We start from the raw sequence: 72,089 nt of genomic DNA, 5'->3' as shown, positions 1-72,089 counted from the left end.
GTCCTTTTTCTATTTCAAGGTGTGTATTTTTTGGTATTTATCTTGCATTTTTTGTTTGTTTGTTTTTATCAGTTGCTGGTCTGTGGCTTGGTGTTAGTCATTAATTTTGGAAAATCCTTCTCCACTATTATTTCAAATATTTCTTCCTGTACATCCTCTTTTTCTTCACCTTCTGATATCTTAATTACATGTATATTACACTTTTTAAAATTATACTACAGTTGTTGGATGTTGTATTCTGTTTGTTTTTTTTTCTCTTTTTGTTTCTTTGCATTTCAGTTGGGAAGTTTCTGTTTACCTAACATTAGGCTAACTGATTCTTTCCTCAGCCATTTCCAGTCAGCTAATAAGCTTCTCAAAATTATTCTTTATTTCATAACACAATGGTTTTGTTTTAGTGTTTAATTTTTATTCTTTCTTAGAATTTGCATCTCCCCGCTTCCATTACCCATCTCTTCTTGCGTGACAGAGCCTTTCAACATCTGTGTCACATCTCAGTCTGGTTCTGATGTTCGCTTTGTCTCTCCAGGGTGTGTTTTTTCCTACATCTGGCTTGCCTTATAATTTTTTGTTGAAAGCCAGACATGTCATATTGGGCAATAAATAGGAAACTGAGGTATGTTGGCCCATAAATGTGAGGTTTTATGTTGATTTGCTAGGGAGTTGGGCTGTGTTTCATGTTTGAAGTAGCAATAGATGCCAGTGACTTTGAATTTCTCTGGTCTTCTTGTTTTTGACTTCCCTCTTGAGCGATGGCTCTCCCCAAACGCTCTGCACTCAGAGAGAGTTTGCAGATTTCAATTCTAACTCTGAAGCTCCCAGCACTTTCTCTCTTTCAGGCTAGGCCACACTCAGCCTCCAGCAATGTGTCAAAATTGTCATGTAAGTGTTTGTGACTTCAGTGGCACCTGTTCCTGGTAAGCAAATGTGACTCTCTATTCTGTGACCTCTGTTCTCTAATGAGTCCAAGAAAAGTCACTGATTTTCAGTTTGTTCAGCTTCATCTTGTTGTAAGAAGGAGAGTGACTACTTTCAAGGTCTTTACACGTCAGAGCTGAAACTAGAAATCTCCTAGCAGAGGAGATATCTGGATAAATATTGGCAAGTTACCCTCCAAAGAATTTTCACCAATTTATATTTTCATCACTATAACTTAAACTTATTTTTAAATAGCTTGACATCCACACTTGCTAGTATTTGACTTTGAGACTGTGAGAGAAACCCTAAGAGGATAGATATTGGAGAAAGTCTTAAAGATACTTACATCAAAATGCAAATGTATTTTTGCTATGCAGTCACATATCTTATTAAATTTTACTGTAGTGGTGGTAGTTGTCTGTTTTGATTTCCAAAGGGACTCATTAATTTGACCTAAAGAAGGATAAAGTGGGGTGAGATGGATTGTGTTCAAATGTATTATAAGAATTCCTCCAGCTATGCTCTTTCTTCATAGGTAATAGGCAAGAACATTGATTTTGCTAAAAAACTGATAGGTTTTCAGGTATCTGGACCTCCACAAACAAAATGTGTCCCAATTTTCTGTAAGTTAGGAATCAAAATTGAAACTTCTAACCTTGGCCTGACTCCAGGAGGGAACAAAGCTCAGCTCTTGACTGTATGCAGCTGAATTTTACACAGAAATTAATCTTCAGTAGTTTCAAACCTCACCTCTTCTTTCTCTTTTAAAATAGAAATATTCTTCATTAGAATTTCTCTGTTTCCTTGATTATTTGCCAGGAAAATAATGAGTGCTTTTTCCCAATCTATCATTCTGTGTAGAGATGATGAAGCAGCGATGAGTTGATTTTTCTCTTTTCCCACGTGAATGTTATTTTTCCATAAATGTTTTTTTCCATAAGTGGAAAATACACTTAAAATCCAGTGAATGCTTTTTCAGTTGGCACATGGCAAAATTCTAACAACTCAATGATTTTGTCTTTCTGTGAAACATAACTTTTAACCATTATTTTTTTTCACTAAATATGTTATTCTGAAATAGGTAATCCTTGGTGTAAGGGAAAAAGGACGAAAAGAAAGTTGTGATGTTTATCTCAGAATCAAAACAAAGAAAAATTGAGTCAAATAACTTTGAATAATCAAGCCATCTTAACTCAAGCTTAATTTACTCTGAAAGTGAAAGCTGTGAAGCCTGTTTCAAAATGGCTACTTGGGACTTCCACAGTGGTTGAATGGTTAAGAATGCACCTTCCAATGCAGGGGAGGCCGGTTCGATCCCTGGTTGGGGAACTAAGATCCCACATGCCGTGGCAACTAAGCCTATATGCCTCAAGTACTGAGGTAGCAGGCCCCAATAAGAAAGAAGCCTATGCACTGCAACAAAGAGCACACATGCCTCAGTGAAGATCCCTGCATGCTGCAACTAAGACCTGATGTAGCCAAAAAAGAAACAGCTCCCTGAAAAACAAAAGCTTTAAAAAAAATTTTTTTTAATGAAATGGCTACTTAATTATTGTTAAAAATCACAGTGCCATTTGTTCACTCACTTTAGTATAAATGTTTACAAACAGTAACTTAATTCTATATTCTAAGGTTAATTGGTTAATTCTATATTTTAAGGAATATCAGAAGGCTCACCATTCTTATAAACAATAAGTTATGAAAAGGAAATGAAATATGAAACAAAGCCAATGTGCTTATTGCATCTTTGTTTTGTTAAGCTCTGTGCTCAGAAGATATTGTCAGTCACAGTGAAATGTGACTTTACAAAATTTTATCACTTAATATCATAAAAAATGAAAAAATAAAAAAAGTCACACCAGAGGCTGAGATTGTGACAAACTGAAGAAGCTGTTTCCACAGTTATATGATAATGTGACTATAAACAGTGTTGAAAACTGTACAAGTTTTTCAACATAAGTCAGGTCCAACTCCTGAACTACTTCTAACCACAGAGGAAGATCTACTTCATAGTTTAATCCATCGCCCATCTGGATCCCAATCCAACTCTTTCAGACATTCACTGTCTTTCACTAAAAAACAACTTTAGGACCTAAACAATTTAAGTAAATATGAATTACATTTTTTAGAAGAGATCATGTGGCCAATAAAAGTAATATTACCAAAATGAAAGCTTACTATCTGAACATAAGGCTTTTCACTTCCAAATCCCTCTGCTTCTGTTTTAACAGAGTTTCTGAGTGGGAGAATGTACAGAAATCGCCCACTTTACAGCTCACATTCTAAACCAGCAGCCTAGAATTAGAAGAGTTTTATCCATGTATGAAGAGGCACTGATAATTATAATCTCTTCTACATTCAGTGATCAGAAATTACCCTTGCTCTATTATTTCTCTTCAAGTCAAAAACAAGTTTATCAAAAGATTCTCATGCTACTAAGTTATGCTTCCATATTCGTTTATCTCTTCACGTGACACACAAAATGTATGTGTCATTTTTTCTTGTTTTGGACTGAAAATATCATTCCAGAGAATACTCTCAATCCTGAAAACTTTCTTATCATGAGAGAAACAATACCAGGAATGATGGTGCCATTTAGGTCCGTGGGTGCTAAGTTGCTTCAGTCGTGTCTCTTTGCAACCCCACGGACTGTAACCTGCCAGACTCCTCTGTCCATGGGATTCTCCAGGCAAGAATACTGAAGTGGGTTGCCATGCCCTCCTCCAGGGGATGTTCCCAACCCAGGGATGGAACCCACATCTCCTGCATCTCCTGCATTCTCAGGTGACTTCTTTACCACCAGCACCACCTGGGAAGCCCTTAGATTTGTAGTCCTGCCAAATAAACACTAACCCTAAGCTTTTGACAAGAGTCTTATTGATGAGAGTCTAATTGATTTCATGATACTTCAGGGGCTGAAATTTAGTTTATTAATTTTTTAGATTGGAGATTAACTACTTTCAATAAGTGGTGTGTCCACTCTATCTGTGGGCTAGATCAGAGATTCATTTTATTCTGAATAGACTAGGAACAACAGTAGGAATTAGAAAGAATGGAGAAAGAGAAGTGGGAAATGGGAAATATAGTTGACTTTTTGCTTTTAGAAAATTGGGCATTTCATATTGGTGACCTACTCTCAGATGCAAAAGTGGAGAAGTACTTACACTAGCAATCAACCCCTGTGGCGATAAAAATCATGCCAGTGCCATCTCAAGCATGTGTATAGTAAGCTATCAACTCTTTTTGGAGACCCATTACCTCCTCTCTTTTTTCTTGATGAATCAACCTACCTACTCACCTTCTCAAAAAAATGTGTTATTGCTCAGAACCAATGGTTTGTTTTCTTTGCCCTCTTTTTCCTGATTTTGCCTTTCTAAGCTCTGATAGTAGCATTTTCCAACATTTTGGACTTAAGTAGTCTATGCTGTGCTGTGTTTAGTCACTCAGTCCATGGGATTTTCCAGGCAAGAAGACTGGAGAGGATTGCCATGCCCTCCTCCAGGGGATCTTCTCAACCCAGTGATTGAACCCAGGTCTCCTGCATTGCAGGTAGAAAGATGTCTAGAACAGTTTGGTAATCTGTTTGTTGAAAATGTATTATCCCTAGCCTGTGTGATGCTACCAAATACAGCATCCTCTTGTACAATGAAGTAGGGTTCAATGTAGAATAATGAGTAAGAGCTCAAGCCCCAGTGTAAGAAAGCATGGGGCCATGTCCAATCTCCACCATTTTATAGATGCGTGTTCTTAGCAAACTACATAATTCACTGAGTCCTTGTTTTCTCATTGGCAAGTGAGTGTGAAAATAAAAGCAGCGTCATGGGTTTTTGAGTCAATATTAAATGAGCACTTAGCACAGAGCATGGGATATAATAGACTCAGTAAATGTTTCTATACAAATAAGATTCAGTGAGCGACATTATAAATCTACTCTATCTGGAAAGGAATTGAATACAGCATCCATACCTTGTTTTTGACTTCCCAGATGGCTCAGCAGGTAAAGAATTTGCCTGCAATGTAGAAGACACAGGAGATGTAGGTTCAGTCCCTGGATTGGTAAGATCCCTTAGAGTAGGAAATGGCAACCCACTGCAGTATTTTTGGCCTGAAAAATCCCATGGACAGAGGAGCCTGGTGGGCTACAGTCCATGGGGTCACAAAGAGTTGGACACGACTGAGTGACTAAGCGCCTAAGTCAGATACCTTGTTGAAAGTGATTCCTTGGAAGTGTGGTAAGGAGTTTAAGGTCAGTGGATATGCATCTTAGAATCATGTGCTCATTGTGTGACTTTCTGGATTCAAGACACAACTTAGAGGGCATAGACTGATTCTGATTCCAATAGGCAATAGACCCTAAATGTCATCCATTACGCCTTAGGTATTAGACAAATTTGTGGTATTCTTAACATCACCAGTTGTCAATTAATTTAAATATTAAAGCAAGACTGCATTCCAGGGAGAAATTCTGCCATTCAAGTAAGGTTCAAAGGTTTTTATCCAAGGTCCAAACAGGTGGTCCATTTTGTGAGCTGTTCCTTATAAGCTGACTTAAAATACAGAGTAGACTTTTCAGAAACTTTCCTTCTAAAATCATCTAGACCTGGCCTTTCAGTTATGCACCACGATTCAGCAGGGGAAGAAAGGGTAAAGAATCAGCAATTATTTTCTAGCCAATTACTTCTTGCTAATTTTGAGTGAATTCACATTTCTATAATAAGGTATGATTTGGAATTTAAAAGATAAGTGGTGAATGATGTAACTATTCTCCAAACATTAGGCTCAGTGTTCCAGCTGTGTTCTTTGTGAGCTCCTATAGCTGTATGATGTAGTATGTGAAGTCAATTAGTCATTTTTTTTTCATAGCAATGTGCAATAGCTCATTTGTTTGTTATCCCTTGTTTGTTTATGACTACCCAACAATGCTCTGATCCAGCCTTTGACATTTATTCCTGCAGGTCAGCAGATGACATAAAAAGAAGTTAAACACCAAGTTGTCAATTGACTCTTTGTTAGTTAAGTCTGGTGGAAATTTTGATAGAAAAATGACATTCAAAAACCACTGTTTAAAATAAGGTTTGTGAATGATGCATGGTTTCCAATACTGTATTCTTTCCTTTTTCTCTTTTACCACTGATAATCAAGATTTAGCTATAAATAACTCTCCAGATGCAGAGGCTAAAACAGTCAATCGACATTCTCTGCAGTGTCTTTTATGAGTTCCTGGATGAGTGCCTTCCCATTTTTTTTTTTTTTCCTGATAAGGAAATGTGTTCAGCATGCCTTATACTAGGTGCTTCAATATTAGCTCTTTTTCCACAGGGCATTCTAACTTAACATACCCAAAATTATAGATGCTAGCTGAGGTATACAAAAAGCTATATAAGATATTGATAGAATCACCAAGAAATTTCTTTAAAATAAGCCACATTTTAAGGCAGTATTCCTCAAAATGGTACCGTTGCAACTCAAAGGAGGAAAGAGGCAATCTTTACACCCCTCTATGATCTCCTAAGAAAAAGCTTGCTGTGTCCCAGTGTCTTATGCCCTGTATTGGAAAAAAAGTCAGGGGTAACATTTAACCTATTTCCTCTTGCACTGTTCTTCCATCTCAATTCCTGGTTGATGAGGGAGCCCTATAGGCTTGGATTTCCTCTGCCCAAAATAAGAAATAGACAATGGGCTAGCTATAACAATCATTGTTGTAGAATTCTGAGTGACTGAGGTTAAAGTTGGTAATAGTCATTAAGATATCAATGCAAATCATTTCTATCTTCATCTCTAATTTAATAAAAAGTCTTTGACTCAAGTAGCTAGATTATTTCTCCATGTGTATTTCCCTGCATTCGGTTAGGCTTACTGCCTAGTTTCTATGAGGATGAGTTATAAATTGCCCTGCTGTTAGTCTTACTGCCTTGTTTCTGTGAGGCAGGATTATAAATTGGAGGAGACTTTGCTGATCCCCCAAAGATTTTCTGAAATAGCTTTGTGGTCAAAATAAGAAATAATTATTGGGAAGAAGCAGTTTCTCAAGACAACAGTTAAGGAAGAGTTATGAGTATTAGTCTTTTGCCTCCAGGGCTGGATTCATGGGCATGCAAAGTGCTCAGAAGAGCCTTGGGCTTGGTTTCATGCTCTACGTTTGCCAATTTAAGATTCTTAATTTTATTCTCAAACTCGTGTTTTTTATGTGAAACCAAAAAGAACAATGGAACACGTGCTTGAACAGGGAAGATACATACAGTATGCATGATTGCTGACTCGATTCTGCCCCATTCTCATCAAGTGTTCGTGATGACCCTTGAGCAAAGCATAGGAATTCACTGAGGCTCAAAGCAAGCACAAGAAAAGTGTATTCATTAGGTCTATGACTAAGGGAGTGGTGGGGGGAGGCAGTCTGACAGCCATGAGAGGTCATGCTTTCCTTTTGCATGAGAACTTGCTTCAAATGTAGATAGAAAACAATGGAGTTCTAAGAAACAAGAACAGGTAAGGAACTCTATCGCATCCTTTCTTACCCTTGTTTAGCTGGTCACATGTGCTAGCAGTCATGACATAAAGGAAACAGAAAGATAGAGTGATCTATTATTACCTTTCTGTTTAGTCCTTTCTTGCCCATCTATTAGTTGAAGGTATAGCGTGTTAGTAGAACGTATGAATATTGAGAAGTGAAATAAAAACAGTTAAGTTAGTATCCTGTAGCATTTTCACTCTTCCACAAAATACATATTCATGTATGAGCTACAAAATACAAATTACATAATTACATAAACTAAAAGCACTTAAGTGCTTTTACTTTTGTATTTAAGATTGGCACACATTATATAAAGAAGATGAATGATAAAATTCATGATGAGAATTTAAAGTTTTATCTCTTTTCAATTTATAATGGCATTAAATAAAAAATTTTAAAAACACCATGACAAGTCAAGAGAAAGATAGTGGAAGAAAGGGAAAAGCTTTATATCTAAATATCTATATCTAAATATATCCACAGTTTCATCTCTAAATGTGATAGTACGTTGTTTTCTGCTTTTTGAATAAGAGATTCTGCATTTTCATTTTGTTCTGGGCCCTGCAAATTATATAGCTGACACTCCTTGCTCCAGAGCTGCCTGCTAATTCATTTTGCTAAGTCATTAAGAGATGCAGTTTGGAAAGAATGGAATGGAGGTGAGGCATTGAGAAATCCCTCAAGCTTCTTCTCTCCAAAGGCCTGGTGGACTCTAGTTATTGAGGTTTTAATAAATAAAGGTTTTAATGAGGTTCTTTGTTATCTTATTCTGAAATTATTTAAATAGTAATAGTTTCCATCAGTTTCCCAACCAAAGAGTGGTCTCAATATTCCTCCTTGTTTCTGATTTTCTAAACACACACAAATTTAAGTTGTCTTTGCTTTCATTACTTCCCATAGAGCAAGTTCAAGAGCTTGTATTCAATTATCTACCTTCAAAACCATTTCTTTTTCATTCCATCTTTAATCTCATAATTTGAGGTCACTAAAAATATGCTACACATATCCTGCAGAGTTTGATCCTTTGCTTTTCTCTTTTTTCGTGTGTTCTGGTTTCTTCTCATTTATTCTTAGACACACAGAATCGCAGTCAGGATCTAGGACTTTGTAGATGTCCTATTGGTTTCTAAGAAAGAAAAAAAAATGAGTCATATCACTAATGCTGTTTAAAGCTCACATAAGAGGTCGCAACCTACTGACCAAGATGTCAATAGTGTTTTAGCCCTGCCTGCAATTCTAGCTGCTGCCTTTCATCACCTTAAAGTAAATCTTTTGATCTTAGTATAACCTCAGTCTTGCCTTTTCGATTGCGTTGATCCCAAATCTCATACCATCGAATTCCTGGAGTCTTAGTATCAGAAAATGCTAAGAACCAAATCTTCTTCTGATTTCTTTTATCCACATCCTAACAGAAACTTTAAAGTCTGAGAGCAGTTTTCATGCCTGGGCCCTATAGATGTACCCTGCCCCATTTCTGCCTTACTGTCAACATTCCAGAAATACTGTTATTTATAGGTTTTCGGGCTTTCCTCACAGTTTATTTGGTAAAGAATCTGCCTGCAATGCGGGAGACCTGTGTTCGATTCCTGGGTCGGGAAGACCCTCTGGAGAAGGAAATGGCAACCCACTCCAGTATTCTTGCCTGGAGAAAACTATGGACGGAGCAGCCTGGCGGGCTATAGTCCATGGGGTTGCAAGAGTCGGACACGACTTAGCAACCAAACCACCACCATAGTTTTTCAAATGTGCCTAGTGTTTCAGATGCCCTTACATTTCTCATATTAGTCCTTCTATTTAGATCTCCTTCCCTATCTTCTTCACCCAGATAATTACTTTCCAAGCCTGATACTTATCACCTCAAGCATAAGTAAATCCTCACAGTTCTCATTACAAGGAAAATAGATTTTTCTATTTCTTTCATTTTGTATCTATATGAGATGATGGATGGTCACTAACTTAGTATGTTATCATTTTGTGACACATGCAGATCAAATCATTATGCTGTACACCTTCAACTTATATAGTAAAAAAAAAAAAAAAATGAAAGTGTTAGTCTCTCAGTTGTGTCTGACTCTTTGAAACCCTGTAGACTGTAACCCACAAGCTCCTCTTTCCATAGAATTCTCCAGGAAATAATGCTGGAGTGGATAGCCATTCCCTTCTCCAGGATATCTTTCCCGACCTAGGGACTGAACCCAGGTCTCTCTTTACCATTTGAGCCATCAGGGAAACCCCAACTTATATAGTACTGAACATCAATTATATCACAATAAAACTTGAATAAATAAATTAATTAAATTAACTGAATCAGATGTGTTTTAATAAAATATATGATATCCCTTCTGGATATTATTTATGTGGTGCTAACTCAGAGAACACCAATATATGTATAGAAATTATATGCACTAGTATTATTCTCCTAGGATTTTTAAAGTCATAGAATCTTAAAAAGAACCTCTGAATATCACACTCAATGCAGAAATCCCCTTTACAAAGTTTTGCTACTCATTATCCATCTTATAATTTCATTTCTTTTTTATTCTCTTAACCATGGTTGAAGGAAAAGGATGATAGATAGAAAGTGATAGTTAAATAGATGTGTGCTTTCTATCCAAAGCCAACTGCCAATATAAATTCTCTTTTCCAGAAACCTACTGAAATCAGGAATGAGCTCTTTAACTCAGATATAGGGGAAAGGTCACCAGAATCTTTTACAATACCTAGATTTGGGCAAATCTTTTACCAAGGATATCCCAGAGAAGACTCCACAAAATTTCCAGGTATTCAAGAGTTTCATTATTAGCTCAGCTAAAGATAAGCCATTTAGAGAGCAGTTTTAGGTTCTACTTATGGGGTTTAGCTAGAATTTTGATTTCTTAGAATTTTGATTTCTTTTGAATCTTTTCCCTTCTTGGGAAAGTTAACTGCCCGGGTTGTCATTTTCTTGTGTCCTACATCACTTATAAAATTGATGTCTGTTCTTTTTAGATTAGAGCAAGTACAGTGGCCTCCAAGAAATAATTTTCAGGTTTTTCGAGTTTTCCAATATCAGTATCTGCTGTATGTATGTACCTCTGTCACAGCTACCTTCACATAGACACATAGACATATGTGTTTATACAGACTCATACAGACTTTAGCCAGCCTTGACGGTCAGGTTGAAGATTGATGATCACCTGTCCACATGCCTAGGGGAACCAATTTGATGATCAAGGTCTTGGCCAGGAACCCGACACATGAATTTTCCTTCATGAACTGCTTGCCAGTTCTTTATGAGATTAAAGAGTCTCTGACCTTGTTCTGTCTCTCTGCTGATTCCCACTACTGCTGAAATAGACAATGCCTACCTAACTTCACCAGCTTGTTTTGAAAATTAAAAAAAAAAACCCCACAATATTTATGCAGAGTTAAAGTGCCATGGAAGTGGAAAATTTCATGTTCACTCTTCTATCCATACTGTGAGTTAACTGTTTAGGTTCCTTTGTATTATGAGTTGGTTGGTACAGGTGGAGCACAGCAGAGAAGAAAGCGCAACGATAGGTGGGAGGAGGTGTCTGAAAAAGGAAAAATGGACCAAACAGTGTTGGCTTGTTTCATGTACTGATTTAGACCTCTTCTTAATCAGAGGCTCTTTATTGAATCCTGAATGTTTTTCTCTGAAAAGAAGACGAATTGTTAATAAACCAGGACAATAGGATGGAGAAACTTCTTACTCATGATTTAATGCTGTGGATTACTTCCTCTTCCCCTTTCTTGTCCTTTAAGAACCAGAGTTGCCCCCCTGATAAATAATGAAGGCAGACTTGCTTCTGGGAAGATTCCCTGAGTGCCCACAGCACTCAGACTATAGTTAAGTACCACTATTTGTGGCCTGTGGCATTGTGCCCACTGTAATAACTAAAGCAACAAATACTTCCTGCCCCCAAAGTCACCAAGCACGCATGTGCCACCCAAGGGTCATCCCGGAGGCTTTATGTCCCTTCTCTGACAGAGCTAGTGCTTCATCATTGAGCCGGGATGGCGGAGGCTTTGACTGTCTTTTTAAATTTTATTTATAATGTTCCTTCTAGGCTCCAGACTCACTGGAGACATCCTGACACTGTATGCTTTGTCTAGCACAATGTGATGCCCTTTACCTACTAAGAGTGAGTGAGCCTCATAAAGGTGCTGCCTTCCCCCAGAACAAACAACGGAAATGCATCAGGAGAGCTCAGCTGCAGACAGAATGCGCATCATGAAGCAGGAGCCACCATGGGATTCCTTAGATGAAAGCCAATTTCAATGAACATTGTGTTTCAAAGCCTGCTTCCTCTTGCTTCGTAAGAGTCGCAGAAGGAACATCCCACTTGCGTCTGCTGACACAAAAGAATGCTGTGGCTGGGAGATCTTATCAAGCCTTCCTGTGCCACAGTAACAGAGCTCCACTTGTGTCTTATAAGAATTGCTCATTGTTTCATGGGGACGACTGGCTCCTTTGGGTGGGATCTGATGGCATCTCATGGAGTGGAGGTAGGTGGTGCTGGGAGGTCAGCCAGCCACATGACCTGGCTTGCTGGCTTCCGGGAAGTCAGAGAGGGGAGCAGACTTCACCCAGGTCTGTTGAATAGCTAAACATGTAAGGTTAAACTATTTCAACAGGCCTATCGGCTTCCCAGGTGGCGCTAGTGATAAAAAACCTGCCTGTCAATGCAGGAAACAAAAGAGATGTAGGTTAGATCCCTGGGTTGGGAAGATCCCCTGGCAGAGAGGGCAAGGCAACCCACTTCAGTATTCTTGCATGGAGAATTCCATGGACAGAGGAGCCTGGTGGGCTACAGTCCACGGGGTCACAAAGAGGTGGGCATGACTGAAGTGACTTAGCACACAACACATACTGTACACTTACTACTATCTTCAACTGTATAAGTTGAGAACAAAAATTAAAAGTGTTGATCAGAGTTTTTCTGTTGGTGTAAGCTGTTTCTTCTCTTTTAATCAATTCACCTAAAGCTGGGTGATTCTGATAAAATCAAATTCTGGATTCTGGATTCTGATAAACTGAAAAAAATAAAGGAAAAAAATTTTGAAACAGAAATGTATTGATTTAAAGCCATCGCTGGAGAATTTAGATGCTAATAAGTAAACATATTAGTGTTTATGACATAAACCTCAAAAATAAATGCTTTTTATGAAGATGAACTTCAGGTTTAAAGGCATCACCTTTACATTTAAGAATAGAAGTTAATAATATTGGATTAATTAGTCAGTTAGTTAGTTTAGTCACTCAGTCGTGTCTGACTCTTTGCGACCCCATGAACCGCAGCATGCCAGGCCTCCCGGCCCATCACCAACTCCCGGAGTCCACCCAAACCCATGTCCATTGAGTCAGTGATGCCATCTAACCATCTCATCCTCTGTCGGCCCCTTCTCCTCCTGCCCTCAATCTTTCTCAGCATCAGGGTCTTTTCAAATGAGTCAGCTCTTCGCATCAGGTGGCCAGAGTATAGGAGTTTCAGCTTCAACATCAGTTCTTCCAATGAATATCCAGGACTGATTTCCTTTAGGATGGATTGGCTGGATCTCCTTGCAGCCCCAGGGACTCTCAAGAGTCTTCTCCAACAGCACAGTTCAAAAGCATCAATTCTTCTGCTGTCAGCTTTCTTTATAGTCCAACTCTCACATCCATACATGACTACTGGAAAAACCATAGCCTTGACTAGATGGACCTTTGTGGGCAAAGTAATGTCTCTGCTTTTCAATATGCTGTCTAAGTTGGTCATAACTTTCCTTCCAAGGAGCAAGCGTCTTTTAATTTCATGGCTGCAGTCACCATCTGCAGTGATTTTGGAGCCCCCCAAAGTAAAATCTTCCACTGTTTCCCCATCTATTTGCCTTGGAGTGATGGGACCAGATGCCATGATCTTAGTTTTCTGAATGTTGAATATTAAGCCAACTTTTTCACTCTCCTCTTTCACTTTCATCAAGAGGCTCTTTAGTTCTCCCTCACTTTTTGCCATAAGGGTGATATCATCTGCATATCTGACATTATTGATACATATTGCTGTTGACTAAATATTTATTGGATGAATAGATGGATGGATGGATGGATGGATGGATGGTTGGATGGATGATTGGATGGATAGATGAGTGGATGGCTGGCTATGCTGTAGTGCCTAGAATTACACTCAATGGTTCAACTTAGATTGTCTACATGGTTCTTGACATGACCACAACGAGGCCTTTCATCCTCTAAGACTTTATTATCCCACTACATCAGATGCATAGAATGAAGAGATTTTCAAGATCACATAGTTCAGTTCCTTCATTTGACTGTTGAGGGAATGAGACTCAGAGGGAGAATCTGATTTATTCATAGTCCCTCAATTAATACATGCCAGATTTGGGTTAAAATCCAGATCTCTCTCTTTTTAGTCAAATGTCCACTACACTGTGTTGCTTTCTATGACTCATCTTCGGAGGCTTTAAAGGACCCTGTGGAGAAATCTGTCTCTCCTGGCTTGTCTGAGCAAAGTGAGAGAAACCTGGCTAGAGCAGAACTGGGTGAAAGGGGCCACCCTGGAGCTGCTGAATTCATATGCTGATGGTGCTCAAGCAAGGTAAGAACAAGAGTGATTGACCTTTATTCAGGCTGATATTATTCCAGGTTCCTCTCAGAAGGTGCCCCACTCATAAATTAGTGGGTGGTGTCCAGTCCCTCCCTAGTCTCCTGGATAACCTTTGGCAATAGCGCAGTCCAGCCCTATTCCACTGGCCAAGATTTCCATTTTATGCAGAGTTCAGCCTTTCAAAGCCCTTTCCAAAAGAAGCTTACACTTCTCCGCTTAATGATGAAGTTGATGTAATGATGCTATCTCTAGGTCCTCCTGCCATCAGGAAGTGCTTCCAAAATATCATGAATTATTGCCTGGACTTCTGTATCTCTGAATTATGCCCTGTCACACTGCATCTAAATGCCTGTGGTTAATCTATACTTAAACAATATGTTGTTATTTAAGAATTTAATCTTTTATTTTGTAACAAGCTCTAAGGGAAAAGAATCTGAAAAAGAATACATGAATCACTCTGCTGTACACCTGAAATTAACACAACATAAGTCAAATAAGTCAACTATACTTCAATTTAAAAAGACAAAGAAAATCTAACTTTTTAGATTCAACTCTTTTAGAATGAACACCTAACAACAGAGATGAATCTCAAAATAATTATGCTGAGTGAAATAAGACAAACAAAAAGAGCATATAGTGTATGATTTCATGTATTATAAAATATTTATATTTCTGCTTCAACCTGACTAACACAGTATTTTGGTTGAATTTTAAAAGGTTGCATTTTTTAAAAAGAAATATTTTAATTTTATTAAGGCATAATTGGCATACAAAAAATGTACATGTTTAAATCGAACAATTTAGTAAGTTTTGACACATGCATACATTCATGAAAGTATCATTACTTTCAAGAGAGTGAAAATAATAATCAGTCTCAAAAAACTACTTCTTCCTCTTCCTAACCCTTCCCCAACCCTACCACTCACTGCCTCTCCCCTGCCATCTCTCCAGGCAAGCACTGATGTGTTTTCTCCTATTTTAGATTAGTTTGCATTTATTAGAGTTTTATTTTATTTATTTATTTTTTGGCCTCACCACACAGCTTGTGGGATCTTAGTTTCTCTATCAAGAATTTTGAACCCAGGCCCCATCAGTGATAGTGCTCAGTTTTAACCACTGGACCACTGAAGAATTCCCTCTAGAGCTTTATATACATGAATTCATACAGTATATGCTCTTTCTGTCCATCTTATTCCACTCAGCATAATTATTTTGAGATTCATCTCTGTTGTTACGTATATAGTACAGTTGGGCTTCCCTGGTAGCTCAGCGGTGAAGATTTCACCTGCAATGCAGGAGACACAGGTTCAATCCCTGGGTTGGGAAGATCCCCTGGAGGAAGTCATGGCAACCCACTCCAGTATTCTTGCCTGGAGAATCCCATAGACTGAGGAATGTGGTGAGCTATATAGTCATGGAGTTGCAAAGAATCGGACATGACTGAAACAACTGAACATGCACTTACATATAGTATAGTTACAGAGATCTGACCTTATGGAATTGGTGTATATGGTTAATTCATGTTTGTAAAATTGTTGTCTTCACATCTGATGTTGGAGCTTGAAGTCCAAGGAAAGGCTATCAGAAAAGGAAGGTGGATATAAAATTGGGAAGAGCCTATTTCAGAACAAGCTAGAATCCAGGTGGACAAGCTGTAGTTCAAAGGAGATTGAAATTTGTATCAGTTCTTAATGCCTTTGACCTTGATTACACAGATTTCCTGCAGAAGCAGGACACTCATCACAGAGCTAAACGTACATACCTGGCCCAGGAGTTGGAGAAACTGGAGGAAGAGCTGGGCACAGAGGAGTCACAGGCCCAGCTGCTGCCTCCTGCAGGAGGTGAGACAGCAGTGAAGAAACAAGCTATGTACAAACTATGAAATGGCTGCAATTTCACACCGCCTCCAAATTTTGCACAAGAATTTCTTTCTTCCCACTCTAACGCATAGGAGAGAGATTCTGGGAAGTAGAGTTCAGCGTCCTCAAGTTTACGCACTGTCAGAGTTACTCTTTGACAACCTGGCACTCAAACATATTTTTAAAATCACACTTAATCTCCAAATAAAGATAATAACACAGTCATGTCTCCACCTAACATGATGCACCTATCCCAAGAATAACCCAAACACTAATCTTTGCCCAGAAGAGGATCCAAAGTTGTTTTTGTTTTTTTTTTTTTCTTCACTTTGGGGGAATTTTGATTTTAGTGTGCACCTTGCTAGTTCACACTTCTCCTTTGCTATCCTTTACTATTTATATACTGAGATATTAAGTCATCTACTATTAACACATCTTATGTTAGATGAAAAAATGAGAATGAGACATAGGAAAAATGCAAAAATAATTGGATAAATATATATATGTATAAGCATATATGTATATAAACTATATATAACTATACATTCATTGTTGTTGTCATTCAGTCCCTACATCATGTCAACTCTTTTGCGACCTCATGGACTGTAGCCCACCAAGCTTCTCTGTCCATGGGATTTCCCAGGCAAGAATACTTGAGTGGGTTACCATTTCCTTCTCCAGGGGATATTCTTGACTCAGGGATTGAAGCCATGTCTCCTGAATTGCAGGTGAATTCTTTTAACACCGAGCCATCAGGGAAGCCCACACATATATATATACATGGTCATATCACAGTGCTGCATTTAACGAGGCTGCAAAGAGTTGGACACAACTTAGAGACTGAACAAAACCAACATATCACAGTAAGAAAGAAATACTCATAACTATTACAGTATTTATATCTGCAACTGGTTGTGTGGTCATAGCTGATATTTATAACTACTTCCTTCCACTTCCCATTCCATATTCCCTTCATCTTCAGCAAATACTTCAGCTAGTCGTGGATCCTTACCTGGTGGGGTGAACCAAATCTTCATTCCTGAAGGGTCTGGGTCATTAGCAATCTTAATAATTGAATTGATGTAGCTTTATCAGAGGATATGGGAATACTGAGATGCAACCTAGAAGATCTTTAACACTGGAGACTTTTTCTCTAACATCTTTGTGCAGAATCAGCCCAGGTTCAGTCACTCCCTTCTTTCACTGTTGATTCAATGGCATGAATCAAGGGGCACCCAGTTCAACAGAGTCATCCTTAGGTGCCCTGGTGGAAGCACTTATCTCTTGGGAACTAAAACCTCTGGACCAGCAGTGCCTAACATCATAGGGACAGGAAGCAAAAGTTTAGTGGATCACCAGGGACAGTACTGGGAGGAACCTTTCCCATCACCACTACTTATTCCCAGACCTATGAGTACTGGGAGTGGGAGAAACAAAAATAAGCATTGGATGATGATTTGGAGCATGTTTGATCCTGGACATCTCACCATAACTGAGTCTTCAAAAGGCCATTCTATTATTTTGTCAAGCCTGCTGTTTCAGGGTGATGGGGAACATGACAAGACCAGGGAGCTGCATGAGGCAATTGCTGTACCTTATTGGCTATGAAATAATTTTTTTTGGTCAGAAATGATGGCTTGTGGAATATCATGATAGTGAATAAATCATTCTGTACATGGTTTTGGTGGTGGCTTGGGCAGAAGCATTGTGGGAAGGGAAGGCAATCTATATCTAGAGTAGATGTCTATTCCAGTAAGAATAAAACACTGTCCTTTCCAGGAGAGAAGATCTAATCTAATGTAATCAGTGTGCCAGTAGGTGGCTAGTTAGTATCTGGGAATTGTGCCATGCCAGGGCTTACTGTTGACCTCTGCTATTAACATATTGGGCTCTCGCAGCAGCCACGGCCAGGAGGTCCCTGGTAAGCAGACAACTATGAGCCCCTGCAAAACTTTCATCTCAGCTGCCATGGTCACTTTATTCATGAGCCAACTGAGCAATGACAAAGTTGCTGGAGAAGCAGGCTGATTGAGGTCCACAGAATGGCTCATCTTCTCCATCTGATTATTAATATACTCCTCTGTTGAATTCACCCTTTGGTGAGCATTCACATAGAAACAAATATCTTCACACGCCTTGCCCATTTGGAAAGCTCTATCAACCTGCGTTTCCTCCGGATCCCTTTGACACCAATTTTTCAATCATGTTCCTTCCAAATCTCTTGATGTTCAGCCAGGTATTAGCCATGGCCCATAAATTAGTGTAGACTTGTACTTCTGGACATCTCTCCTTACTAGCAAAATGGACAACCAGGGGCAGCGCTCAGTATTCTGGCACTGGGAAGATTTCCCTTTACCCCTGGTCTTCAGGGTAAGGTTGTTAAGCTTCAACTGTCCATTTTGTTCTTAGCTGACCATTTTTGTGTGCCATCTGCCTATTGTGGAGAACCATGTGTGGAACAGACCTGAGTATTTTCTTTCTCCAACACAGGGAGCTCCCCAGGAGGCCATAGGTACAGATTAAGGTAAAGATGACAATATATCAGGGGTAGAGGCTCTGGCTATATACTGGCCACTTGCTCATACAGCATACTTGTGCCTTCATGTTCTGCTCAAACCCAATTTTGTATATAGCACTCTCACTTGAGAATGAAATACTTCAGTGCGTGTTTAACTTTATGGCTCAGTGGGTCAGACAATACCTAGCTCAGGTCACATGGTACGTTAGTAACCCATGGCCAAGCATTCAATGTTTACCAAGACTCATTAGCAAAACATAAGCTATTTCTTAAAAGAATAGTTATCCACAGAGGATGGCAGGGCTTTATTCTAAAATCCTAAGGATTTGCATTGTGATCCATGTATGGGAACCTGAAAGAGGCTCTAAATATTATAGCAATCATATAAGTCAATGACATTTCAAGCACCATTGGATCTCCTGGATTATGGTCCAAGTGTAACCAAGCAGGAGCCTGTGGGCCTTCCTGGGCCAGAGCCATACCCCGTATCCTCCCCAGTAACTCCTCTCTGAAGGACCTAGATAATAACATTTGATGCACACTTCCTGAATTATTCTGTAGATGCTAAAGTGTGTGTTAGACTCTCAGTCATGACTGCCTCTTTGTGACCCCATGGACTGTAGCCTGCCAGGCTCCTCTGTCCACGGAATTCCCCAGGCAAGAATGCTGGAGTGGGTTGTCATTCCCTTCTCCAGGGGATCTTCCCAACCCAGGGATTGAACCTGGGTCTCCCACACTGCAGGCAGATTCTTTACCATCTGAGCCACTAGGGAAACCACCACCAAATGGAAGACTTGATGATCATAAACCCCTAGACTTCCTGGTGCCTGACAATTGATAATGTTAACCCCTGTGACACTGGCTTGTTACCTCAACATCAGCTAATCAGAGAATCGTGCACAAGTTGATCACACACCCTGTGACCCCTCCTCCCTCACCTTGCCTTTAAAAATATGTTGCCAAAACCATTTGGGGTGTTTGGGGGTGGTGGTGAGGTCATGAGTCACCCTTTTTCCTTACCTGGCCCTGAAATAAATGCTTCTCTGCTCAAAAGTCTGATGTTTTGGTATATCGGCTGTGCATTGGGCACATGAATTTGCGTTCAGTCACACAAGTGGCAGTGGCAGTCTAGGCTTCATACAGAGCTTGCTCTTGTTCTGGGCCCCTGCTCACAACTTGTAGCTTTTTAGGTTGCTCAGTAAATGCGTGAAAAAGTGTCCTTAACATGTCACAGACTGGACCCCTAGATATTTCACTGAGGTTGCAGGTCCTTGATTTTTCATGGGGTTTATTCCCTACCCTCTGACAGGTGAATGTCTCATCACTGTGTCGAGAGCAGTTGCTCCTTTCTGCTCACTTTATGTGCGAATCAGAGAATCTGGAGGACCTGGGGATGATGAGGCAGTTGTAACGCCGGCCACTGTCTCACACCAATGAGATGTGGCAGCAGGTAAGCGACAGAGTGATGAGCAACAATACAGGTGCTGCTTCCCTTCCTCCCTCCACATCTCCCATGAGCATCTTTCTTAGAGCCCATTTGCACCTGAAACATACAAGAACAGAAGTTCCAGGAAGTGTAGTTTATCCTCACCACATTGACACATTACAAATCTATCACAAATACAATTTATAATAGATTATCATAGGGTGGAGAATTGAAATTAAAAAAAAAAACCAGTAGATGCTTATCTTGGCATGATCTTCTTTCCTGAGGAATCCATATGACAAAATAATTTCTCTTACCTACAGGGCCTTGATTCTACAGACTATGTGTGCTGTGTTCTTACCCTGGGGAGATTTTCAAAAAAGAGCTATTTCCAGAAACGTATATTATTTTTTAATAAATAAATGCTTAACAATGTGAAAATAGATTCACAGTTTGAGTGTATTTATCAATTGCTTTTCCAGAGAGGCTGAAGCTTGTTTTTTTTTAATGTTTAGTCTTCAAAGAATAAGAATTTGCTTTTAAGTTAAAAAGTGTGCTGCGGGCCAGTGGCAGGGAGATATACTTCTGCACTGTGGGGAAGAGAAAGCCTCAGAATTTGCTCTCCAGGCCGCCTGGAATGCTGCTCATCATGGTGCTGGAGAAGGCCAGTGTGGCTTCAGAATGGACCATCTGTGCATCTTGGCTTGTGGAAACTTCCTTTTGTTTCTGAAGTCTATTGTCTAAGAGAGAGCTGACATTAACTTTTGTCTCTTACTTCATGAATCTACAGCTTCCTCTTAGAAAGTGGTTCAGCTGATTGCAAGGAAGGCGTGTGTATGTGGGAGAGGGGGATAGGCTTTTCAGTGACTTAAAGGACAGAATTCTCAGCTGAGAGCAGTGAAAGGAAGAGAATGTCCAAACGAGACCAAGGGGAAGGTGGTGTTCAAGTCAACCTTTTCTTATCTCAAGCCAACTCATGACTTCCTGATGAAGGCATTTGTCCACCCACCAGTGCTGGTGTTTCTAACTATTTCCATCATGCAGTAACAATTGTCAACACCTGCTTCACGCACAGGAGTTGGGAAAAACCACAAGTGGGCAAGAGACATAAGTGCACAACCAACGTGACCATTTTAATGACGGAATAGGTCACCTCAGATGATTTGCTGAATTGAAGCGTTAAAAGAAGAACTCATATAGTGTCTTTGACATCGTGTTGGCTGAATAATCATTTGATAAATATAACTGGATGGTTGCCTAAGTAAAGAAAAGAGTCATATCTGCTATTCATACAAACATTTGGCAAGTATTTGACCCTATCTCCAAAGACTTCTGACTTCTTTTTTTTCCCCACCATTTTGGTTCCTGAAGCTTTAAAATCCCAAATTAAGTAGATCCTTAGGATTTGAGCATATTGAGCTCACAATAGAGACCCTGAACTGCTGGACAAAGGAGGGAGGGACATAGAACAGAATGGAAAGAATTATTGAAATTTTCCACCCATGAACTGGTCACACCCTCGTGCAAACAAGAATTTTAGGCTAAGGCTATATTTTATAATAATGTAATAAAACACTTGATAAGCCCACAGAGGATAAGCAGTAGTTTGTTTTTTTTTTTTTCCAATTCTCTGAAATCCAGTACCACATGCTGAGCTGTTGGACTGAAAAGCCATTTGTCATCTCTGTTTCCAAATGTCTATTTCCTTTCTGGAGCCCCGGCAGTTTGAGGTGCTGTCAAAGGTGAGAGGCCATTGTGTCAGTGGCTCTGATCTCACATCCACTCTTGTCCTCACTGCGTCCATCTCCACCACTTGCTAGCCAGCTCTGGCAGGAGGTGCTGGGCTGGGAGGTCATAGGAGGAGCTGTCAGGCACATTTCTTTCCAGCTCTTCAGTTGGCTCTTCATCACTGAGGAAAAGGCAGAGAGTCAGAGACAAGCTTCCTGGGTGCTTTCTCCCTTTGTAGGCCTCTCCCAGTGCTCTGGAAGAGGGGCCAAGTAACCCAGTCCCTTGAAAAGTTGTCTCAGTCCTCAATACCTTGCTTTCTTCCCTCAACACCTCTCTGAAACACTATTCTTATAATTACAATGAGAAAATAAAATTGCTTAAGCTCTGTTCTTAATAGTAAGCACTCAAGTAATGGCAAAGGTGGTCTTACAACTATGGCTATGGCTTCCCCAGTGGCCTAGTGGAAAAGAATCCACCTGCCAATGCAGGAGACACAAGTTCAACCCCTGGGTCAAGAAGATCCCCTGGAGGAGGAAATGGCAACCCACTCCAGTATTCTTGCCTGGGAAATCCCATGGACAGAGGAGCCTGGTGGGCTACAGTCCATGAGGTCACAAAAGAGTTGAACACGACTTCGTGACTAAACAATAACAACAATGTGGATTAACAGACTTTTTCTTCAAAAAGAAGTGATCCATCTTCTACATTTTCATTTGTATTTGACTTTCGACTGCCAGACCCAGGAACACTCTGAAGCTTCCTTGTGGTTTGTCATATGTTATATGTTACTTTGATGCTTTGCGGGTTTCAAAGAGCCTTTACACAAAAAATGACCTCATTGGGTCCTCAGATAACCCTGGGAGGTGGGTAGGGTTGATGGCTATTCTATCACCATATCTCATAAGGGGGAAAAAAAAGTAAATAAGTTATGTAACCTGACCAAGGTCACTGTGCACTTCAGTGGTGGAACTAGATTTCAACAGAGACATCTCTCTGGAAGCCTTCTTTCTTTCTTTTAATCTATTTCATCACAACAAGCCACCTCTGTGAAGGAAAGGTGCGTACATCCTTCTAATTCAACATTCAAGTTAAATGGCTGCAAAATTATAGCTACAGTAGCTATGTTTGTTAGGTGACAACTTCTTCCATATTTCTATTTTCTTATTTCCCTACCACTATTATCATTTTCCTCCCTACCCAACATGCCCCATTGAACATTTATGAAAGTAATAGTATCATCTTCTATCTCTCCTCTCTTCTTTTTTCTCTCTTTTTTTCTCCCTATTTCTCTCTCTCTCTCCTTTGTCTCTCTCTCTCTCCCTCTTTCCTTCTCTCTCTTTTTCTGTTTTGTTTTTGCTCATTGATTGGGTATGGAAAGTAACACGTGACTGGGATTTAAGAGAATCAAGCTTGAGATATTTGTTTCACATAACTTCTCTGGCTCTCAGTTACTTTACTTGCAAAATTGTTTTTCCTGAAATAATGACTTTTCCACAGGAGTGAAGAACAGGAAAGCAAAAATGACTTTTGTGTTTATCAAAAAAATATATACGGTTAAAAAATGCTGAGAGCTACTTTGTAGGTTTTCTTATTTTAAGTTACAGATGAAGGGTTCAAACTTACAACTTCTGTCTGTAAGTCAAATATTCAGTGACTTTATTTTATAGAAACTTTCACTAGCCTCATCAATAAGCCATTTTTAACATGAAATTCCAAGACAGATTATGCAAAATTTAGAAAAGAAGTCACAGTTGCCTCCTCACTATTATTAATATCTGATCATTTCTCATGTTGATAGAATTTTTAAAATGCAAATTAACAGCCAACAAAATAACAACAAAGGAAAGAAGAATGAGATGGTTCTTCATTCTAGTGCTCTGTATTTCTGGTTTTGTTTGTTATGTGAAGTGATGGCAGGTGATGGGGCTGATTAAGTACAGACTGAAATGAGCTGTATTTAGATACCGTCTACAAAGGTTTTTCCTAGGAGGAAGTCCTTATTTGACTTAACCCCATGGTTCTATAGACTTGTGTGCTCTGAACACAGCTGCATAATTAGTAATCATCATTAATCATTTCTACTTCTGTACTTCTATCACCAACAAAATTATAGCAACCTATATTTTTAGTAAACTCTAATTGCAAGTTTAATTTAATATTTATTTATCACTTTAAGAAGCAGTTTGCTGAACTAATTATACAAATCAAAAGTGATGTTTCTGAAGACAGAAATAAAACTTCCCATCAGGAATAAATAGATTTTTCCAAAAGAACAGTGTCTGCCTCTTGGCAAAAGGAAAAAAGAAGAAAAAAGTGCCAGAAAATCAGGCTTTCAGGCCTTTTCTACCTTTAATGTGAAAATGAGTATTCATGTGGGATGGCTTTAGACTACCTATTGGAAAATGCATATCAAGTAACAGATGTATAATTTATGGAACTGATTGCTTTAAGCAAAGAAGCTTAAAAATGAGTTTTTGCAAGCAACTCAAGTTGTTCTCATGAGGCGAATGTATGCTAATTACTCAGAAGTGAAACCTGCCCATGAAACATACACAAAAAGGAAAAGAAACTTGAAGAAATGTTTAAGCAAATGTTCTATCACTCTCAGAAGGATTTTCTAGTCTCCTTCTATGGGAAGAGGTCAGGTGGCTGTTTATACTCTTGAAAACTCCATTAGATAGTGAGCCTTGAACAGATGAGGTTCTCTCAAGGAACTGTACATGGACATTCCCCAGGTGCTGATTCAGGATTTCCAAGCTTTCTGGATGGATGGATTAATGGATGTATCAACTGGAGCTAAGAAATGTTCTTTTAGCCAGACAGGGGTGTAAAACAGACAAGGGCCTATTTCATTTACAAAATTGAATCCTTCAAAGACTCAAGGACAAAAGTCCAACAATGTAGATGACTAACATAAAATTATCACTGTCAGACTTACATTATAACTAGAAGCACTGGATTTTAAAAGCCAAGTCATGTGTTGTAAATGGCCTGAGGTCTGGGAAAAAAAAAGAAATTCTACCACAAAGGCCCATACAAAAATGTTTTGAAGTGGAATCTGAGACCTGGTAGCACAAAAGTGCCTTGAAGGTCCTTAACTGGCATGGGGAGGACTAGGGGACAGGGGCAGTCTCTAAAGTAGACAGAGCTCTTCAATCACATGCAGGAACTGGTGCTTTGAAAAAACAAACCACCAAAAAGAATACAGATAAATGTCATAGCAAACCAAATTAAACATCACTAGCATCTTATTTCCTGGTTTTGGTTTTATTTTGTTCTGTTTTGTTATTATTCATTTTAATGCCTTCTTTGGAAGAGATAGGTTTTCTCTAATTTAAAAAGAAAAAGGAATGGCCATTTAGAGTAGAGTCTTATGTAAACAAATTATCTACTAGCTACAAGCAGCCGCAATTTGCATGAATTTTAAAAATGAAAAATTGAGGAAAAAAAAGTCACAGGTCAAAAAATAGGTAAAATAAAATCATGTATTTATAGAGATACATATATAGGTGGTAAAATTACAAAGAATAGTAACATAATTGCTAACATAAAATGCAGAATTATTGTTTCATGGAAGAGGCAATAGAGAGAGGGAGATGTGATCAAGAGACCCTATATAGATGGAGGGATCACAAATATAGATAATATTTTACTACTATTTATGTTGGTGATGGGTGCCTGAGTGTTCAATTTATTATTATTCTTTAAACTGAGCATAAATATTATCATATACTCCTATAAATGCATAATTGACAATTTTGATTTTTTCAAAAGAGATGGATCAGTTTTTTACAATTTCATTGCTTTTCTTGAAATCCTAACACTCCTATCTTCTGAAGGTAACCTTCACCCAGAGAAATCTGTGAAGAAACTCAAAACGCAGTGTTTACAGACTCATAGACAATGTAGCCATAGAGCAAAAATAAACAAATTAAAAATCAGAAGAAAAAAATCCCTGGTTGGATGAATTTTAGAAGTTGGCCTGCATATATACTTTCTGCCTTGGTCTGACACTCAAGACCTTTACCAGTGGAACCCAATCTTCTAAAGAGTATTTCCTAGAAATTCCCTCCCTGTGAAGCCTCTTTCCTTATTAAGTATGATTCCCTGGGCAAGACTTCACCATTCCCTGGCAAAGCATAAAGCCATTTTCCACCTTTGTGCTTTGATTATCTCAGGCCAGTTACCTATATTTCCCATCCTCTTGATGACTGATCATCCTAGTTTGACCTCTTCTGGGAAAACACCATGATAACTTCATAACCTCAGTCTGCAGTGCTCTGGCTTTTTCCTGAATTCTTGAACAACTGCCTATTTAATTTTGTGAGTAGTTAATCTTGTGGGCTTTGTAAAACCAGAATTTTCACCAACCAGATTCATCATTCTCCTTGGCACAGAGCTGGACTGTATTTCCTGTCCTCTCTTGCAGCTAGCTGCAGCCACGTGATTGAGTTCTGCCCAAAGCAGATACCAGGTGCATCATTCTTCTCCAGCCCTGTTCTAACACCTCCCACAAAATCCTCCACGCCCTCTTCCTCCTCATCTGTGGTTGTTCCAGGAACCCAGTGAAGCGCTTTAAAGCTCTAGGGATCTGCAGACAGTATCAGGAGTCAGCAAACTTTTTCTCTGATGGTCAGATAATAAGTATATTAGGGTTTTGAGGATACATAATGTAAAAGCCGTTCTTAGCTTCTAGAATTAGGCTGGATTTGAGTTGGGGGCTATAGTTTGTCGATCCCATCACAGATGAAAAGATCTTAGATTTCAGAATGTCTATGTAAAGCACAGCCTTCTTCCTCCCTGCTCCTACCTCTCTTATGTCTGCAACTGACATACTTGGACTATGAAGTGAGTGATACTTTTTACTGTGTTTCGTTTTCTCTGAACTATAGCAATGAGACTTTCTGTGGTCAGATGCAACAAAGAGATAACTATTTGGGGAATTTGGAAGAAGTAGAGATCCAGTTTCAAGAAGTTGGGGTCCATTCACCCCAATTAGACTTCTTTGCTAAAATGTTGATTCTAGAAATATCTAATTTGTTACTCGCCTTTTTCTAGTTCTTGTCTAGGAAACCATTGTTATCAAACCAATTTGCCTAGGCCAGAGCAGCCTGCTTTAAAGTCATATCTTTAAAATCCAGCAGAAGAAATCTCAAGTTGGAGGAAAATCAAGAGGAGAATGTGGAAGAGTAAACAAAGAAAGAAGATGTGTGCTTCACCACAGAAATTGAATCTGCAAAGCATATGGAAACCTCAGGTGCATCTGACTCACAATATTAATGTTTTCCCTAAGATCTACAATCTTCCTCCCTCTCTTCTCTACTCTTCTGAAACAACCCACATCTGTGAAGCCTCTTCAGTTTTCATTTTCTCAGTCCCTGCTGATACACAGAATTCACTAGTATCTACATGCCTGGGCAGTCTTTGGTAGTAAGTCAGAGCGAGGTAATGAAAGATTTGGGACAAACCTCCCCACTGCAGCCTGGTTCACTCAAACAGCCTGCCAAGATGGTGTGGTTCTCATGTGAAGAAAGTGCTCCTTCACCTGTACCAGCAAGTTGGTCTCCCTAAGACAGCAAATTGCATTTGTTTTGACCTTGAGTAAGTTGCTATTTTCCTAGGCTGACATTTGTTATGTTCCTTGAAGCTGCAAACCACTTCAAGGGCATGTTTTTCTTTCTACACATACTGTCTTCACTTACTTACTGATGTGCAAAACTTGAGAGGCACAAAAGGAACATGAATACAAGCAAAAAGCCAAGAGACTCATACCTGTTCTTGCATTGCACTTCCAGAACCAAAGGAAGGAAGAGTATTTTTGACTGTGATGTGAAAAGTAGAAAGTGATAACTTCTTATGTTTGACTTAGTCAAAGGAAGTTCAAAGGCTTCTCTATATTCTGGATTCCCACCTTCCCATCTCTCAAATTAGATATGTACACACGTATTTTCACTAGATCAGGCTACAAAGTAGATCTTAATGCTCAGCAGCTACTAACAATGGACTCTAAACAGTTATTTATATGTGAGTTTTGAATCTACCAGCCTCCGTTCACTATTTGATGAGCTATTAATAGTACTAATAAAATATTCATAGCTCATTTGTTGACTCTTCCAGGGTACCAGCATTTCACTCGAACATCTGAAAATCATTGTGGGCTTTAAGAAGCAACAGAAAACCCAGATGAATAAGAACTGACTTCCTTTCTGGCTGTCCCAGTAGATCATGTTTAGTAGCTGCAGTATTCATGGTGCCTGTCCCCTGGGCTTGGACACCAGATACTGCATGCCTGGGTCTAATGCATCCAGGAACTGTAGGTGGAGGTGGTATGGGATGAGGAGAGAGATGACTGACTTTTGCATCCCATCAAAGGTGAATGCTGGGTTACTTTGTTTAGACTAGTCTAGAAGAACCCAAAGGGATAGAGTAGAATTGACCTTGTGTTGAAACTCCTAATATTGTTCTTCTAATGCGATAGAAAAGAGTGGCTCTCCTGTAAATTTCTTAACATGTTTATTTCACAAAAAGTGTGTCAATGATTTGGTGAAATTTTAAGGACTTGTTAGCTATCTTCCCCCCTCCCCCAAAAAATAAATGAAAAGATGAGCAATTTAAAATTTTGAGTGCCATGGGCCCTTGTGAAATTCTGTTTGAGAAAATTCATAGAAAGTTACTGTGAAGCAACCATATTCTTAGAAAGCTTCTTATTTAAGACTCCATCGGGTCAATTCTGAGGTTATTCTGGGAGTTGGATGCATTTGTTCTCTCTCTGAATCACAGTTTCTGACATGTTATTTTGCAAGTTCTTTGTCTTTTTCTAAAAACTGACAGGCTTATGGAGAAGTTAATAATTCAGTGAGTAAAATATGCTTATGTCTGCAAACAACAGAGATCAAAAACGGTGCCCCATTTTTACTGTGAATCTTCCCAACAATATTAAATATGCAAACCCAAATTTGACTTAGAAAACAGGCTAAAGATTTTAGCCTTTAAATCTTCTCTGCAGGTTTTCCTTATCATAAAATGTTTTCAATTTTGCTTGAGGTGAAACAATTGAGAGCCCAGCTTCGGATCACTGTGTCTTATATTACAGAATTTAAAAAGGGAAGAAGGTTCTTAGAAAAGTGTGGCCTATGTCAAAAGTAGCTGTATTACACCAAAATGACTATTTCTACATTATTTTCAACCAATGGAAAGATAAATTTGAGCATGATTTTCTTATAAATGATAATTAATATATTTTATGAATGCATTGGTACAAATCAGATTTGATATCACCATATAAAATACAGCTACTTTTGACATAGGCCACACTTTCCTAAGAATCTTCTTCCAATAGGGGCATTGGTGGTTCAGTGGTAGAATTTCTGCCTCGCACATGGGAGACCTGGGTTCGATTCCCAGTCAATGCTTTATACTCTTGTTTGTTTTGGGGCTTCCCTTGTGGCTCAGATGGTAAAGAGTCTGCCTGCAGTGCAGGAGACCTGGGTTCGATACCTGAGTAGGGAAGTTCTTCTGGAGAAGGAAATGTCAGCCCACTCCAATATTCTTACCTGGAGAATCCTACAGATGGAGGAGCCTTGCAGGCTACAGTTCATGGGGTCACAAAGAGTTGGACACAACTGAGCAACTTCACTGTCTCTCTCCAAGGTGATATGAGTAAGACGTTTCAGGTCCCTAATGATTTCTCTATGTTCTATAATTATTTGCAATGATATTTCAGTTATATTTGGGATGTAGCTGTCAAACTATAAAAATAGTCTCCTAGTCCACAAAACAATATTCTGTCTTCAAATTAAAGATGAATACTCTATTTTAGAACACAAAAAGTTACATTCTTTGGGTTGCTATTCCATTCATCCAAAACTTCACAGAAAATTACCTACTAGAAGCTGAAATTCAGGTAAATAATTTGTGAAGCAATACATAAATTCATGAAAAGAAAGGAAATCCATTGTGCTGACAGACTTTGCAGGAGCAGTAGTAGAAGGACCGGCTCTTCCTCCCCTGGGATCCTTGGTTTCCTTTGACTAGAATCCTCTTTCTCCATATTTACATGGCTGCCTCCATGAGATGGTTAAATAGCATCATCAACTCAATGGACATGAATCTGAGCAAACTCCGGGAAATAGTGAAGGACAGGGGAGCCTGGTTGCTGCAGCCCATGGGGTTGCAAAGAGTCAGACACAACTTAGCGAATGAACAACAACAACAACTCCATCTTATCTTGGGAACTCAGCTTAAAGGTTACCCTACAATGATTGTTCTGATCACTTAATCTAAGTAGGTGCCCTATTATATAATTGTTCATGTAGTCCTTATCACTAGCTGATATTCTTGGTTTCTGTGTAATGTCAATCTCCTTGCACTTGGAGGACATGGATTTTCTCATACTCACTCTGTAATCCTAGCATCTAGAATATCTACAGCAGGTATTATGGGTTGAACTGTATCCCCAGCCCCCCAAAATATGTTGAGAGTCTAACCCCCAACACCTCAGAATGACCTTCAAATAATTGGAAGACAGTTGTTACAGATGTAATTAGTTAAGATGAGTTCATATGAAGTAGAGTAGGCCCTTAGACTAAAAGAACTCTCTTATAAGAGAAAGGCATACAGACAGAGAACACTATGTGAAGATCTAGACACATGGAGAAGACGGTGATATAAAGAAGTCAGAGATTGGAGCTGTGCTACTATAAACCAAGGGATACGTGGGGGCTGCCAAAAACTGGGAGAGGGCATCAGAAAGAACATGACCCTACCGACACCTCACCTCCCTTTTCAAGTGCTGACAGCTGATATTCTACCCCTTCACTCAATGGCCAAATAGGTGCCTTAAAAATGATACTAAAAACTGGGATTTTTGCAATAAAAACTTGGATAGAAAATGGAATGAAGTGTATCATTCTATTGCAGTTCTCTGGTTTGGATTGAAGTAATGTTGCTGTAATTTCCATCAGAAATATTTGTGGGAGGGAAGATTTTTACCATAACTTTGCACTATTGTTATCATAAATTTCCATGTTTCAGCTAGCATTAGTTAATAATTTAAAAATGCGCTATATATATTTTTCTTCTTTTGCAGCAATAAGAGCATACCTTTGGGACAATGGATGGCATCAGAGTTGAACTGAAGCCAACTCTGGTTTTTTAAAGAAAAATTTTCCTGACACTTCTAAGTGAGCAGATTCAAAAGACAGCATGAATCAGTCTCAAAATATTCTGGGTAATTAATTCCCAAAGTTTGCATGACCTAAATAGTAATAGCTCAAAAACACAAATTCAAAATGTATTCATTGTTAGAGCTGATTTTTAGTGATTTCTTTTTTAAAAATTGAAATCACTTGAAAACCAATTATATATATGCATATATGTATCTGTGCTCAAAATCACCAGCATTTGGGAACTGAAAAGTTTTATTATGAGATCCTTAGAAAGGTTACTCCATATATATATCCATTTATATCAAATATGGGCTTCCCTGGTAACTCAGCTGGTAAAGAATCCACCTGCAATGCAAGAGACCCTGGTTTGATCCCTGGGTCAGGAAAATCCCTTGGAGGAAGACATAGCAACTCACTCCAGTACTCTTTCCTGGAGAATCCCCAGAGAAGCCTGAGAATATAGGAGCCTGGTAGGTTACAGTCCATAGAGTAGCGAAGAGTTGAACATGACTGAGCAACAAAGCACAGCACATATCAAATATATCAAATAGGAAGCTAAATCATAAAATGCATCTTCATTTATTCCTCGGTGCCACAAGAGCAATTTCTTTAAAGGGAGGCATATCACCCTGTTACTACAACTTTCTCTTAGTCTATTCTGGGCATAATACATAGGATTAAGTAAAAAGAAGCAAATGGATGTACTGAAAACAAAGATCAAACTTTGTGGAGTCATGTGCAGGGTCTGAGAGCATTTCCTGTCTCATGGGAAACATTCACATCACAACTTGTCATCTATACTGTCTAGCCCAGTGTCTCCTAACTTCCTGGAATAAAACCAAACTAAGCAAAGCAGTAAAAATGTCAATTTTTCTGTGTTTTGGAATTCCAAACTCTTATTACTAGAACACTAAATCTTTCAACCCTGTTGACTATTGTGCCATCCAAAATTAATAGTGATTTTTAATGGTTTATTTTTTAATGTAATGTTTCTGTCTACATCCCATAAATTATAAAAACTTATTTTAATGTTATTCTAAAATTCTACAAAATATTGGCTTAGTATTCAAACCAACCTCTGCTTTTACTTTGGCAAATGACTTGAACAAAATTCATTCTCCCGTAAATATTAATTGGGTTTTAGATGCTGGCAAATAACCAGAAAGTGAGTAATATAAAAGTCATACTTAGTTTATCCTGTGGATTTGCCATTTGTGTCTTCTACAATACTTGTTGGTCGAATGATTTTCAAATCTGATCTATATTCCAACTTTGCCTTTATAAGAAAGCATCCCATATGGAAACAGGGTTATATTTTATCAACACCATCTCCACCAACTACATGGCCATCAACACTTCTCAATTTGTAGAATATTCAGCATTATCTGCTAAGTTGTCAAGATGTCAAAAATGCATAGATTATTTTAACAAAACTACTTCCATTGTAGGTGAATTTCAGGGATTCACATCAGGTGTGGGGAGCACTTCCATGCCACATGCTTTCACATTGCAGAGATTAGTAGGTTCTTATTTTCTGTTTGAAGCAAGAATTCATAGAGAGTACAGATTCATTCAGCCTAAGGAGAGACATTTCAGATTTACCCAATCCGGAGTCTTTATTATACCAGTAAGGAAATAAAAGTGACTTACCAAGCCACTAAAATCCAGATTTTCTGATCGTCAAGGCCCAGCTCTTATTCTAGTTCTTTGAGGAAAAAGGAAACACAGAATTAACACCTACTGAATGTTATCCATGGGAAATAGATGGGGAAACAGTGGAAACAGTGTCAGACTTCATATTTTTGGTCTCCAAAATCACTGCAGGTGGTGATTGCAGCCATGAAATTAAAAGACGCTTACCTCTTGGAAGGAAAGTTATGGCCAACCTAGATAGCATATTAAAAAGCAAAGATATTACTTTGCCAACAAAGTTCCATCTAGTCAAGGCTATGGTTTTTCCAGTAGTCATGTATGGATATGAGAGCTGGACTGTGAAGAAAGCTGAGCATCGAAGAATTGATGCTTTTGTAACTGTGGTATTGGAGAAGACTCTCGAGAGTCCCTTGGACTGTAAGGAGATCCAACCAGTCCATCCTAAAGGAGATCAGCCCTGGGTGTTCATTGGAAGGACTGATGTTGAAGCTGGAACTCCAATACTTTGGCCATCTCATGCAAAGGGTTGACTCACTGGAAAAGACCCTGATGCTGGGAAGAATTGGGGACAGGAGGAGAAGGAGACAACAGAGGATGAGATGGCTGGATGGCATCACCGACTCAATGGACATGAGTTTGGGTAAACTCCCGGAGTTAGTGATGGACAGGGAGGTCTGGCATGCTGGGATTCATGGGGTCTTAAAGAGTCGGATACGACTGAGCAACTGAACTGAACTGAACTGAATGTCATCCATGGGCCAGACACAGTGATAGTTGCCTGGCACTGTCATCTTTCAAAACAGAGTTTAAGGGTTAGGCTCCCAGTTTGATTTCTTCAGTGGGAAATTGGTTCCTCCTCTTATTACCTAGTTCTCTGATTCTTAGTTTCTTCATATATAAAATGTGGTTCATAAATGAACCTTCCTTACTGACAAAGACTAAATGAGATAGTCATTATCAAAGCCTTCATAATGCTTGGAACATAAGTGAATATTCAATAAAAATGTATTGAATACATTGAATATTGAGTTAAAAAAAAGAGGAAAAGAAACTTTGCATGTCATAGGGGTAGGGAGGATAAAGCAAATGAGAATAGATTTTATGCCTATTTTACAAATGAGAAAAATTATAGTTGGGTAAAATTCAGTAATTTGCAAACAAATTGCAAAACCAGAATGTGAAGTTTCTTTCTGTTTCAACCCAAACTTCCGGTTGGGTCTGCTATACCACAACACTTATAAGAAGGATAAGAGGATCAGGGAACTAGAAAGAGCACCAGGACCATCTGCTTGGAGAGCAGGCTGCTTTGCTCATGCTGTACTCAGACAGCTTTCTGGCAACTTCCCAGCAACTCTAATAACCTATGAAACTCTGAACTGGTGCTCTGCCCAAGTGGCAGAAGTCAATGAGAATATTCAGGTGGTAGTGCAAATATTAGTCCAGGTTAAAGTCTGGAATGTAACCTTGGCTTCCGTTAGCTAATTACCAGTCCATTCTCAAGGACAGGCGTTGCACGTGCTCTCTTTCTGTACGCTGGCTTACCCCCTGCCCAGCATGGCAAGAGCTTGCTGTGTCAGCTCTCCTCACGACGTGACCCTAGGCAGGTCACCAACCTCTCCAAGACTGGGTTAAGGACAGAATCGCAGGCCACACTGTCAACCACCTAACTCAGATTCTTACAGAATGAGATCTTGAAATATCTAATTTTTATGTAAACTTGTCACTGAGGTCAAGCTTGTACCAGGAAAAAAAAAAAAGAGGTACAAATCCTGTAAGTGTAGTTTCATTAATTTTCATGAAGTGAATACAATCTCAAATCAATTAGCAAAGCAATCCAGTCCAGAAGACAACTCTTTGGACTACCTACTAGTCACTCTCTCCCAAGGTAAACACTATATATTCTGACTTCTAGGATCATAGCTTACTTTTCCCTAATTTTGAAACTTATATAAATGGAGCCTCATAGTGTGTGTTCTTTTGTATCTAGCTTCTCTGACTCAACAGAATGCTTGTGAAATACATCCATGTTGTTGCATGTAGTTAGAGTTTGTTTGTTCTCATTGTTATATAACAGGGGGTCAACCTTCTGTTTTGTAAATAAAGTTTTATTGAAGCACTGCCAGGCTAATTATTTGTTCCCCCTCCCCCTCCTCCTTTCTCTTCTTCTTCTGATGGCCTAGCAGTGGTAAAGTTTTGCTATGATTTTCTGAGCAAATACTAAGAGGAGAATGTAATAGAATTTTATGAATGTTTCCAAGCAATGAGTATGCTCAGTTGAATCACATTCTCTCAGATATTGGCAGTACCTACCTGTGTGAAGCTTATTTAAATTATATGCAGAGTACATCATGGGAAATGCTGGGCTGGATAAAGCACAAGCTGGAATCAAGATTGCCAGGAGAAATAACCTCAGGTATGCAGATGACACCACCCTAATGGCAGAAAATAAAGAGAAACTAAAGGGCCTCTTGATGAAAGTGAAAGAGGAGAGTGAAAAAGCTGGCTTAAAACTCCAGCATTCAAAAAACTAACATCATGGCTTCTGGTCCCCTCACTTCATGGCAAATAAATGGGGAAACAATGGAAATAGTGACAGACTTTATTTTCCTGGGCTCCAAAATCACTGCAGATGGTGACTGCAGCCATGAAATTAAAAGACACTTGCCCCTTGGAAGAAAATCTATGACAAACCTAGCCAGTGTATTAAAAAGTAGAGATATCACTTTGCCAACAAAGGTCTGTATAGTCCAACTATGGTTTTTCCAGTTGTCATGTACAGATGTGAGAGCTGGGCCTTAAAGAAGGCTGGATGCTGAAGAATCAATGCTTTTGAATTCTGGTGTTAGAGAAGACTCTTGAGAGTTCCTTGGACAGCAAGGAGATCAAATCAGTCAATCCTAAAGGAAATCAACCCTGAATATTCATTGGAAGGACTGATCCTGAAGCTGAAGCTCCAATACTTTGGCCACCTAATGCAAAGAGCCAGCTTATAAGAAAGGACCCTAATACAAGGAAAGATTGAAGGCAGGAGAAGAAGGAGATGACAGAGGATGAGATGGTTGGATGGCATCTATGATTCAAGGGACATGAGTTTGAGTAAACTCCAGGAGATAGTGAATGTAAGCCTGGCATGCTGCAGTCCATGGGGTCACAAAGAGTTGGACACAACTGAATGACTGAACAGCAACAACATGTATGAAGATAGATGAGATATATAAAATCTTAATACAGATTAACATTGAGATAAACATTTGCAATCGATTTTGAACATACTTTCAACCTCAATGAAGCAAACTGTATACTCCTCAAAACATTTCATTCTTTATATTAATGGACCCATATTATTAAAAAATTATATCAATTATTATTTTATCATGTTATTAATTTAAAAATTGTGAAAACTATTTTCTTTCTTGTTATTATAAGTACCTACATCCAACATAATAGCCTTAGTTTTGCTTTTTCTGGCCCACAAAGCCTAAATATTTACTCTGTAGTCCTTTACAGGAAAGATTTTCTAATCTCTGCTTTAGATAGTTTATTGTTGTTCTTTAGTTGCTAAGTTGTGTTCGACTCTTTTGTGGCCCCATGGACTGTAATTCACCATGCTCCTCTGTCTATGGGATTTTCCACGCAAGAATACTGGAGTGGGTTGCCATTTCCTTCTCCAGGAGATCTTCTTGACCCAGAGATTGAACCTGCGTCTCCTTCTTGGCAGGCAGTTTCTTTACTACTCCACTTTAGACAGTGCCCTCTACTAAAAACTAAAAGTATGCCTAGTAATTTCTTTCTCATGTTTCTGAGTCTTGGATCATTTTTTCCAATAGAAAGAAGCACATGTCTTTGCTCTTACAAAGGTGATGTCCAACACAGAGAAATCAGGCAATAAATATAAATAGATCATAGATAAGGGAATATTATGATGAAAATAAGGTGATATGATAAAGATGGTGTGATAGAGTCATAGGGATGCAATTAGATTGTGTGGTCAGTTAAGGCATAACTGAGGAGGTACCTGGGAGTTAAGCCTGAATGATAAGAACAATAGGCAAAGATCTTGGGGCTGACTGTGATAACACTGGGAATAGTATGTGCAGAAATCTTAAGGCAGGAATGGATTTGGTGCTTTTGAGGGAAAATAAAAAAAGCCAGTGTAGCTAGACCAAGATAAAAGGTGAGGTATAAGGAGAGAACTGACAGCACCCAGGCCAGGTCTCCTGTCTGCCTCCTGCATGGATCATAAAGACTTCAGACTAATTTCTTTCTGTCTTGTCTACTTCCACACAGCAGTGCCAGAATTTAGTTGCTTCAGAGACTGTTTGACTGCCAAAGTTGAAAATGTTTACTATCTGGCACCTTACATAAAAAAAGTTTGCTGACCCTTGCTTCATAGTATTCAATTGCCAGTATATCAATATTCCTTTATTCATTCTACTTTTGATGGGCATTTGGATTGTTTCTAGTTTTGAGTTAATACAAATAGTGTTGCCGTGAACCTTCCTATATATATTTTTGGTAGTATATATACCTATTCCTATTGGATGCATGGCATGTGATTTTTTTTAAGCCTCTGATTGATTCTAATGTACAGACAGGTTTGGACATTTTTACTTTAGAGATGTTTAAAGAGTTGAAACCCAAAGTGTGTAAACTGCCTTGCCCAAGGTCACACAGATAGTATTTGGCAGATTTGAGATTGACAAACAAACCTCTGTTTAATGGAACAGTTCTGTTTTTCCACTATAGTTCCTATAATCTTTATCTTTAGAACATTAACTTACAAGGGCCTTTACTTATACAAGTTCCTTCACAAATGTAACTCTTTTCTGCCACACCTGCTTGTACCTTTTTAAGAACAGGCATGATTATATAAATCACTTAACCTAACCCTTCATTTTATAAATAAGTAAACTGAGGCCCAGGAATATTAATAATTTGCCCCAAATAGGCATTTGAATCTTGACTTTTATCATGTACTCTGAAATGATTTTGAACTTGCTGTTGCATTTGCACTTGTCTTTGCATTTGATAATATTCCAGTCAATTCACTAACAAAAGGAATATCTATTCACTCAACTATTTAAATTTACAGAAATATCTAAATTAAAACTAATGATTTATCCTTCCCTTTCCAGCTTTACAGCCTCTCCCCTGCTGCTAGATGATTCCTCTTAACAATTTGTATTTTCACCATCTATATATGAACATACTAAAATTCCTGTAACTTGTATGAGTCCACAACTTTGATGAGGAGAAATGTAACAATTTTTCTTTAGCTCAAATTAATTTCTAGCTTGAGGTTCCATCCCATCAGTTAGGTAGCCATTCAGTCTCAGTTATTTGGAATAACTTCCTTTTTCCTATAAATTGGCTAGCATTTCGGGGACAGAGAGAAGTTTATGCAGTACCAAGAAACTGAGTGGGAGGTAAAGCATGTGCAGCATCTGCTTCGTGGTGACCATGGTAATACCGACATTTCTTTCACCCTATCTGGGTCTTGGCCACCGGTTCCCACAGACATGCAGGCCCCCGTTGTTAGACCCTGTCAGGTGTGTGGATTTCTGTGCTGTGTCTGAGCCACGGCAATCTCTGCCAGCTTATCTGATGCCCTATAGCAATTTCCTCTGTGGGCTCTTGCCAGCCTTCCTGACCTCCACCCGGAAGTTGAGGTCAGTTTCCTCTAGTCTTAGATCCCACCGGCCGAGCTGTAGTTTTCCACTTGCCCAGCTCTATCAAGGCATTTGGTTTGGGGCCCCTTTTTTCCAGGCTCACCTCCAGTGCTCATTGCTTTCTTTCTAATACATTTTCACCTCTCCCTAGGCTGGGGGCATCTACTTTCAACCTTTAATAAGAATCTCTGTAAGATGCTTTGTATATTTGTATTTTAATTTCTGTCAGATTATCTTTTTTCAGTCAGGCAATCAGGAGACCCCTCTCTTCTCCAATCCTCAAATATCTGCAAGTTGGAGTTTTTGGAAGCCAGTTGTGAGAATGATTCTTCTCTCTAGTCATAGCTCATTGGAAACAACAGACCTGGAGCAGTTTAGGGGCTCAAATAGGGGTAAGGGTAGAAGGGTATAAAAGGTGTACTATTGGAAGAAAAAGAAATGGTTACTATCTCAAAATATTATCCCACTACAAAAATAGGCACATCTGGAAAATAATTATTTCATTTTGCTCTTATTCTAAAATTGGCATTATACATCAGACTGTAACTTGTACTTTTCCACTGAATGTATCTTGGACAAATGCATGCATACAAATATGCCTCATTATTTTTGATGGTTTCATAGTGCAAGTCAATTATTATCCTTGTTGATGGATATCCAGGTTGTTTTTGTTACTATAAATAATGCTGAATGATAGTATTAACCAATATTTATTATGGTCTTAAAATATAGTAGATGATGTTTTAAGCACTTAACATGCATCTTATCATTTAATCTTTATAAAAATTTCATGTGATATATATTTTGTCTTCTTTCTCTGCAGATGAGAAAACTGACGCACATGGGATTGAATAACTTACAAGGTAAGTTATCAATGTGAATCCCAAGTCTAACTATAGAGGCCATGTTCTTAACCATCACACGGTCCTGCCTTCCTCAATTAAAAAGCACATTTGTATATATATTTACATACTTTATTTTTATTTCTGTGAGATAACCACCCAGAATTGAGATTATAGGTAAAGTCTTTGTGCATTTTTATATCTTGACAAATCCTGTTAGATTACTTTTGGAATGAAGCAATTTACAGAACCATACCAAGTGTTCAACAGTATGGATTACCCCCAAGACTTAACAACAGTGGGTATCAGGTCTTGTCTGAAGTTATTTCATGCTGGTAGGAACACTGTCTCTCGACCTCAAATGATGGCCAGGTATTTCAATTGTCACTTTCGTGACTACTAATATGGATGTCAAGCATCTTTTCTTAGGATTATTGGTCCTTTGTATTTCCTCTGCTGTGAATTGCCTGTTCACATCTGTCATTTTCTAATTAATTTGTAAAAGCTGTTTGTGTATGAGGGATTTTTAAGCTGCTGTTTTATATGTGTTGTAAATATTTTCTCTTACAAGTTCCTCTTCTTTTGGTTTATACCACACAGTAGTTATACATGTTTATTTATTTGATTCTTTCATTTTATCCTTTATGAAATAATTGCATAGTACTCTATAGTGTGAATTGCTTTTTCAAAAATGTAATGTTAATTTACTCTGTTCCCTATCTTGCTAAAGAAGCTTGTCTCATTCCATAGCTATACAAGTGTTTTCCTAATTTTTCTTTTTTATGGTTTTACATGTTGTATGTCTAGTTCCTTAATATAGCTGGAATTTACTTTTGGATGTTATGAATCGGAGTTGATACTATTTTCTTGCTAATGGATAGCCAATTATCCCAATTCCATGTATTGTATGAACTTTGAATTGTTTGTATATTGCATATTACACTTCCTTCCCCAGTGACTTCCACTCCCAGGTACACTTGGATCTACTTCTAGACCTAATTCTTTCCTATTATCTTTTTTAATTTCAGGATCATTCCACTTTGATTTCAGTAACTGTAAATTCAGATATCTGTTAAATGAAGTACACTCCCCCATTTCTGAAACAGAACTATAAAGTTTACTACATACTTTTCCTTCTTCAGATAGTTCATAATATCTCAGTAGACCAAGAGGCTACCTTATTATAAGTGGGTTTTTTTCATGAATGAGAAAGTGCAGATTTTTCAGGCAAATGAAGCTCCTTATGTCATACGATCTGATAGCCTTCAGATTTTGCTATCTAGTATTATCAATGAATTGACCTTGAATTTGAATTTGAATTCACATATTTTTTGAGTTTTAGACATTATCTAAAGTCCAGACAATAGAGAAATTGGCCAATGAGGGAAAAAAAGCTAGGGAATTTTATGACTGATAAAGATCATTATTTTGTTTAAATAGAAATGATTAATTTAGCAATAATTCAACTGAAAAGTTGATTACTATTACTCTCATGATGCAATGTTTGTTTTTAGTGTCCCTTCTCCTGCCCTCAATCAGTTCAGTTCAGTTCAGTCGCTCAGTCGTGTCCGACTCTTTGTGACGCCATGAACCACAGCACATCAGGCTTCCCTGTCCATCACCAACTCCTGGAGTCCACCCAAACCCATGTCCATCAAATCAATGATGCCATCCAACCATCTCATCCTCTGTCGTCCCCTTCTCCTGCCCTCAATCTTTCCCAGCATCAGGGTCTTTTCAAATGAGTCAGCTCTTTGCATCAGGTGGCCGAAGTATTGGAGTTTCAGCTTCAATATCAGTCCTTCCAGTGAATATTCAGGACTGATTTCCTTTAGGATGGACTGGTTGTATCTACTTGCAGTCCAAGGGACTCTCAAGAGTCTTCTCCAACACCACAGTTCAAAAGCATCAATTCTTCGGCTCTCAGCCGTCTTTACAGTCCAACTCTCACATCCATACATGACCACTGGAAAAACATAGCCTTGACTAGACCGACCTTTGTTGGCAAAGTAACATCTCTGCTTTTCAATACGCTATCTAGGTTGGTCATAACTTTCCTTCCAAGGAGTAAGTGTCTTTTAATTTCATGGCTGCAGTCACCATCTGCAGTGATTTTGGAGCCCCCAAAAATAAAGTCAGCCACTGTTTCTGCTGTTTCCACATCTATTTGCCATGAAGTGATGGGACCAGATGCCATGATCTTAGTTTTCTGAACGTTGAGCTTTAAGCCAAATTTTTCACTCTCCTCTTTCACTTTCATCAAGAGGCTCTGTTGTTCTTCTTCACTTTCTGCCATAAGGGTGATGTCATCTGCATATCTGAGGTTATTGATATTTCTCCAGCAATCTTGATTCCAGCTTGTGCTTCCTCCAGTCCAGCGTTTGTAATGATGTACTCTGCATATAAGTTAAATAAGCAGGGTGACAATATACAACCTTGACGTACCTTTTCCTATTTGGAACCAGTGTGTTGTTCCATGTCCAGTTCTAACTGTTGCTTCCTGACCTGCCCTCAATCTTTATCACTAATTTGTACCCAACTATAATTTTCAAAGATTTTTATTCTAAGCTTCATTATGGATGTGAGAGAATTGCAGTTTATGGGTTTTTTTTTTTTAAAGCCAAGATCTTAACTAATTTTCCATCAAATTCCATGGGCAAGTTGGTTCTTGTGAGGTTTGCCTAAGCTATTTTTACTTGTAAATGTAGCTCCATAGGCATATTTCTCTAGATGTAATATCTATGTTTAAGTAATCCAAATAGAACCACCCTGCATTAGTATATTACTAATTTATAACTGAAATTGGCACAACAATGATTCATGTCCTGTAATATCCATTACTCCTTCCTACGAGCTTTGAAAACCTTCTTTTTTTAGGAAGAATTCTGTCTCAACATCCACCACAGTGGATTTTTGCCCTCATTTCCTTAGTGTTTATTCTGGATGGTGTTTGTAAGATGACGAGGATCTATTTTGGTTGGGGTCACTATTCTCTTCCCAGAGGAGGAAGTGAGAGACCGGGCGCTTTGTCTCCAGCTCCAAAGCTGTTAGATCAGACAGGGCACTAGGTCTGCCAGGCTCCAGGAAGGCTTCTCTCTTCTGATGGAACAGCTAAACAATTGTTACTATTTACAATGGGCCAAATGGAGAAGTATTCTTAGAACAATAAGAAAAGGGAAAGTCAGCCACCAGGCAGGAAAGAAGGCTTTCAAGCAACATCAAACCTAGAGAATGTGAATAACTTTTAAATGTAAACAGTTTACCCATAGCACCTCTTCAAATAACAATACCAGGGGTGCTTGCAACGTGCCAAGCGCTTGACACACACTATTATTTCTAATCCCCTAACAACCATACCAGACAAGTATTAATCCAATCTGACACAGGAAGAAATCAAGGCCAATGAGCTTGTAATAACCACTCCATGGCTGGTAAATGTGGAATTCAACCCCAAACTTGTATCATACAGTTAATATATACCCTATCTTACCTATCTTGTTTGTAAATTAAAAAATATATGGAAGTTTACAGTTTTTAATGAGTGACTCTATACTCTTCTCACAAAAATCACAAGGTAGCAGTTAGGGCTCCACTGATAGATTGAATATGTTCTTTTTGAGCTTCTCTGAATCTTGCAGAGACAATGGGAATCAGAAGAAAACTTGCTAAATGCTCTGTGATGGGGCAGCCTCCTTTGTCACATACATAATTATCCCCGCCTCTATCACTCTCTAGGGCTTTCCTGGTGGCTCAGATGGTAAAGAATCTGCCAGCAATGCAGAAGACTCGGGTTCAGTCTCCAGTCTTTGGAGAAAGGAATGGCTACCCACTCCAGTATTCTTGCCTAGAAAATTCCATGGACAGAGGAGACTGATATGCTATAGTCCATGGGATCCAAAACATGACTGAGCAACTAACACTTTCACATTTCATCACTTTCAATCTCTTCAAATGGCCCATGGGATGAACTCTTATTCTGATTATAGTAACTCCAAACCTTGAGGATAAATGTGTAGATTAGAGATCTATATTCACAATAATCATCATATTAATTTTTAACAGAATGATTGGGTTATATACGGCACAAGTATAATGAAAAATAATCATCTATTTAAAAATATTTGACCTTCTTTCCATTAGAGTTTTAACATTTCACTGAAAATTTATATAAATGCTAGATCAATGAAGCAAATCTTACCTTAATTGCATATAATTTGCAATAGGTGAGAGGAAAACATAACGTATCTAAAAGTGAGGTGCTCATTGGAATGTTTTGGATATGGAGTGATACATGAGAACAAGTTAGTATTTGATTGAAGGACTATAATGAACCATGAAAAGTTACTAGTTTTCTAGTTGCTTTAGGTACAATGACAAAATAATTTTATTTTTTTGCTGACTTTTTCTTTTGCTCCAGTGGGCCTAGGGCCTGCTCTACACGTAGGAGGACAGAGGAAATGTCTGTGTGGCCTCCTTCTCACCGCCTAGCACCATGCTCCCATTCAACATTTCCTTTCCTTGTCCTCAACTCCTGCAATGGAATGGCCACCACTTCGGGGAACATCCACTATGAGAAGGGGAAGGGAAATTCATGTTCCCACTAGCTCTTTTTGATAACATTTTCAAGGATTGGGTAGCCGTTTGTTAGTTACCATCACAGAAACCAAGATTCTGGACAAACAAGTCAGATGAAGCATCAGAGGTCAAGACTGTACAGGAAGATGGACTAGTGAGAGGAAGATGACTGGCATCCTATTGAGGACACTGAACACTAAGAGGCCGATGGAGTGGAATGGGTAAAGGATGAGAAGAAAGAAAGCATTAAAAGAAAAATAATTCCCCAAAAGAAGAGGTGGAAGACTTCCTCATCCTTTTGCCTAAGTTCTCCCAAAGTGTATATTTGTTTAAATGACCCATCTGCAGGACACATCAGACTTTAGCATGACTGCCATTCCTATAGTCCTCTTCAGAGGAAAACTGCTGTGGCCACAGCACCTGAGGAAGAGGTTACTCTAGGAAATTCCTCAGGCATAAGTGTCCATGTTTGCTCCACACTGATGTGCTTCCCACAGATAACTGGAGCAGGGTTCATGCCTAATCTAGTAATCTAGTCAGACCAACAGCCTTCGAGATGGTCTCACATCAAAAGCTCTACCCTCTAAGAATAATGATGATTGCTTGTACAACCAATTTATTTTTACTTAAAAGAGCAAGTGATAGACCAACTGTGGTTCTTCATACTTTTGTATTTGGCAGACATTTTCTTGAAAATGAACAAAGTGTGTCTGTCATTTCAAAAAAAGACCTGGCAGTATGTGTTGTGAATGATAAAATCTAAACTTTCAAGTGAAAAATAGAGTTTTGGAAAATGTGTAGGTGCCATTTTGAGCTTGACAGCTTTCCAAAACTTAAACACTTAAAAAAAAATTCTGACATAGATGATATTAATGCATGTGATTTCTTGTATACTGTGTCAGCATTTACAAGACACCATATACCTCACTTAGCCAAATTTTCCAGATGACCAATACTTAATGTTACAAAAACCACAAGTGAAATCATTTAAAGTGTAAGGTAGATCAATTAATTTTTTTTTAGAATAGCGAATTTTAATATAACCTAGTAGTCAAATTTCACTGATATGATTTCAAACTTCATGTCACAACTAATCTTTAAGAAACCACCACTTGCTGAGTTTTGGTATTCTATCAAAGAAGAATACCCATAATCATCTGGAAAGGATATTAAAATGCCCCTCCTTTTTCCAAATACTTGTCTGTGTGAGGCCAGATTTTCTTCACGTACTTCAACCAAAAACAACATAATGCAACATAATGAATGTAGAAGCGGATATGAAAATACAGCTATTTTTTAAAGCACACATTAAAATGATCTGTAAAAATGTAAAATATAGCTATGCTTCTCCCTAATTATTTTCATTTCACAAAGTATAGGTATTTTTGAGAAATGTTATTTATGTTAACAGGTAATGAGCTGATTATCATTATGTTAAATGCATTAATAAATATTTTTAGGGCTTTTAAGTTTTAATTCCTGATATAGTAAATAGCAATTGATGTAATCCAAAAAAAAAAAAAAACTGGGTTTCTCAATAATTTCTAGAAGAGAACTTAAGATCAAAAAGTAGAAACTACTGCTCTTATTTTCATTTCTTCTTAGAAAAGATAGGTAACTCTAAAGAGGTACTACATTTATTTTTTGTTGCAAAAGAAAAAAAATCAAATATAAAAAATTCAGAAATGCCCAAAGGGAATTTTTGTTCTTAAGTTGAGACCAAAGTTCCAAGTTACATTTACGAAAAGTTAAATAGACAAGGGCCCACCTAAGCAAAATACTTTCTGGCATACTGATAGCATGTTAGCTAGGAATCCAGCATGGTGTATGAATGCAGAGTCAGCTACTAGGTTACATTTAAACTAAGACAATAATTGCATGAAAAGATTTAATCATTAAAAGTGCAAAAATGTCATCTATTTTGAATCAAGTAGGAGACTTTCATATTTTGAAGAAAATATGTATTCTTTAATGTCACCAGATTTAGTTATTAATAACTGGGAATTAAACAAAAATCTTATTTGCATTGTCATATTCATGTGCAATATTCAGACAGCAAAAATAAAGCTAAAATTTTTAAAGTCAGGTACAACAGTTTCTTCAGAGACTTTGATAGTACAAGAAAGATTATGTTTTGGTGAAGGTGGTAGCTTAAGTTTTAGTAAAATTTTGTTAATTACAATAAATTTCAACAGTGATAGTTTCAATTATTGAACTCCCAGAATGTGTTTTGTTAAATGTTACCTTAAATAGGCTATTATCTCTGACTTAAAATACTTTCATTAATAAGATTTTTGTGTATATAGTCATTATAACAAACATCTGATCTGTACCTTTTTAGGTTTTGCTGCCATACTGATTAATATTTTTCACTAAGTAAGAAATGTTGTTCTGTCACTAAGTCATGTCCGACTCTTTGTGACTCTGTGGACTGTAGCCTGCCAGGCTCCCCTGTCCATGGGGTTTTTCGAGGCAAGAATACTGGAGTGGGTTGCCATTTCCTTCTCCAAGGGATCTTCCTGACCCAGGGATTGAACCTACATCTCCTGCATTGGCAGGTGAGTTCTTTACCACTGAGCCACCAGGGAAGCTCAAGTAAGAAACATATATATTTTAAAGAAAACAGATAATCACAGACCAGCAGTAGTTATACTTCTTACACAAGTGAAAAACTGAAATAAATTTACAAAGTAGCTGCATTAACCAAGTTCAATATAATTTAACTACGATAGTTGAATCAATGATGTGGTTTTCCAGAAGTTAAACCACTGCTGGCAGCAAACTCCTGACTTCCTCTACTATAGCAGAATTCTTTTGGTTTGACATGAAGATACTGCACTATTATTACACAGTCAGATGGCTATATTCACTCACAGCTCTTCTTAACCAAACTACAACAAAAACCTTCATAAGTATGAAATGCTATGAAATTGTTGTTCTTCACTCATGTTCCTATTAGCCAGAGCTCCTGAATTCTTTGGGCACTGAATTCCCCTGATGGTAGCCATTTAGAAAGTGATCACCAGATGATCCCACCTTTGATCACACCGATTATTTTATTAGCTTTAGAAATGAAAATGCAAACCTCAAAAATTCGGTGGAGAACTTGAGTAACCTCAAGGGTGTGCCCTCAGAGTCCAGTTGAAGAAATCATGCTCCAGTTGGAGAAAGCCTTGGCTGGAGCTGCAGGAAATAGCCTGCCTGCAAAGGAGGTGGTCAAGGATGTTTTCATTCCTGACATTGGAAATATCCAAGCTTATCAAAGCTTTCTGAGCTATCAGAGCTAATTGAAGGGCCACAAGATAGAGATGCTAGTCCTCAAAAGAAGAGCTTTTCTTTATCTTGAGAAGATGAAATTTTACACATTGATTTCCACTTTCCAAGAAGGAGCACTATAACTTTCTCCAGTGAAAATAGGAAGTTTCCCTGTCAAGGACACTTTTACTTGCAAATTTTATATAAAATTACTAGTGAGTATATTTTGGCAACATTTGCCCCATCTAAAATCTAAAGCAGAAATCAGCAAACTATACGAACGGTAAGTATAATTCAGCCCACTGTCTGTTTTCGTACAAGTGTGAGCTAAGAATGTTTTAAACATTTTTAAAGTATTGGTTTTTTTTAAAAAAAGGAAAAGATAAGCTGAGAAATAAACAGAGAAGGTATGTGGTCTGCAAAATACAAAAGAGTTACTCTCTGGCCCTTTTACAGAAAAGTTTCCAATACCTGCTCTAAAAAATTGCTTACTTTTTTTTTTTTTTTATGGTGTTCCGTTTCACATATGATAATATACATGTTTCAATGCTATTCTCCCAGAACGTCCCACCCTCACCTTCTCCCTCAGAGTCCATAAGACTGTTCTATGCATCTGTGTCTCTTATTCTGTCTCGCATATAGGGTTATCGTTACCATCTTTCAAATTCCATATATATGCATTAGTATACTGTATTGTTGTTTTTCTTTCTGGCTTACTTCACTCTGTATAATGGGCTCCAGTTTCATCCATCTCAGTAGAACCGATTCAAATGTATTTTTTTTAATGGCTGAGTAATATTCCATTGTGTATATGTACCACAGCTTCCTTATCCATTCGTCTGCTGATGGACATCTAGGTTGCTTCCACGTCCTGGCTATTGTAAACAGTGAAAAGCAGTATCTGTCTTGTCTCGGGGGAAAGGTTGACAGTATTCATTTTCTGTCTCTTTTTCATCTTGATCCTCTTTCATCCTTTACTTTAGTCTTGCTATCAAATTAAAGGCTTTTAAGGGGACTTCCCTGGCAGTCCAGTGGTTGGGACTTTGCCTTCCATTGTGGGGGTTGCTGGTTTGATCCCTGGTTGGGGAGTTAAGATCTCATATGCCTCTCAGGCAAGAAAACCAAAACATAAAAAGGAAACAATATTGTAACAAATGCAACAAAGTTTAAAATGGTCATCAAAAAATCTTTTTTTAAAAAAAGACTTTTAATATATTTCTATATATATTAAATAAATTATTTCATTCAGTCCTTTATTTTAAAAACAGGTGAGAAGGTAATTTATATTAATACTCTTATTGAAACAAACCACTAAAATGGAATAGTCTGTTTTTTAATTTTTTTTTTCTCTTATGGGCCAGTAATCTTGAGAAAAAGCAAATGTGACCTATTTACCTTAGATGCCAACATTAGAGAAAAACCATTCCTTCTTATCTTCAGTATGTCTTCTCATTTTTTTCTTTATTAATAAAAAAAAGTAGGCCACTAACCTTCTCTAAGTTTGAGAATAACTTGAAGAATGTTTAACCCATGCTCAGGGTTTCCCACGTGGAGTAAGTAATTATTAGACCCAGTGAAGGACAACGGAACATGAACCTCACCTTCTAAATATCTTTTCCCATTAATTAAAGCATGACTAATATTTGTTTGGTAAAAATCTAAGTGGATTAGTACTCTCTAAGCCTTCAGAGAAATTCACTTTCAGAGCTGCCAAAGGGTTTATAAGCTTCATTAACAGTCCATTTTAAGTATGATTAAGTGCTTAGAATATTTTTAAGTACCCAGGAATTAGTTGTTTGATTAACTATTATGGTCTTTACCTAACTCAGAGAACACATTAAAATAGCTGAGGAAATGTCATTAATTACTCACTAAGGAAATAAAATGTGGTGGGAAAGTATCTGGGTTTTATGTCATCTTCAATAGATTATTTAGGAAAGAACATTTGAATCTAAGTCCACAGGAAAAGGCACTGGGACACAGATTGCCGCTGAGAGCATTTGGTCCTCAACACTGAATTTGAAAGGCTAAAGAGAAATCATGTTTTCTTCCCTGAAGGCAGATGGGTGCTTATTAAGAGCTTCCTTCAGCAAGAAAGTTAGGATCCCTGCCACATTCTCCACCCCCTCACAGCCTTGGTTTCTTCCATTCTAGAGTTCTCCACAGGAAGCAGGAAAGAAGCACTTTAAGAGGGGGGCCGTGGGGCCCCCTTGGCTGCCTGGGGACTCGATCTGCACTCATCTGTGCGCTGCCCTTGGGTCTAGATGGTGAGCCCATGGTAATGAGAGACATCTTGGCTGATCCAGAACTTAGCTCAAGAAGCCCTTGGGGTTGTTAAGGCTGCAGCCAGCTCGTCCCGGCATGTCATGCACACACCTCTTTGGACACTGTTGCCAGAAAACAACTCTGTAAGGACTTTGGGGGAAATCGTGCCCTCTGGAAAAACTAGTAAAGGTCTCAGAGGACAGAGCGGGCACTGCCTCGCCAGCCCCAGCAGAACCCTGCCCTGCACTCTACCAATCCGCATCTATAGACTCAAGGCCTGGTGATCGGGCCCCTGTGACTGTGGGCAGCAGCCCTCCCCAGAAACAAGATTACATACAGCCTGCTTGAGCTTCTCTCTTGGGCACCTCACTGCTGCCCCTCAATTTCCACTTGGAGCTCCTTTCTTCCCTGATCTCTCAGGCCAGCTTGGACCCGAGTCTTGACAGGCCCAGGTTCTCAGACTTTATTCCTCCAAGTGGTCATGAGTCAGGGCAGCTGGGATCTCTGGATCCTAAATCACCGCCTTCTGCACAGCTCCCACCCCGTGACCACACCCTCACCTTTGCCCCTGTTGGATCTTGATCTCCAGGGCGCTCTGGGAGCAGCCAGCCAGCTTGAAGTCTGAGCTTTGCCCTGTGCCTTATAGTTCAATCTCATCTCCTTGTCAGGCTTAATGACACTTGCTTTATGTACCTACCTTCCAGCTCTGAAATCTAGCTCTGCCTTGACTGTCCTGTTAGCTGGACCACAGAGCAAGGCTGGCAAGAATTCCTAACATCATTCGCTTCATGCTTATTTCCCATGTTTGCTGAAGCTATTTGTGTGCTTCCAGATTCCAGGGAATCTCCAGATACAGGACAAGCATTGAAACTAAGGGAAAGAGTAATAGGGAGCACCTTGTCCCAGTAAATTTCCCCTGTGGATGCTGGGAGAGGAATTACTGAAAGGAAGTTCTTATATCAGCACTGACAAGTATTCTTAAAGGGAGGGGAGGCTTGGGTGATAGATGAGATGGATGTTCACAAGAAATAGAACAAGACTGAATAGCAAGTTCATCTCTTTTACTTGGCTCCTTTCATAGACAAGAAAATGGAGGACCAACAATATAAACTGACTTGACCAATATCACTCCGGTTAAAACAGAGCAAAGTTGGAATCAGAATCTTGTTTCCTGGCTGGTATAGTATTCCCTACCTTCATTCTTTCAACAAGCATTCATTGAGTGTCTACTCTAGGCCATGTTATTACAATTTACCAATTCTTGGGTATATCATAGGTACTTCCCTGGTGACTGAGACAGTAAAGAATCTGACTCCAATATAGGAGACCAAGTTCAATCCCTGGGTTGGTAACATCCCCTGGAGAAGGAAATGACTACCCACTCCATTGTTCTTGCCTAGGAAATCCCATGGACAGAGGAGTCTTGTGGACTATGGTCCATGGGTTTGCAAAGAGTTAGACATTTCTGAGCAACTTTCACTTCACTAGAAAGATACAAAAGAAATATGACAAAGAGTAGCCATTTTAAGGGACATTGATCTGGTTTTTAAAAAAGGAAATATTTTAAAATACTTTTAAAATAATACAAGGCTATTTATGCTTGTGGGGTAATAGAAATACATGTAATACATTTTCATGGGAATTCAGAAAGAATAACCACCAAACTGGGCTGTGATTCTCAAGAAAGACATATTGGATGGTACAGATATTAAACAGAAAGACAAGATAAGATTTAGATCCTTTGACAGGAATGAGAAAGGATTTTTAAGTAGGAGAAACTGAAGTTTGTTGGTGATTTAGAGGAGAAGGCTGTATCATTTGTGTGGGACACATTATAGAAAGCCTTGGGAAAAAACAATCAAAACTGTACAGTAGGCACTGGGGAACCATTGAGGTGTTTGGCAGGAGAGTAGTGATGATCAGGGTCTTTTTGGATGGCTCAGCTGGTAAAGAATCCACCTGCAATGCAGGAGACCCTGGTTCAATCCCTTGGTCAGGAAGTTCCCCTGGAGAAGGGATAGGCTACCCACTCCAGTATTCTTGCCTGGAAAATTCTATGAACAGAGGAACCTGTTGGGCTACAGTCCATGGGATTACAAAGAGTCAGACACACACAGTCATAAGCAGAGCAATGCTTTAGGAAGACTAATCTGGTAAAGCTAGGATGGGAGGCAGTGGGAGTGGAGGGAGAGAATGAGAGCCCAGAATTGATGACAAGCTACCAGGTCATTAAAATAGCATCTAATTATAGAAGATTCTTATAGAAAGTCAGTTATGTCATTTTCAAATACTTAGAGTAACGTGATCTCATGACAAAAACAGAACTGTCACCTTTGGGCCTGACAAATCTGCTGAAGCCAAGAATTTAGATTGTGTGTTTCTATCATGAAACTTTTATAGAAATGGATAAAGGTAATGCTCAAAAATAATTTGTTCTCAGATTAAGCAAACCACTTCCTCCCCAAACAAAACTTTTAATCTATAATTTGTATTCACATCTCTTTCACAGCTGGCAAAAAGATAAACAAGACTAGTTTATGCTCACATAACTAAAATTTCTCCATGAGTATATTCTAGATTAATAAGCATTTGCTAATCTTTCAGGAGTTTAAAGTTACAAATAATATTAAAAACAACAATGAAAGATAGAAAAATGAAGTTCATTCCCAATTCTGTTACTTCAGCACCAGCTGTTTCTCCTTTTCCCATGTCCTTTTTTTTCAGGCTTTGTTCATGTGCTGCTGTGTCTCTTTTTATGATGGTGAAACCATTTATCCATAAAAAGATGTAGTAAAATTGACTATCTTTGTCCTTAACATAATTATCCTGTTGTATTAAATAAGAACAGTTGGTTGGTAGATGGTAATATGAAATGGATGAAAAGTTGGTTTCCCTGACTCTGAGCTCATCAAAGTAAAGATCATATGGTTTGGAATCTCATACAGAAAGCCTGTTTAAATACAGCAAAGTACTCTGTCACTAACTGTCTTCTGCTCCAACTAGCTGACTAAATGATGAAGGGCAACAGCTGCAGTACTTTCTTTGTGTGTTCCTTGTGTGTCTGTGTTTTAATTGCTAAGTTAGCCACTAATCTCTCTAGCGAGTTAACAGTGGTTATCTCTTACAGAAAAAGTTATCTACATCTCTTCATATAGATTTTAAAGAAATTAAACCCTGGCTGTTTATTACTAATATATTTTTGAGATCAAGTCATCATTACTAGAAAGGAATGTTGTAATATTTACTCCATTAATATTTGAATACAGCTACATTCAGATTCTAGTTATGGATTGCATTGTGTGTCCTGGTTCACTTGTCACCGATCAAGTCATTATCCCCAGTGAACCAGATTTGCTTGCCTGGGGGCAATGTTCTAGGATGTACTATATTTATTCAGAGGTTTTTGGTTTGTTTATTTTAATAACCCTTGTTAGCAAAACCTGAAACTTGAAAGTTGTCCAAATTCACTACCAAAATGTAGCTAGAGCTCCAATTTAGCGATGAAAGTAGAAAAAGGTCTTGATTTTCAATGACCTTCTGTCTTGATTTACATAAATTTGCATATGCATTATGACCTTCATTTATGAGTTACAGAAGCTGAAATGAAATTAGGTAATATTGTTTTCATCAGTTGAATACATGATATGAAAATAAAATTAAATTCCAAAAAGGCAAAAATTTATTAAAATGCTTGATATAATTTCATCACAGTAAATGTCCAATATCATTATATCTGCCATGAAGATTATTTTACTGCAAAAATGATTTTTGTGATATTTTTAAGGAAATAAAATCTATTTTCATAGTTCAAGATTTTATTCCATTAACTGATATTCCATGTGATGCTTATGCCATAAGATCCAAAACAAAAATGATTGGTGCAAAATATATAGTTGTTATTATAGTAATGATCTCCACTAAGGATTTAAATGCTCACTATTTTACCTAAAGTTGGGGGGGAGATCAGTATTTCATACAAACACATTTTTGGCCACAAGTTCTTGTCTCTTGCTTTTTTAAAATTAAATGCCCTCTGACTGAAAAATGTTTCTCCATAATAATTGGTAATAATAAAATAAATGTATATCAGAAAATTTTCCACAAAGGTTATCTCAGTATATTCTCATAGTCTTGGGAGGTAGGAATTACCATTATATTTTTTGAAGGGTCAGGATGTTGAAAGCCAAATGAAATGAAAGTCTTTTTAATTTTTATAACAAGTCGATGGAAAACCCATATTTTGAGCTCATGGCTGGCTTCCCAGTACATTGCTCTTTCCATCAGCCTCGTATATCATGTGTTGATTGCAGTGGAGCAAGATTGAAAGTCCCCCAAAAGGTTACATTAAAATTGTTTTATTGCTTCAGCCAAAGTATTTTGTCATAGTCAAATGCAGTGATTCGTAGTCACGTGCCCTCTCTGCATTGGTCCGCCAGTGCTTTGCTTGGCACAATTTTAAAGCTCTCGCTTATAAGTGGAAACATGTGCCCTACCTCATCTACTGTGTGTGCTCTGCCCTCATCCAATATCCTCCCTCTCACCCGGACACTGCCACGTCTAATGAGCTTACAATTATTTTTAAACTTCTTTCCATGAGGTGGTATCTGCATACCAGCTGAAGGGGAGAATGTAATCCATCTTGCAGAAGTTAAACCATGGGTCATGTGAAGAGCAGGAGGTGGTAAGAAAGGAATATTTGATGAAACTCTCCATAGAAATGTCAGACTCAGTATTACATTTCTATCTGACTCCAGATTTTAGAGTTCAAAATGTTTGTGCTAGAACCAATCAGTGGAATCAGTTCAAGTTTGGAGAAATATTTCTTCCAGATTAACAAATAAAGAAAGAGAGAGAGTGAAGCAAGAGAGAGAAATAGAGGGAAAGAGAAAAAATGGAGGAAGAAAAGAGAAGGAAAGAAAAAGATGACGAGAAAAAAGAAGGAAAAAAAAGGGGGCAAGTCTTTTAGTGTATGCAAGTTTTCCTGCTCTTAAAATAATAATAGCTTAAATTAATAATAAATTTGGCCACTGAAGATAGTTCTGGTTCTGGTTAAAGAATCAATAAGCTTCATCTGACCAGTGGCCATAATTGGCAAATTCTTACCAGAGGTTACTAATGGGTAAATACTGCTGTGATCAAAGAATACACACACACACACACACACACACACACATATATATATAAAGTACATTTAATATATATATTTAAGAGTATATTTAATATATATTCCTATTGAAGAACAACAAAATTACACATGAGAGAACATTTGAACAACTGTCCATATAGTTGTTAGGAGCAGTTGCTTGAGTCCATCTGAGCTAAGGAAGGAACGTTACACTGCTCTGCCCCTCTGCTGACATTTGAATTTTTTTCAGTTTGGGGTTATGACAAATACAGGTGGGGCTTCTATAAATGCTCTCATACCAATCTTTGTAAACATATATATTTCTCTTGGAAAATACATGAGAGTAGAATTACTAGGTCGTGGCATAGCTGCATGTTTAATTTTATAGGAAAACAAATAGTTTTCCAAAGTGGTTGTATCATTATATACTCTCACCAGCAAAGGATGGGAAATGCAATTGCTTCTTAATTCCTCACCAATATTTGAGGTTATCAACTTTTTAATTTTTACTCTTCAGGATTGGAGTGAACTGATATCACACTATGGTTTTAGTTCATATTTCTTGATGGCTAAGGATGTTGAACAACTTTTCAAGTACACATTAGATTTTGTATATTTTCTTTTGTTAAGTGTTCCAGTCTTCTCTCAATGTATGGCAAAAACTATTACAATATTGTAAAGTAATTAGCCCCCAACTAAAATAAATAAATTTATTAAAAAAATAAAAAAGCAAAACCAACTAAAAAAAACAAAACTTTTTGTAGGACATATTTATATTCCATGGATATAAGTCCTTAGTCATATATATTAAGCCAAGTTAGTGACATCCTGTTCCATATTTTCAGAAGTTTTTTGATGAGTAAGAGCTTTGAATTTTGGTAAGTCTAGTCTAGCCAAATTTGTCTAGCCAAATTTGTTTTGGCTAACCAAATTTGTCTAGCCAAATTTGTTTTGGCTAACACTAGCTGGAATCAAGATTGCTGGGAGAAATATCAATAACCTCAGATATGCAGATGACATCACCCTTATGGCAGAAAGTGAAGAAAAACTAAAGAGTCTCTTGATGAAAGTGAAAGAGGAGAGTGAAAAAGTTGGCTTAAAGCTCAACGTTCAGAAAACTAAGATCATGGCATCTGGTCCCATCACTCCATGGGAAATAGATGGGGAAACAGTGGAAACAGTGAGAGACTTTATTTTGGGGGCCTCCAAAATCACTGCTGATGGTGACTGCAGCCATGAAATTAAAGGACGCTTCTTCCTTGGAAGGAAGAATATGGCCAACCTAGATAGCATATTTAAAAGCAGAGACATTTGCCAACAAAGGTCTGTCTAGTCAAGGCTATGGTTTTTCCAGTGGTCATGTATGGATATGAGAGTTGGACGGTGAAGAAAGCTGAGCACCGAAGAATTGATGCTTTTGAGCTGTGGTGTTGGAGAAGACTCTTAAAAGTCCCTTGGACTGCAAGGAGATCCAACCAGTCCATCCTAAAGGAGATCAGTCCTGGGTGTTCACTGGAAGGACTGATGTTGAAGCTGAAACTCCAATACTTTGGCCACCTCATGTGAAGAGTTGACTCATTGAAAAGGACCCTGATGCTGGGAAGGATTGGGGGCAGGAGGAGTAGGGGATGACAGAGGATGAGATGGTTGGATGGCATCACCGACTAGATGGACATGGGTTTGGGTAAACTCCGGGAGTTGGTGATGGACAGGGAGGCCTGGCGTGCTGCAATTCATGGGGTTGCAAAGAGTCAGACATGACTGAGCGACTGAACTGAACTGAACTGAACTTTGAATCTGCACATAAAATTTGGAATCAGTTTGTCAAGTTTAGGGGAAAAAATCCTCCTTGGACTTTGACTGGGATTATACTGATTCTATAGATCAATTTGTGGAGAATTAAAATTTAATGATGTCCACTATTCCAGCTCATAAATATGGTGTATTTTTCTTTCCTTCTATTAAATGAGTCTGCTTTTATTTCTCTCAACAGTGCTTTGTAGTTTTTAGTATAATGTGCTTAGTCACTCAGTCGTGTCCGACTCTTTGCGACCCCACGTACTGTAGCCCGCCAGGCCCCTCTGCCCATGGGGATTCTACAGGCCAGATTAGTGGAGTGGGTAGCTGTTCCCTTCTTCCAGGGGATCTTCCCAACCCAGGGATCAAACCCAGGTCTCCTGCACTGCGGGCGGATTCTTTACTATCTGAGCCACCAGGGAAGCCCTCTTGGTACAAAGGTCTTATATTTTACTTTGGAAAATTCAGTTATTTGCATTTATGTTCTTTAATAATATTATAAATGGAATTGCTTTCTTAAATTTTATTTTAAATTATTTTCTATTAGTAGATAGCATTGATTTTTGAATATTGAACTTGTATTCTAAGTGAACTTGCTAAGTTTGCTTTAGTCCTAGCAGTTTTTTTTTTCCTTTTGAGGAATCCCTTTCTACATGTCATCTATAAATAAAAGTAGATTTATGTGTTAGTCGCTCAGTCATGTCCAATTCTTTGTGACCTCATGAACTGTGTAGCCCACCAGGCTCCTCTGTCTATGGAATCCTCCAGGCAAGAATACTGGAGTGGGTAGCCATTCGCTTCTCCAGGGGATCTTCTCAATCCAGGGATTGAACCCAGGTCTCCTGCATTGCAGACAGATTCTTTACCCTTTGAGCCACAAGGGAAGCCTGATTTCATCATAGGGGATTTAAAAATTATGAGTTCAATCTGTACATGAATAAGATTATTTTTACCACTGAGGATGCTATTAACTGGGCTTCCCTGGTGGCTCAGACGGTAAAGAATCTGACTGCAATGCAGGAGACCCAGGTTCTATCCCTGAGTTGGGAAGATCCCCTGGAGAAGAGAATGGATACACACTCCCGTATTCTTGCCTGGAAAATTCCATGGACAGAGGAGCCTGGTGGGCTACAGTTCATGTGGTTGCAAAGGGTCAGACACAACTTAGCAATTGAACATGCACATATGCTATGTATATTAATATTGTACACCATGATAATGCTAGTAGTATTTCACTGTATGAATTCACAAACTGATGGACATTCAATTATTTCTACTTTTATTGTTTATGAATAATGTTATTATAACATTCATGTAAAAGTCTCAATGTGAACACACATTTAATTTCTCACTTTAGTGCATAGGAATGGCATTGCTGAGTTGGATGATAAATGCAAGTTTAAATTTAACACTGCCATACTGTTCTCCAAAGTTACTGTAACATTTTGCATGTCCACTGTATGAGAGTTCCAGTTGCTCTACATTTCTCGTTGGCACTTGATATTGCCAGTCCTCTTATATTTAGCCATTTGAGCGAGCAGGTAGTAGAATTTCATTGTGGTTTTAACTTGTTTCCCTGAAATGACTAGAGAAGTTGAGTATACTTTCATATACCTATTTGCCATCTGTATGTCTCCTTTTGTGAAGAATTTGTTCAAATCTTTTAACAAACTTTTCATTGTGTTTATCTGCTTGCTATGGGATTGTAGGAATTCTATATAGATTCAGGACACAAGTCCTTTGACAGACGTATGCTTTGCAAGTATTTTCGTTCAACTTACAGCTTGCCTTTTTATTTCCTTCAGTCAGTGCATCTTTCTGAGAGCATAAGTTGCATAAGTTTTTAGTTTTGTTCCTGTACATTTTATTAGTGTGGTCCTTTACAACCTGTACTTTGTACGACTTATTTAATAAATCTTTGATTAACTCAATATCACAAATATTTTCTCCTCTGCATTTATGCATTAGTTTTATTACTCTTGTACTGTGTTCTAAGATCCATTTTAATTCATTTTTACTTATAATATGTGGCAAGGGTCAGGGTTAAATTTTTAAATCCTTAGAGTTAATACAATCATTTCAACACATTTATTTAAAAAGTTATCCTTCCCATATTGAATTATCTTGGCATCATTTTTGAAAATCCATTGATCATGTTAGTGTTGGTCTATTTCTGAATTCTATTCATTCCATTATCTAATTTTATATCAGTACCATATTGTCTTGAATACTGTAACTTTATAATAAATTTTGAAATTAGGTAGTATAAGTTCTTCAGCTTTATTCTTCATAAGTAAATGAAGAGTGAATATAGTATATATATACTATATATATATAGTATAGTATAGTATATGTATATTATAGAATATGTATATGTATAGTGTATATATAAATACTTAATATATAGTAGCTCTTAGAAATCAAGATTAAGAAACCACCAATCATAGAAATGAGCAAAGGGCATGAACAAAAAGTTCACAGAAAAATAAATTCAAATATCTCTGAAAGTTATGACATATGTTATCACATTTATAATGAGATCAAATATTAAAATTATTCTAAGATAACATTTGGATTAGACAAACCGGAAGTTTGACACACTATCTTGACAAAGAAGTAGAGAAACAGGCACTCTCATATTTTACTAAAGGGAGAAAAAAATTATAATTCCTTAAGGAAAGAAGACTAGAAATATCAACATTACAAATGCACTAACTCTTTAAGTTAGGAAAGCAGATACCAGAATCTAGCCTTAGTTACACCTGTTACACCTGTACCCAAACAAAAAAAGGGCTTCCCATTTGGCACTAGTGGTAAAGAATCCACCTGCCAATACAGGAGACATAAGAGATGCGGATTTGATCCCTGGATTGGGAAGATTCCCTTGAGGAGGGCATGGAAACCCACTCTAGCATTTTTGCCTGGGAAATGCTATGGACAGAGGAGCCTGGTGGGCTACGATCCATAGGGATGCAAAGAGTTGGGCATGACTGAGGCAACTCAGCATGCACATGTACCCAAGGAAAATAGAATATGCAAAAGAATGCCTTTTGCTTCATTGTAATAAAAAAGACTAGAAACTATGCAAGAGTACAGCATCTGGGAGACTGGTTGACTGAAATTAAAACATTTATATATTGAAATATTATGCAGCTGTCAAAAAGAACAAGGAAGATTTCTATATACTGCTTTGGGGAATCCTATATATTAATTAACTAATTAATTAAATTATATATAGGTATTAAATATAAATATTTAGGTATATATACCTATATATATATATATAATTTAATTAATTAATTTTTGGCCGTGCTGGGTCTTCATTGTTATACATGTACTTTCTCTAGTTGTGGCGAGCAGAGGCTACTCCCTAGTTGCAATGCATGGACTTCTCTCTGCGATGGCTTCTCTTGTTGCAGAGCACAGGTTCTAGGTGTGTGAGCTTCAGTAGTTTTGGTTTGAGGAATTAGTTGCTCTATGGCATGTAGGATCTTCTCTGACCAAGGATCCAACCTGTGTCCCCTGCATTGGCATGTGGATTCTTAATGAGTGGACAACCAAGGAGGTCCTCTATAATATATTTTTAAATGAAAAAAAAAAAAAACACAGCAAAGTGTAGAAGAATAAGCTCGATCTTGTATCAGAAATAGAAGTATGAGAATATTTACTCGTATATGCATAAAAATATAAAGATAAACAGAATATAAAGGTAAACATAAATTCAGTGATAACTTATAGTAAGGGGGGAGAAAGTGGTGAATGGGGACAGAAAAATGTGACACTACCCAGTGCACCTTTGTATAGTTTTGATTTTTGAGCCATGTTCAAATAAAATTTTTTGAAAAGAAAATAAACTCAAGAAGACACAGGGAAACGTTATAAGAATGTTGTAATATAATAACATACTCAAGCTTTTGCCTTGCTAGATATGGTTCGGTGGGGTGGTAGCATGTGGGGAAATCTCACCTACCAGAAAGGCAGGGCAGGGGCTAGGGGGCTTGGTGTTCACAGGGGTGGTGTCCGGGCACCAAGCCATTCCGAACAGTTGGAGTGTTAGCCCAGTTTATCTTGGCCCCATGCATGGCCTGATTCCACTCATTGTCTTGGCTCTCTTCGGTGGTAACTCCGGTCATGGAATTGCCCTGGGGAAAAGAAGTAATATGTTATACAGACCAGCTTCCTCTCCCTGTAACCTGGCTCTATGAAGGTCCCAGGGAAACATTAGCAAGTGTTTCCATCACTTTACTTTGAAAAGCCTTTCTATAATTATCTTCTGTCTCTCAGGAAGACGGTTCCATTGCACCTAATCTAAATTTGGGTTTCCTAATTCCATTGCATATCTTATGAAAATAGTTTGAAAAATGCAAATAGTCATTCTCTCCACTGATGTTTCAAGGAGGCAAAGATTCTGAACTGACCCTTCTAACCACAGCTTAAGTTGGATATGGATGCATGCTCTCAACCATCTCCCTTGGTAAATTCAGAGATACAGGGCAGGGGGGAATCCCCTTGCTGCTTGCTCGAGCAGATTAATCTTTCTGGGCATTCGAACTCAAAAGTCACTGCTTCTGGAGTTTCCCTTCAGCTTTGACCCCAGCATCACCTTTTAATAGGCCATACCTTCTATTATTCATAACAGTGGAGGATTGCGTTGGAGTTGACAAAATGTACAACTATCCCAGGATGAGGAATGAATGCACCGGGGGCCAGATAAAAGTGCCGTCTGCCTGGGCTCACACTGTACAGGAGATAAAGGACAGTCATCGCCCTTTCCTTCCTCTTTATATACCAGTGATTTGAAGGGAGCTATGAGTAATACACGTATGTCCCCTGTGCAAATCTGAAGGCAACTAGTTTAAGTGATGTGAGTTTGACCAACACAGAAGCCAGGAGTGTTATTTTTATGGACGTTCCCTCAGTTCAGTTCAGTCACACAGTCGTGTCTGACTCTTTGTGACCACATGGTCTTGCAGCATGCCAGGCTTCCCTGTCCATCACCAACTCCGGGAGCTTGCTCAAACTCATGGCCATTGAGTTGGTGATGCCATCCAACCATCTTATCCTCTGTCAGCCCCTTCTCCTCCCACCCTCAGTCTTTCCCAGCATCTGGGTCTTTTCAAATGAGTCAGTTCTTTGCATCAGGTGGCCAAAGTATTGGAGTTTCAGCTTCAACATCAGTCTTTCCAATGAATATTCAGGACTGATCTCCTTTATGATGGACTGATTGGATCTCCTTGCAGTCCAAGGGACTCTCAAGAGTCTTCTTCAACACCACAATTCAAAAGCATTAATTCTTCGGTGCTCAGCTTTCTTTATGGTCCAACTCTCACATCCATACATGACCACTGGAAAAACCAGAGCTTTGACTAGATGGACATTTGTTGGCAAAGTAATGTCCCTGCTTTTTAATATGCTGTCCAGGTTGGTCATAGCTTTTCTTCCAAGGAGCAAGTGTCTTTTAATTTCATAGCTGCAGTCTCCATCTGCAGTGATTTAGGAGCCCCAAAAAATAAAGTCTGTCACTGTTTCCATTGTTTCCTCATCTATTTGCCATGAAGTGATGGGACCAGATGCCATGATCTTAGTTTTCTGAATGATGAGCTTTAAGCCAACTTTTTCACTCTCCTCTCTCACTTTCATCAAGAGGCTCTTTAGTTCTTCTTTGCTTTCTGCCGTAAGGGTGGTGTCATCTGCATATCTGAGGTTATTGATATTTCTCCCGGCAATCTTGATTCCAGCTTGTGCTTCCTCCAGTCCAGCATTTGTCATGATGTACTCTGCATATAAGTTAAATAAGCAAGGTGACAATATACAGCCTTGACATACTCCTTTCTCGATTTAGAACCAGTCTGTTGTTCCCTGTCCAGTTTTAACTGTTGCTTCTTCACCTGCATACAGATTTCTCAGGAGGCAGGTCAGGTGGTCTGGTATCCCCATCTCTTTAAGAATTTTCCACAGTTTCTTTTGATCCACACAGTCAAAGGCTTTGGCGTGGTCAATAAAGCAGAAATAGATATTTTTCTGGAACTCTCTCGCTTTTTTGGTGATCCATTGAATGTTAGCAATTTGATCTCTTGTTCCTCTGGCTTTTCTAAATCCAGCTTGAACATCAGGAAGTTCACAATTCACGAACTATTAAAGCCTGGCTTGGAGAATTTTGAGCATTACTTTGCTAGCGTGTGGAATGAGTGCAATTGTGCAGTAGTTTGAGCATTCTTTGGCACTGCCCTTCTTTGGGATTGGAATGAAAACTGACCTTTTCCAGTCCTGTGGCCACTGCCAAGTTTTCCAAATTTGCTGGCATATTGAGTGCAGCACTTAAACAACATCATCTTTTAAGATTTGAAATAGCTCAACTGGAATTCCATCACCTCCACTAGCTTTGTTCATAGTGATGCTTCCTAAGGCCCCCTTGACTTTATATTCCAGAATGTCTGGCTCTAGGTGAGTGATCACACCATCATGGTTATCAGAAGCAGGAGATATTAAGAAGAGGTGGCAAGAATACACAGAAGAACTATACAAAAAGATCTTCATGACCTTCCTTCAGGACAAGTGAAAAGAGGAATAGAAGCTCTTCCCTAAGCAATTGGATAGGAACCAAAAGAATAGCGAGGGAAGGGCAATGAAAATACATCTGTAACTCAGGTGTATAAGGTCTCTCTGCCACCCAGTTTACACAACCTATAGCTCCTTGCTACTTAAAATGTGGTCTACAGACCAGCAGCATCAGCATCACTAGGGAGCTTGTTAGAAATGCAGCGTCTCAGGCCCTCCCTCATTCCCTCTGGATGGGAATCTGCATTTTAACAAGATCTCCATGTGATTCAAATGCACATTGAAGCTTCAGAAGTACTCTCCTGACCTGCAGTTGTAAGTAGAATGGTATCTCCCTCTCACTTGAGCTCTCGCTTTCAGCTACTCTTCCCCTGTACTTTAGACACCTTCCAGGCTTGGAGGCTGAATGAACCCAACTGGTTCATTCAGAAAGATGCATGTTCTGTATGGGACCCACTGAAGTGATGGAATGGGATATACCTCCCTTCCCTTGCCAACCTGTCTACTTGCTTGGCCAAGAGCAGAAAGATTAGATGTTGTAATAAAGCAAACATCTATATTTTTCAAATCAAGGACAATGTTAGAAGCATTCCTAAACTAGGAGAAAGAAAGTTGAAACTCTCACCTTCCTAAACCACACCCCTCTCAAGATTCCTCCTCTATAATTCCATCCACCTCCCAGGACATTGCGGCAGAGGGTTCCCCTTACTCTTCACACTATCCTCCTTATCCCCTTGCAATGAGTCAGGTCTGTGACATTCTTTCTAAAGGTGTGGATTTCAGCTCACCTGTGAGCGATGTGGGTAACTCAAGGTCCCCATGTCGGTGGTGGAGATGAAGCTTCCTGATCCAGTTTGTGGCTCCACTTCCACACCAGAGTGAGATGCAAACAGATGGGTCCTCTAAGTAGGGGACTTGTTGAAATAGCCCATCAGTGTGATGAATAAGAGCACAGCGTGGAGCCAGATTCCCTGTGTTCTAATCCTGGCTCTACTTAGAACAGCACCTGGTAACACTGAATAAGTATCTGCTATCATTATGTTGTGGAGAAGGAAATGGCAACCCACTCCAGTATTCTTGCCTAGAGAAGTCTGTGGACAGAGGAGCCTGGTGGGCTGCTGTCCATGAGGTCTCACAGAGTCGTACACAACAGAAGCAACTTAGCATGCATGCATGCATTGGAGAAGGAAATGGTAACCCACTCCAGTATTCTTGCCTGGAAAATCCCAGAGACAAAGGAGCCTGGTGGGCTGCCATTTATGGGGTTGCAGAGTCGGACATGACTGAAACGACTTAGCAGCAGCAGCAGCATCATTATGTGGCTGCAAATAATTTCTGAAATTATTTGGAATACTTTTATCTTGTGAATGTAAAGAGCAGTTTGTCCTGATTAGTTTAGAGCCTGCTATAGATTAACAGGAAGGAAAAGTGACATTTATGCCAAGACCACTTGTGCTGGGCAAAAAGAGAAGTCAAGATTTCTTGGTGTTTCTTCCTCAGCCTCAATCTCCTGACTTCACACATAGGTTTATTGCATCTGAACATCTTGAATTGCTCAGAAAATGACACTGCCTTTCCAGTGTTCCAGTTCTCCATTATTTCCCTTGACTCTCACATTACTCTTTTCTTTTTGCAAATATTTGTCATATGGGGCATTGTTGTTAATTTCTTTCTTTAACATGATGGTGGAATGGAGGAGCTGGCATGGAATGATTTCCATATAATTGTGTAACTATAATAAATAGAATTAAGGACTCAAATGAGCTAAATACAAATAGGTAGAGAATTCTAGCATCAACATTTCTCTTTTTAGCAATATGATAATTGTATTAAGATCCTTTTTGTTCAGAGGTACTCAGAATAGTTCCCAATAAATTTGGATCATTGAGAGCAACAATCCTTGAGTGACTAGATGTTCTGTGTAGTGAGTCAGCCCTGTGGTAGCATCCTGTGCTGTGTATCTGTTAGTGTGGCTCTAGGAATCATTGCCAAGCTGGTTAATTTGGTCCAGATATTAATTAGATGGGAATTCTATTTTGAAAAATGCTGAAGCTTACAAAAAAGAGAAATGTCTTTACAATCATATCAGGTGGAATTTCTGTGTAGGTTTAGAACATTTCTAGATTTTCTATGAAATTTACAAAGTTATTTTTATCTTTTTAAGTGGTAGAGTAATGAAGACCTAAAGGATTTTTTATATAATTATGAAAATTCTGATTAGAGAAACTTAAAAGATCACTTACTGAAACATTTCATAAAATGTTGGCACCCTTGATGGAGATTATTCTGTGATAAAGCTGGGAAATATATAGCCTCAGGAGCCAAATGAACTGGGGCTTAAATACCAACTAATACTTCCTGGTTAATGTTTGACCTCAGCCAAGTTGATTAATTTCTATTAGACTCCGTTTCCTCATCCACAAAAAATGGTACATAAAACCTACCCTAGAGGTATTGATAAGGATTAAATGAGATAATATATATAAAACACCTAGCATTATGCTGATGTTTGTCATGATAAATGCCATAGAAAGCATCCAACCATAGTAAGTGCCCAATAAAATTCGTAAAAGCAAAACCCTGCCAAACTCTTAGTTCAGTGAGATTTCTTCTTGCCTACCTACTTTGAAGAGTTGCTGTTAGGGATAGATTTATAATATTTAAGGCACCTACCACATGGTGGATGCTTGATCGATTGTAGGAATTATTAGTATTTCTTGATGAACATTCTACATCTTTCACTGATTCATCAAATATTATTACTGTGTGCCAGTGCTCTAAGGAAACCCAATGTATAACACTCTGGTATTTTCTGTCCAAGTGTGGAGGCAACTGATTTGAAGTGCTTAAAGTGGGACAGGCAAAGAGAGGCCAGGAGTCGAGCCATGTAATACGTAGATGATGGTGGCATTGACTGAGAAAGAGCGGAACAAGGACGACAATTAGACTTTGGGATAAGGGTTTAAGGAGGAATTAAGAGTTGTATTCTTCATGTATTGAGATGCTCATGAAACAGTCAAGCGAAAGGTCACAGAGATGGTTGAATAGATGAGATTAGAGATGATATTTGGCAGGAGAAAATAATGGGTTATCACATGTTCATGGTATTCAGAACAATGGAATTCAATGAAGAGCTGAAAAAAGTTGTATAAAAAGAAAAGACTGCTGCAAACTGAAATTTGAGGAGCTCCAACATTTAGAACTTCGTGGAGAAGAGGGGATCAATAATACCCCAGGAAGTCAATGTCATTGTTGGATGGCTTAAATGTTTAAGATGTTTCATTTTGAACCTGTGCCTTTGGAATTTCAAAATATAGACCTTTTAAGAACAACATAGAGCAGGTCTTTTCTTTCAAGTAGATGAGGAAGGCTCCCTGTATGTCTACTAGACTTTTCTCCTTTAGCCTGAAAATACTCACATGTCCTGGAACGTGACTCAGGAGCAGACATCACCCAAACCCTACTCTCCCAGCTTGGCCAGCCACCTGCAGAACTCCTAAGCAAATACAGTGAGATGGAATAAAAGGAAAACAGATGAATTACTTTCAAAATCCACTGCTGTGGTCTTAATGAATCATGACTGTGGTCATAACTAACAGAGCAGTTGTATAAAGCATGGAAATAATCTTAAAAAAACAAGTCTAAGAGGGCAAACTCTAAAGTCAGTTGTGCTTCCAGCAGCTTTAAAAATATGGAGTGAGAAGGCATGCTCTGGTGATAGAAAAACAACTACAAACCGGTTGGACTTCTGCTGGAATTAAGATGAACGGTTCACATTTCTTCCTTGAGTTCATGACACCAGCTAACTCATACATCTCTGCCTGGTCCTTGTTTTGCTTCCCATTTCAGAACTCCAATTTACTGCGTTTGTTATTCAGCTGTGTGACATTATTTTGGGGCATACATTAATTGACATCACCCCAAGCTCTGTCCTCCACTCTTCATTTTGCAAACACTATTTATCTACTATTTCTTTGGTACTTACCCCAGGTTGTGGTCTTGATGTATTTTGATATATCTAGAGAAAGCCATATGCAAAACCAGGTATTATTGGTAAAAACTCCAGCCATTAAGCAAAAATAAGATTTTCTTCTTGCGCTCTGTGTAGAACTGGAGATTTATCTGCATTGGGTTTTTCAGACATCTCTGCATGTTTAACAGTGCTGTGCTACCTACTGGGGGCTTCCTTGGTGGCTCAGATGGTAAATTCTTAACCAAGAAGCAGTGACTAGCCAAGTCAGACCATTTAACATGGCAGGACCGTGAAGTGTGATCTCCATCTACATACTAAGTATCTGACCAGGTAGCTGGTTGAAATGGTTCTACTCATGATACCATGACTCAGAGCTGAATTTACTCTGCTTTGTGATGCTAACAATCACCCAACAATAGAACCATAACCTGGGATGCCTTAACCTGGGAAGAGTTGTGGCTCTTCCCACCACTTTTCTAAGGCTCACTCCCTCATTGGCAGCTCCTCCCAAGGACACCTTCTACCTCCTTTTGTTCTAAGCAATAACTTTTCAAATAGTAATTATTATTATTCTGATAATGTTGTTGTTGTTGTTTAGTCACTAAGTTGTGTCCGACTCTTTTGCCTAGAGTGCAGCCCTCCAGACTCCTTGGTCCAGGGAATTCTCCAGGCAAGAATACTGGAGTGGGTTGCCACTTCCTTCTCCATGAGATCTTTCTGACCCAGGGATCAAACCCATGTCTCCTGCATGGTCAGGTGGATTCTTTACCACCAAGCCACCAGCCATTATTATTACCAGAATAAATCAGAAATAGTTTTTAAAATGTGATACATGTAGGTTATTCTTTAGGAGATTCTCATTCAGTAGATCTCAGGTGGAGCCAGAACTCCACACTTTCTGAAGTTCTTTCTAAAGCTTTCTGAACCAGAATGACCAGGTTTGTAAACCACATTCCTAAAGAATCCAAGTCAGAGGCATACAGTCATGGCTTTGTGGGTCATGTCTTCTCTCTAGTCTCACTCTACCTGGTTACAGCCATCCAGTAGCTGTGTTGGCCAGTTTGTTCCCACTCTGACCATTACTGTTCTTCAGACTGTTCTGATTCTCAGGTCTTAATGGTCTTACTGGTTATACCAGATTCTCTGATCCCAATAATCCTTTTGATTCCCTGTCCTCATTCACTGAGAAGGTCTCAATTTGGCTTCCGTGGCTTGATACAAGAATGGTGGTGGAGACAACATTCATCAAATATCCATGCACTCCAAACAGTTCTCAGCTCTCCATCCCTCTGTTACTAATTTTACCCAAGGGATTGGGAGCAGTAGAGACACATATAATTTCTGGGATTATGCTCTTAAAGGCTGGTGTGAGCTTACATGCCTCGCCTCCTCTATAGCAGCAAACATGGAAGTTGCATAGTGAGATAGCATCCTCACAGATGGCTGAGTCATGGATTAAGAGGAGTCTCTGCAGTCTCCATCAGTCTCTATGGGAGCAGTAAATAAGTGGGTTTTTTTTTTCCTGCTGTACCACATAGATTTCAGGGTTGATATGCTACCACAGCATAGCCGATCCTATCCAGGACTAAACAGAAAGTGCAACTTCTGGGTAAAGTTGCTGCCAAGAGAACTGAACTCAAGCTATCATGATCCATCTGCCTAATTTCTTGTTTCTTTCCCCTCCAAATAGCACACTGGAAGCATCCACTGGGCACCACAGAGGGCAAGTCATGCTAGTTACATGAGATGAAACAGTTGTGCTTAACAGTGAAAAAAATGTAGTCCCACTTAAACTTGACTGACATTTCAGAAAAATAATTTTTAATCATCTTTAGTCCCTTTAACATTTTCCTTAACTCTTATACATCCTGTATCAAAGATGACAGACTCAGGTAGGAAATTGAAATGCATACAATAGGCAGATATAAAATAACAGGCAATGGTATGGCCTCACACTTGGAACAGAACAAATAGAAGGAGGCTTGACCACCTAGAGGTATTTCAAGCAAATCAAAGAAAATAATAGCTTCAACTTAAGTAAGAGGCTGCAGCCCCACTCATCAACCTGGCGTGGCAGTTATGGCCTGAAGTTGTAAATTCCCCCTGTAACTCTTGTCAGGTCTAAGAGTCATTTTCATACTATACATATGAAAAAATACTATGCACCTATTAAAAAAATGTGATGTGAAAGAACAGCAGTTGGTAGACAAAGTATATATATATATATATATATATATATACACACACATATATATATATGTATATGCGTTAAGTGCTCAGTTGTGTCCAACTCTTTGCGAACCCATGGACTGTAGCCCACCACACTCCTTTATCCATGGGATTCTCCAGGCAAGAATACTGGAGTTGGTTGCCATTTCCTTCTCCAGGGGATCTTCCCAACTCAGGGATCAAACCCAGATCTCCCACATTGCAGGTGGATTCTTTACCATCTGAGCCACCACGGAAGCCCATATATACATACATACACACACACATATATATGTATATATATATATATATATTTAAATTTTTAAAAGAATGACATTTTGCCATTTGCAGCAACATGGATTGACTTGCAGGGCATTATGCTAAGTGAAGTAAGTCAGAAGGAGAAAGACAAATACTATATGACATCACTTATAAGTGGAAACAAAAATAGAACCAACTAGTGAATATATCAAAGAAGAAGCAGACTCACAGATATAGAGAACAAACTAGTGATTACCAGTGGGGAGGGAGAGATGGGGAGGGGCAATATAGGGGTACAGTATTAAGAGATACAAACTATTAGGTAGAAAATAAGCTATAAGAATATAGTATACAACAGGGGTACAGAGTCAATATTTTATAATAACTGTAAATGAAGCATAACCTTTAAAATTGTGAATCACTATATTGCACATGTATAACTTATATAATATTATACATCAACTGTAGTTCAATAAAAAATTACATGTTATATTATGTTACCAACTTTGTAGAATAAAAATGTGTAGAAAAAAAAGGCTAAAGGGTACCTGTCCCTAGTTAACAGAGTTAATATTCACTCCTAGTCAACAGAATAGATATCACTGGGTTATAGGATTATGGGTAATTTTTACTGACTTTTTTGTGTGTACTTTCCATCTCTTTTAAAATAAACACATTATTTTAGTCATCAGGAAAAGAAATGTTATTTTAAAAATCCACATTTAGAGGCTTTTCGGGTGGCTCCCATAGACAAAGGAGCCTAGTGGGCTACGGTCCACAGGATCGCAAAGAGTAGGACATGACCAAAGTGACTTAGCACGCACGCACTGGTGGCTCAGTTATGAAAAGTCCACCTGGGGATGGAGTTTCAGTCTTGGGTCTGAGAAGATCCCGTATGCCTCAGAGCATCTGGGCCTGTGTGCCAGAACTATGGAGCCTGTGAGCCACAACTACTGACGTTCACAAGCCCTAAATCCCATGCTCCTTGACCCAAGGGGCCGCCATAATGGGAGGCCTGTGTACCTCAGTGCAGAGTGGCCTCTTCTCGATGCAACTAGAGAAAAGCCTGTGCAGCAACAACGATCAGCACAGCCAAAAATAAATAAATATTGTTTTTAAAAAATCCATATTTAGGAAAAAAGTAGCAAATACATAAATTCTCATTAACTATGAGAACTTCTAATGTTTTAATTCTAAGTATGTAATTTATAATATAGTGTGTGTGGTGTATTTTAAGTCTAGCAATAGTTTACTAAATTAAAAACTAACCTGGAACTGCCATTCATTTACAAATTCTAGTTAAATTGAAACATCCATCTCTATTATCCTTAACATAGTTCAGAAAGAAATTACGCCCATCTTAATGATCCTCAAAACTATCTTGCAACAGACAACCAACCGCAACTGAAAAATACACCATCATAGGCACATGTTGTAACAGGCAATGAAAAACTGCCTATAATTATAATTACAGCTACCCAAAGAATGCAAATAATTAAGAAGAATTTTTGTTCTCCAAGTTTTGTTCCGCTGTTTATTCATTGGAATGACTTGGCAGTTGCGAGTTCACAACTGTCCTGAGACTGGTTCATTAAACTCTAATCTGATTAGGGCTTTTTGTTTCTTTGTTCTCTGTGTCCTCAGGTGGCGATTTTGGCTGAACATTACACATTTTTGCCCCATGTCAGGTACAGAAACATAACTTTGCCTGTGTATTACATAATTGGGACACAATTTTCAGGCCTCAATCCAGGCAACTCTACTCAACAGAGTTCCATTTCTATCCAAAACATCTTCAACAACTAAATCTTGTTACATATGTAACAAAGCACTATACATGCATTTATGTGTGGATAGCCAGATGTGTCTAATTTCCCAAAGCATTTACCAGTTACACACAACTTGCTTTTTAAAAATTATTTTAAAACGATCTTAAATGTTATTTATCTCAAGAAATTCAAGATTGATTTCATGAAATTTGGAGTCAGATAGCAAGATGGGTGGAAAACAGGGTAAGGGAGATAACTTGTCAGGAGAGGGGAGTACAACCTAGGGTCGAATCAAAAGGAGAGAATCACAAAACTATCTGGAAAAGGCTTTCCATTAGAAATGTAATAAGGACCCAGCAAAATTTTCAATTGTGTTCCCAGACAGGTGGCACTAATGGTAAAGAACATGCCTGCCAATGTAGAAGATGTAAGAGACACAGATTCGATCCCTGGGTTGGGAAGATCCCCTGGAGAAGGGAATGGCAACCCACTCCAGTATTTTTCCCTGGAGAATCCCATGGAGAGGGGAGCCTGGTGGGCTACAGTCCATAGAGTCGCAAAGAGTCAGACATGACTGAAGCAACTGAGCACAAAATCTTCAATATTGAAAAGCAATTATGAGTCATCATGCTATGCGGCTGGGGAGAAAAGATTGTGGGAGACTGTGGCCAGTGATTAGGTTGTAGCCCAACAGTAGCTGTGGATTTTACCCTATCACTCAGTCAGTTTAGTCGCTCAGTCGTGTCTGACTCTTTGCGACCCCATGGACTGCAGCACGCCAGGCCTCCCTGTCCATCACCAACTACCAGTGATGAGTCAAATGAATCAGCTCTTCGCATCAGGTGGCCAAATTATTGGAGTTTCAGCTTCAACATCAGTCCTTCCAATGAACACCCAGGACTGATTTCCTTTAAGATGTACTGGTTGGATCTCCTTGCTGTCCAAGGGACTCTTGAGAGTCTTCTCCAACAACACAGCTCAAAAGCATCAATTCTTCGGCAATCAGCTTTCTTTACAGTCCAACTCTCACATCCATACATGACTACTGGAAAAACCATAGCCTTGACTAGATGGACCTTTGTTTGCAAAGTAATGTCTCTGTTTTTTAATATGCTGTCTAGGTTGGTCATAGCTTTCCTTCCAAGGAGTAATCATCTTTTACCCTACAGGCATAAATAAAGAAGTGTCAGAAATTTTTGGCTTTAATGAATGCATTCAGAATTTTATAATCAAAGAAGCACCTAGAAAAGACAAGTTGTTCTACTAGACTTATACATTTTATGTTATTTAAAAAATAAAATTGGATTTTTATGTGCTTAATAGTTTAGGAGATCTAAAAGCCTTATTCTGGTTCTGGAAAAAATTCAGGTGAATATGGAATAAAAATGAAGACATATATCAGGGTAA

General features: G+C 38.5%; 1 long non-coding RNA gene and 1 other non-coding gene across 2 annotated transcripts; one reads left to right on the top strand and one right to left on the bottom strand.

Moving 5' to 3' along the window:
- The first annotated feature begins 28,906 nt into the window (after nucleotides 1–28,906).
- TRNAA-CGC (transfer RNA alanine (anticodon CGC)) lies at nucleotides 28,907–28,977 on the top strand. Its single transcript has one exon. It is a non-coding gene; the product is annotated as a tRNA-Ala (tRNA).
- Nucleotides 28,978–59,785: 30,808 nt separating this feature from the next.
- LOC145520482 (uncharacterized) lies at nucleotides 59,786–66,795 on the bottom strand. The gene is made up of 5 exons (XR_014064498.1): nucleotides 66,457–66,795; nucleotides 66,209–66,349; nucleotides 65,891–65,967; nucleotides 63,260–63,486; nucleotides 59,786–60,055 (listed from the first exon to the last, which is right to left on the bottom strand). It is a non-coding gene; the product is annotated as an uncharacterized LOC145520482 (long non-coding RNA).
- Between the last annotated feature and the right edge of the window lie 5,294 nt (nucleotides 66,796–72,089).

Source organism: Giraffa tippelskirchi, chromosome 9 (assembly GCF_054371585.1).
Source record: "Giraffa tippelskirchi isolate mGirTip1 chromosome 9, T2T-mGirTip1v1.2.pri, whole genome shotgun sequence".
Lineage (NCBI taxonomy): Eukaryota > Metazoa > Chordata > Mammalia > Artiodactyla > Giraffidae > Giraffa > Giraffa tippelskirchi.
This window is presented reverse-complemented; position numbering and strand designations above follow the sequence as displayed.